Below are 67,079 nucleotides of genomic sequence, written 5' to 3' on the forward strand. Positions count from 1 at the left end.
GCAAATAATAATGTATCAGAACTATTTGGGCAATATTGCCCAATCAAAGGATGACTCTTAATAATTTTTAAAAAGTTATTAATTAATATGAAAATAAGATAGAAATCCAATTCACTGAAATTGTTGCAAAATTCAAATCTAAATCCTGCTATAGATCCATTTGTGGGACCAGAACACACTGCTGCCAACCCCTTTATATAGGAATCAGATACAACAGTTTGCGGCGCTGCACTGCGGCTGATGGCTGGGTTATTCCAGTCTTCCTTTGGAATAAACCCTAAAGAAAAATTTCTCCTATGGGATGAATAAAGGGAATTTTATTTATTTATCTTCATATCTTTTTTTTTAATTAAAAAAACACCAAAATACCAAACACAGAATAATTCGGGCTTAAAACCCTTCGTCAGCCAAAGACAAAAACAATAAAAACATAAATAAAAAATTATGCCCTTCCGCCACGACATCATAAGACATCGTCACCTAGGCATTCCATGAAGGAATATAGATAATTCATCAAACAAGATGTCTGATGTCAACAGGAATCACCCATGTTGTCCAAGTGAGCAATTCGGGGGTTAATATTCTAGCTCAAGGAAAAAAAAAAAACGAAAGTGCCTGAAGCGGGGCTCGAACCCGGGATCTTCCGGGTCACAGTGCAATGCCTCAACTACTCGGCCATTCCTCCCCCCCCCCCCCCCCCCCCCCCCCCAAAAAAAAAAATATAAATACATCACATAAAAACAAGACTGAAGGCAGAGAAATATTTCAATTTAAAACTGTTTTTGACTTTATGCAGCTTCCATTCTAAATGATAACAACGCCACTAAGATATCATCTCATTCATCTGTAGTGTTTCATTCATCCTGTTTGTTGATAAAGGGGAAACCCGAAACGTCCATTCTATCTGTTTTCGTAATTAAATTGAAGTTTACATTCAATTTCACATTGTTATTTATTTGTGGCTTCCATTGTTATAACAAACAAAGCACATACCGCCAACTTGAAGCAATCCTCCACTCCTGTTTTCTCCTTGCTACTGACTTCATAGTAGCTGGTACCCATCTCTCTAGCCAAGGCCAATCCTTCATCCGTAGAAACAGTCTCATTGCCTTCAACATTGCGCAAGTCTGCAATTCAGAGATAAGAATGAAAAAAATGAGAAAAAAAAATGCATATATGTTCATGACATCTGAAACAATGTAAAATCATAATTTATCAGAGACTAATGTATGTTTTATTATCGTTGTTGCTTTCATGTTTATTTTTCTCAATAATATTTCATTGTACTATGAACTTTGTACATTTATGATTCATTCGATCTTGACCAGTTTTCAATAACCAGTATTCTATGATTGTATTTTTCAATTGATACATTTTTCCTGACATTCAAAGTTGTGTAAAACTGTCTGTAAATGATACAATACAAGCTATATGAGATTCTGTAATTATAAGCTATTGTATAAGGCATTTAAAGGATAATTCCTATTAAGCCTTTAATAAGATAAGATAAGATAAGATGTTACAGTGAATGACATAATCAGTCGGATGGTAAAAAGGTTTGAGATATTGCCAAGTTTAGTTAGAAGGTCAATTTTTATCAAAAGTGAGTTCTTGTCATTAATGATTAAATCAATCCTTTTTGTACATCTTCGGGAAATATAAAAGCTTAATTTCACTTCTAAATATTTTTTACAGCTAGTCAAGTTGAAAAAGTATGAAATTTGAGAAAAGTTGCTGGATACCTTTTCCATACATCTGACCATAACTTCATGAAAAATCACCCGATTTACTTCAAATAAAGATTAAAATGCTTTGGTGAGCATATTCTTTCAGAAAATGCAAAACAAAAAAAAATACGAATCCAAAATTTTCACCTTCCGAGTGATTATGTCATGCACTGACATATATTAGATGTGTATTTGTCTGTTTTCTAAGGAAGGCAGTGAGCCAAAACTTGTTTTTGTTTTGTAATGTTTCATTATATTAGTCATATTTTATGTTACATATTTTTGTTATCTCTTGCCTGACTCACTACAAGGGGGTCCTGATAGCTCAGTTGGTAGAGCACCCGCTTCACACACAAAGGGACCGAGACTGATCTTGGGTGCAGCCAAGACTTTTTTTCTGACTCCCTGTCCACCCCCAGCATTGATTGGGTAGCTGGGTCTGTTAGATCTGGTGGAAAGTACATTGCGATACTTAAACATACTATCCAAAGGGTAGGAAGCAATTGCTAATGTCCACTTTACGCCATTGAAACCAGGATAAACTTCGGCCCCATGGGACTAATGGCTCTGAAGAACTACTGACTGGCTCACTCACGCACCCTCCGTTTTTAGTTTCACAACTCACCGATTTTGTTGCCAACTATAATGATGGGCACTTTAGGACAATATTCTCGCACTTCAGGAATCCAGCGATTTTTGACACTTTCAAGACTCTTCCGAGATGCAACACTGAAGAATGCTATGAAAACGTTGGTGCCAGGATAACTTAGAGGTCTCAATCTGTCGTAATCCTCTCCCTGGGGAAAAACGAAGTAAAAGGAATAAATGTGCAAACATAAAATAAATGAATTTAATAAAATATTCTCGTCACGAGATGCCAAAGGTTATTAATTATTATCAATTTCATAAATATCATTATATATTTATTATCATTATTATTATTATTATTATAATTATTATTATTATTATTATTATTATTATTATTATTATTATTATTATTATTATTATTATTATTATTATTATTATTATCATGATTATTAACAATGTTTATAATTATTAAATAAGGTGTCCAGCAAAATTTAAGAGTCAAAATTACTGCCTTGAAACAAAATTTACGACTTAGGAAATTAAAATTTTCTTCTGAAATCAATGATTTATGCTCATATTACATTTACATAAGCATCAACTTTCTATAAAAACCAATTTCCAATAACTTTAATATTATCATTTTTAAACCGATTTATGAGTTCTTTGAGTGTGTGTGTGTGTGTGTGTGTGTGTGTGTGTGTGTGTGTGTGTGTGTATGTGTGTGTGTGTTTGTGTGTGAGATAGTCAAAGAAGTATTGGTAGTTTTAGTGGTGTTAATAAAGTGGTAGTAGTATTGGGTAGCCGTTGTGGTGGTGGTAGTGGTGGTGGTAGCAGTAGTAGTAGTAGTAGTAGTAGTAGTAGTAGTAGTAGTAGTAGTAGTAGTAGTAGTAGTAGTAGTGGAAGTAGTAGTGGTGATTATTGTAGTAGTAGTAGTAGTAGTAGTAGTAGTAGTAGTGTAGTAGTAGTAGTAGTAGTAGTAGTAGTAGTAGTAGTAGTAGTAGTAGTAGTAGTAGTAGTAGTAGTAGTAGTAGTAGTAGTAGTAGTAGTAGTAGTGTAGTAGTAGTAGTAGTAGTAGTAGTAGTAGTAGTAGTAGTAGTGGTAGTATAGTAGTAGTAGTAGTAGTAGTATGTAGTAGTAGTAGTAGTAGTATGTAGTAGTAGTGTAGTAGTAGTGTAGTAGTAGTAGTAGTAGTAGTAGTAGTAGTAGTAGTAGTAGTAGTAGTAGTCGTAGTAGTAGTCGTAGTAGTAGTGTAGTATAGTAGTAGTAGTAGTAGTAGTAGTAGTAGTAGTAGTATGTAGTAGTAGTAGTAGTAGTAGTAGTAGTAGTAGTAGTAGTAGTAGTGGTAGTAGTAGTAGTAGTGGTATTAGTAGTAGTAGTGGCACTTTACAAGGGGTCCCTGTCCTACTACTATTACTACTACTACCACTACTACTACTACAACTATTACTATTACTACTACTACTACTACTACTTCTACCACTACTACTACTACTACTACTACTACTACCACTACCACTCCTACTCCTACTCCTACTACTACTACTACTACTACTACTACTCCCACTGTCATAATTGCATAGCATTCCATTCTTTATCTAAGACCAACAAAAAAAAAAAACCCACAAAAAAAGTATAGATGTTGGCTGATAATTTTTTAAAAAACAAAAACAAACCTGCCTGTCCTGGGTAGGGCATTGTTTAAAAAGCAAACGGCTTCAGACTAAACCTGCACCTTAAGTCGGTACCTATTATCCACTTAAAACAACATGACAAGAAGCGCCAAAATACCTTCAGGCCATCAGACCATCACATGAAAGTTTGAAAATAATAGAATGTCAGCAATAGCTGCTGATCTAACAAGCATCCACGAAAAGAAGAAGAAAAATAAAAAGATCAAATTTCATACACGCAGTGGCTGTGTCTGCATATGAGGATTGTTGTAGCAAAGCATTTAGGCCTATCTAAGCCCATCTAAAAATCCACATTAATATCTGGCTCAATCATAATCATACTGAAATCAAACTGTTCTTAGGCTCAAAATATATTTGGTTCTTTTTTTTTTTTTTTTTTTTTAAATTTTTACACGGATAAACAATCACCTCTGACTCAAGTAGGCCCACATTCAAGGTAGGAACCCATAAATGACATAACATGTGACCTCCAGTCTCAAAACGGTAAGTCAGGATGAATCAGAAGCAGACACTGAAAAGTGAATCTAGAATAATTAAAATGTTAAGAAAGATGAAAGTTTAGTTTTTGGCAGTTTAAGATATCATACAACTATTCTCCATAATAACGAGCATAAATTAACCGCAAGTTTAATCATTTCTGGCTATAATTCCAATCACTTTGTTCATCCTGTCATAATACCGATTTGAGATGGTGGGTAAAATAATTACAATTTGACGATTATTTTCTTAAAACAGTAAAAGTTAATTGTGCATGATGCAGTCTAGACAAATCAGAAACAAAAATACAAGAAAAAAAAAAATCATCCCTCCAAAATATCAGATTCCTTGACAGATAATATGTTATATTTATTTTTGACCAAATTTTATTTTATTCTCTCACTTACATTTGGAGATTGAGCAATCATATTCCTTCAATTGGAACTTGGACCTAAAATATTGTGTACGGGTACTAATCGTAACTTACAGAACTTGAATCTTCATATGCAGTCACCAACACTGTTCTGTTTTCTCCCATTTTGAGCTCTTTACTACTTCTTTCACTGACAGTGGGTATGTATTGCTCGGGAAATCGTCCATATGTGAATACAATGGTGAAACAAGTTCTACCCGTTGACCAATCACCCACTGTCATGACATTGTAGCGCTCCATTTTTAATCTGAGACTAAAAAGAACAGATAAAAGAATCTTTAAAAATATATATATTCCACAATATTAGAACTAATAATGGTAATTGCCAATGATAACAATAATAATAATAATAATAATAATAATAATAATAATAATAATAATAATAATAATAATAATAATAATAATAATAATAATAATAATAATAATAATAATGATAATCATCATCATTGCCTTTTTCACCCTGGGTCAGGGTATAGGCCACAGACAAACAGTTTCCATCCTTCTCTATCCTGAGCTATCATTTTAATCTCATTCCATGTCTTACCACTTCTCTGTATATCAGCTTCTTTAATTCTTCTCCATGTTCCTCGTGGCCTTCCCCTTGATCTTCTGCCCTGAGGGTTCCAGTCCAATACTTTCTTTGTTATAGTTGAGTCATTCTTTCTAAGCGTGTGTCCAATCCACCTCCATCGTCTTCTTCCTATATCCTCTCCCACTGGTTTCTGCTGTGTTCTTTTCCATACTTCTTCATTTTTTATTCTATCCATCCATTTTATTCTGAGTAGCTTACGAATAATGATAATGATAATGATAATAATAATAATAATAATAATAATAATAATAATAATAATAATAATAATAATAATAATAATAATAATAATAATAATAATAATAATAATAATAATAATAAAATAAATGAATGAATGAACAAATAAATAAATTCACATCATCGTGAAAAGCTCTTGTTTAATCAGATGACAAAAAAGCACCAAACTCACATGCAAACGTGAACCAACATTTCTACAAGATTTAGGGAGAAATTTGAACTAAATCTTGAAGAAACATGTTGGTTCACTTTTACATGTGAGTTGAGGGCTCTTCTATCTACCTAGTACATTTCCACGGATTTACCATGCCCAATGAGCTTTAGAAAGTCAGTTGCCTGTTAGGCGTTCTTTTGTATTAACACTCTTATACAGCCATCCCTGCCTAAAGCCAGTTACTCATTCACACCTGAGCCGAGCGGGGTAATGTTGATTCGAGCCTTGACCAAAGATAAAACATTGAGATAAGAACTTTTCCAAGATCACTGTCACCCATTAGGCCGCTGACCAAGCTTAACATTTTGACTTTTGTGACAAGATGAGACACAAATTTTCATTTAAAAAATTTTTTTTTGGTACACTCACATTGAGCGTGTCATTTGGATTCACAATAATACAACATTAATTTGTCTGCTGGTTTGAATGGTAATACGATTCAATAGTCTGATGTCACGCGCCCGGCAATGGCGGCCATCTTGGTTCTAAACAAAGAAAATCATTACTTTTTATTTTTAATGCTGGCTAGAACTTTTCATATATGCCTTGTGATCAGAATGTGTAAAAATCAAATTTATGTGGGTTTTTTTTCCTCTGGATACCCTTTATGCTCGCCAGAGAAATATTTCATACGGCATCCGCCATTGTTCCAATAGTTTAGAGCCAGTGTTACTAAGTTACCATGCGTCATTAGGAAGGAAGTGACGTTATGACTGTTGAAGAGTATTGGCACCTGACATGTATAACTTTTTAAAAAACCAGTTTTATCTGACCACAGTCCACCCGGCAGTAATTTGGGTAGCTGGGGGTGTTAGATATTGCAGGATATACTTTGCACTAGACTATATCCTATCTAAAGTGAAACATATACCTAAAGGGTAAAAATTCCATACGTCCACCAATTACATTACAAACAGGGGGTGAAGTGGCCAAGTGCTTAATGATTAATGGCATTGCACTGCAATCCGGAAGGTCCCAGATTCAAGCCCTGCTTCAGACACTTTCGCTTTTTACCATGGGCAAGATCATTAACCCCCAATTAGCTCACTTGGACAACATGGATGATTCCTGTTGACATCAGACATCTTGTTTGATGGATTATCTATATTTCTTCATGGAATGCCCAGGTGACGGGATCTTGTGGTGTCGTTGCGAAAGGGCGTAATTTTTTAAAAATTAATATATACACGCACTTGCTCACCTTAAATTAGTTTTATTTATATCCAAAGGATATAAAAATTGATCTCTACAAAAAACGATCATTTCATTTACCATCATTTAATTTTAGCGCTCCGGATGCCAAAATAATTTATTATATTCCATATTGCCAAAACATGGAACAGTCTGAAATTTAAAACTAAAGATGCTCAAGGTATTTATGAATTTAAAAAATAGCCCTGATAAGGAACTGCTTTATAAATATACATTATATGACTGGGCATCATAGTATGTCAGCAAGAAGAAGAATTAATGTTTTCTGTTTGTTTTTATTTTTAATTTTCTTCCATGCTTTTATCTGTTTCTCCCATTTTAAATATTCTTATCTTAAAGAATATGCAATGTGTAATATCCAATATATTGTTACCAACAAGCTCTCAAACTGTTAGTTCCCGATGATTTTTACTTATGTTTTAAGGCAGAAAGGATTAATTGGTCATTTTTAAAAAGTTAACATGTTAATATTACTGATAAGATACATAAACTCCAGAAGGGGACATTTGCCACCCCCCCCCCCCCTTCTTATTTTTTTTTCAACAGATAGCCTTACATTTTTTTAAAAAGGTAGAAGGAGTTGTTCATCAAATCAATTATTGTTTAGCACAAACTCAAGATAGAAGTAGAAGTCTAACAGAAAGTTGGGAATAAAAGACAGAGCGCGCCCAAACACTGGCAAAAGAAAACTCAAAAAATGCATACACATTCATGATTCACACAGACACAAATAACCAAAAAATCTTGAGAACGGTCCTGATAGGGAACTGCTTTATAAATATACATTATACATTATTTTATAGGTATGACTGAGCATCATAGAATGTCAATAATAAGAATTTATGTTTTCTGTTTGTTTTGGGAGGCCTTCCGAAAGCTCCTACATCCCTAGTATTCTTGTTCTAGTAAGGGGTTTGGGAGGGGGGAAACTTTTTTTATAATGTTCTAGTAGAGGGTTGGGGAGGGGGGAGACTTTAAAAAAAAAAAAAGTTTCCCCCCTCCCAAACCCTCTACTAGAATATTAAAAAAACAAAAACAAAACAAGAATACTGGGGATGTAGAAGGCCTCTCTTTGTTTTTTATTAAATCTTCTTTCATGCTTTTACTTGATCAAGAGATCAAGTTTATTTTCCCGAGCATTAGATAGTCATTTCGTTTTAAGTACAGTAAAAGTAAAGAATGTGCAAATTTGCAGAAATGGACAGTTAAAACATTTTATGTAATAATATTCATCGTATTCATCACCTAATTATTAAGGTTGATGGACAATCAAGTAGCTACTACTACTACTAACTAATACTAGACTTCTCGCTATAACTTACACTTCAAATTCGAGTTCGTCTGATACTGATATTTATCCCAATATTTCCGGCACCTAACTTTCACAAATTTTGCGAACCATCCAAGATCTTAAATAGGGAATCTAGGGTATTGTTCTATAAATAACATGAGATCCAAAAATAAGTACCAATCCGAGGCGACCAAAAGAGATAGGCAGAGCCACCGCGCATGACCCACTTTCTCTGCTAGGCTTAGTTCTGCGGCACATCCTACCGCTCAAACCAACTCTTCTCTCTCGTGTCTATTAGTTGTTCGCCCATATCTCTCTCTCTCTCTCTCTCTCTCTCTCTCTCTCTCTCTCTCTCTCTCTCTCTCTCTCTCTCTCTCTCTCTCTCTCTCTCTCTCTCTCTCTCTATATATATATATATATATATATATATATATATATATATATATATTATATCGTTTAGTAATTGTTCGTCTCTCTCTCTCTCTCTCTCTCTCTCTCTCTCTCTCTCTCTCTCTCTCTCTCTCTCTCTCTCTCTCTCTCTCTCCCTCTCTCTCTTCGCAGTCTTTTATAGTTCATCTCCCTCTCTATCTTTCATTTAGTTATGCCGGACCAAAAAAGAAATCAAATGGAAAGAAGAAGAGGGGCGGGGGGGGGGGGGGGGGAGGAGGAGGACGAGGCGGAGAAAGTAAGGAGGCAAGTGATATTTCAATATTTTCACTTCATAACGGTAATACAGTCATTGCCGATTAATTTGATGATGAAAAAATGAATGATGCAACTTTGATTAATACAGTGATTAAATGAATGGTTAGAATTTTGGAGGGGGTATCTGATGATGATGATGATGATGATGATGATGATGATGATGATGATGATGATGATGATGATGATGATGATGATGATGGTGATGAGGTGAAGGGGATGGAGGTTATGAAAAGGAGGAGATGAGGAGTATTGTATTGATGGTGTTAAATATGGTAACTTACAATTTCTAGCAAGATGATGTTGATGTTGATTGAGAGGTGAGCCTTTTTTTTAAGAATTAAGATAAATAGACAGAGACGCCAATTTTAAATTTGGCTCACAGGAGTTTCAGACACCACTCGTAGGAATTTCAATGTCGAAAGAGGAATTTCCGCACACAAGAAAAAGGAATTGGAATGGTATTTGGCATTGTGTTTACGTTTTATATAGTTCTAAATAGATAACTGATTAGAATTATACTATGATACATAAACACATTGCCAAATACAATCCCAAAGTTTCCTTATTTCAAATGAAGTAAAGAACCAAAATCAAATGGTAGAGATTGTAGTACTGGTGGTAGTGAGGATGATGTGGTGTTGGTGGTTGTAGAAATAGTGGTAGTGATGATGAAGATGTGATAGTGGTTGTTGTTGTAGTAGTAGTGGTAGTAATGAGGATGTGGTGGTGGTGGTGGTGGTTGCAGTAGCAGTGGTGGTGATGATGTGGTGGTGGTGGTGGTAGTGATGAAGATGAGGTGGTGGTTGTAGTAGTGGTGGTAGTGATGATGTGGTGGTAGTGGTTGTAGTAGTAGTGTTAGTAATGATGTGGTGGTAGTGGTTGTAGTAGTAGTTGTAATGATGTGGTGGTGGTGCTTGTAGTAGTAGTGGTAACGATGATGTGGTGGTGATGGTTGTAGTAGTAGTGGTAATGATGTGGTGGTGGTGGTTGTGGTAGTAGTGGTAGTGATGATGTGGTGGTGGTGGTTGTAGTAGTAGTGGTAGTGATGATGATGTGCTAGTGGTGGTTGTAATAGTAGTGGTAGTTGCAGTGATGATGATGTAGTGGTGGTTGTTGTTGCAGTAGTAGTGGTACTGATGATGTGGTGGTGGTGGTTGTAGTAGTAGTGGTAATGATGATATGGTGGTGGTGGTGGTTGTAGTAGTAGTGGTAGTGATGATGTGGTGTTGATGGTAGTTGTAGTAGTAGTGGTAGTGATGATGATGTGGTGGTGGTGATTGTAGTAGTAGTGGTAGTGATAATGTGATGTCGTGGTTGTAGTAGTGATGATGATGTGGTGGTGGTGGTTGTAATAGTGATGGTAGTTGTGGTAGTGGTAGTGATGATGATGTGGTGGTGGTTGTAGTAGTAGTGGTAGTGATGATGATGATGTGGTGGTGGTTGCAGTAGTAGTGGTAGTGATGATGGTTATAATTCTAGTGGCAGTGATGATGATGTGGTGGTTGGAAAGGGGGGGGGGGGGGGGGGGGGGTGTTCCTTGGAAGAATTTGACCTCACCGGAATTTGACGGAAGTTGCCCGGAACCCGGAATTTTTTGCTCCAGACCAGAGTTTTTTCAGGTGAAACCGGAGTTTTGGCATCACTGAATAGACTATCAATGACAATTTCATTTTGATGTGTACAAGTACACAATCATCCGGTCTTGTTTTGACTCAAGGCAACAGTTCAAGGTTTCGCTCGACGGCAGATGATGGCTTTGATGACACTATAGTTTTTAAATTACCTTTAAATTATTTTTCAATTGCTAAATTAGATTTTAAAAGATACACACAACAAACATCATGGTGGGATTGGCAATCACAATGAATATATATCCATGAACAGAAATAATAACACACGACGCGATAAATTCATTGTATCAACAGGTAACTGTGGTGTGTAATGTGTAGTGTTGGGTTATTTGATCGCTTTTACTCGATCGACGACCGAGCGCCAAGCCACGAGTCAGTGCTCGATCTCAATGCCGGAAGAGCGAGTTAGTAAAACATCACTCGATCGTAAAACGATCAGGCGGGTTGTGAGCTTGAGACGATCTTGACACGTGAGACGAGCTTGAGACGATCAGGATTCGAGCGAGCGGAGGGGTAACGAGTGTTTCGAATCATTTCAAATTCAAACGATCACAGTTTGCCATCCGATACCAATCGCCAATGTTTGCACACGGTAGTCTGTGGTTCTTCCACAGCCCTCACTCCTTGTCAGATGTTAGTGTGTCTGGGTGGCAGTGGCAGGGAAATTCGTATAGGTGTATCACGCGTGTGTGACAAGACTTCATTAAACCTACTAAAGTTTGACTATCACACACACACACACACACACACATACACACACACACACACACACACACACTAAGGCTATTTCTATGACACACACGCATCCTCTATCAATGAACACTCCTACAGTAGTGCGGCTATGTGGTCTAGTCATGACGTAACTATAGGTAGTACTCTAGTCGACCATGGGTCTCGTGCATTATAATGGTCTAGTGGTATGACACCCGCTTTGGGATCGGAAAGTCCTGGGTTCAAGCCTCGCGCTCGGTGCATAGTTGAGTCTTTGGACAAGGCTCTTTACTCACATTCTCTCACCGTACTCAGGTGTAAAATGAGTACCTGGCCGTTAACAGCGTTGTATTTGTCTGAAAAATTGTAATATCGCCTAACAGGCGGCATGTCCCGTCCTTCATATTAAATGTTGCTGTTGACCGGGGACCCTTTTACAAAGCGCTTTGATCACATTTAGTGGATATTGTAAAGCTCAATTTTTTAAAGTAAAACATTAGCTTTGAATATGGAATGTTTCAATTTTAGATGCCTGTGTATTCTTTGTTAGTTCCCATCATCATCATCATCATCATCATCATCATCATCATCATCATCATCATCATCATCATCAGGGGCAGCGGTACGGTCTTTGGTTGGCACCCGAAAGGTACCGAGTTCGATCACCCGCCGCTGAGTGGTCTTGAGCAAGTCACCTTGCCCTAACTAAATTTGCGGCGCTGCACTGCGGCTATCGCTTGGGTTATTCCAGTCTTCCCTTAGAATAGACCCGAAAGACGAATCTCCCCTATGGGATGAATAAAGGGAATTATGTTTAATTTATTTATCATCACCATCATATCAGCGGGATCATCATCATCACCACCACCACCACCACCACCCTAATAATAATGGATAAAATAAATATCAACACATTTCAATGTAATAATCAATCTAAAATCAATCAGTGCTCCTAAAAGACCCTTTGATTTCTTTGTCTAATTCGTTCCATACTTTTGGAGTCCCGACAAAGAAAGATTTTCAGCTAACTATAGTTTATATATGGGAATATTAATCAGTCGTTTATATTGGAATCGGAGTTGTCTAGCAGGTGTATTAGTTCAAAGCGCATTTCCAAGGATTTACCATGCTCAATGAACTTCACAATATTTAATTTAATTTATTCCTCCGGCACGCCATATCGACCATACATCCATTTCGTACAGTAGGTACCGATCGCTGTTTGGAGTCTTTTTGTATTAAAGCTCTTTACAATACCCGTCATTGCTTATAAGATAAGAATACATTCACACCTGAGTCAAGTGCCTGACACACGGACTTAACGTCTGGATCACAATTTTTAACAATCACTGTCACTCATCCGGCCATTGACAAGGCTTGATTTTGTGACAAGAGACACCGTACCACTGAGCGACCGAACAAATAATCACCATCTGCGCCATCGTCATCATCATCATCATCATCATCATTATCATCATCCTCATCACAGCCGTAACAGCCAGCAAAACCACAATCATCATCTTCGGGTCCGGTCTATCCGTGTGGGGGGTGGGGGTGGAACCTGCTAAAGTATTTCATTTTTTAAACAGAAACACGAGAATCATCATCATCATCATCATCATCGTCATCCATTGTCGTCGGCATCGTTATCATCGTGTCCGGGCAATCCGTGGGTGTCTGGGTGTGGAACCTGCTAAATATTATTATTATCTACCTACCTAATAAAAACACACCATCCTTGTTCATTTATTTTTCAAATAATGAAATGAAAGGCACGACCTTTCCCGCACACACAAGAGGCGATGACGACCAGTGACAAATTATGGGAGGTGGGGGCGGCCGACAACTTTTGGCGCGACATAAATATGAAATGTTAAGGTGACAGCGGGATGATGGTGGTGGGAGGGGGGGGGGGGGGGGGTCTCAACCCTTCACTATCAACAACTGTTTGATGGCGTGTGTGTGTGTGTGTGTGTGTGTGTGTGTGTGTGTGTATGTGTGTGTGATGCGACGAACGATCATAATCAAGGCTGCCAGACAGCCAGATTTCTTCTTGCCCAAGTAGTCAAATAGACCCCAAATAGCCAAACACCACAAGCATTCTGACTCCCTTGAAAAACTCATTTGTTTTGATTAACAAAACAATCGACTACAGTTGGATAAACTTATCTTTTCATTTTTTTTAAATAAAAGATTTTTTTAAAAATGAATAATAATAGAAAAGCGTTTCTTAGTAACCAATTTTGAACTTGGCCATCTGGCAGCCCCCATCATAACGAGCTGCAGACTGCAGTCAAGCCAGCCACAGACATAAGAGAGGGAGGGGTATGTGAAGTTTCCTGTGGCAAACGAGTTACTCGTGTTTTTTTTTTTTCAAACGAATCACTGCTCGATGACGTCACTGACTCGAAACCCGCCCGAAACCGACTCGATTTTAGAGGACTCGATCGAAAACCCGCTCGATTTGATCGTTTCAAACTCGACCCAGCACTAGTAATGTGTACACACTACAACACAAACAGGGTTGCCAGATCATTTTTGAGTAAGAGGCCAAACTAGCTATAGCAGGAGGCCAGATTCCTCGGCAGGAGGCCAAATACCACCAAACCCACCTTAGCCTCGCGAAAACTCTTTAGATTTGTTAAACAATTTATTTTCCCCATTTTTGAAGAAGAAAAAAGAAAATTAATTTAAAGGAACATTCGCTGTACTCACCTTAATCAAAACACCATTTCGCCATTGCATTTTGTCACTAGATTCTGTACATTTCTTTAAAACTTAAACAACATCATAGGTCACATTCTTGAGTTGTAATCAGCGCAACGAGAAAATAATGAATAATTGACTCGAGACTCAGAAAAAATGTCACATACAACCGAATTATCACAATTGAAATAAAAAGTTCATTCTAGAGGTCTACACACCTGGAGAACTCCTCAACAAAAGTAACCTTTTTACAAATTAAAATGAATTCAACAGGCCCGTTTCAACGAACCAAGAATCCATTATTGCTCAGCATTTTCTTCACTACTACCAGTAAATGTGCTCGATCCCGAAGAACACTCTTCGTTCTGGTTGTACATGGCAGCTGTAAACAAATTAATCATTTCTTTCGTAACTTGGAAATCCACACAGCATTGCTTTTTGAAAACAAATATGGGCCTTTTGGGCGCGATTGCGTGATAGCAGAGGTTCTATATATAGAAGCATTAGCAAATGAAATCTGTGGCGTTAGCACGTGTTGCATTTAGATATTTAGATTGCCGGTGAGGCTTTCCGGAAGCCAAATAAAATAAGTTTTACCGGTACCAAAGTAAAACGATATAATGGGGAAATTCAGAGGAAGCCAAAAAGTTGGTTACAGGAGGCCAAGTGGCCAAACCAAATTTTGGGAGGCCAAATGGCTTGGGAAAAGGCCAAATTTCTCAAATTTGGCCACCAGGAGGCCAAACTAGCAACCCTGCCAAACTTTGTTGACAATCAAATATCGCGGGGTTTTAAATTTTAAGCCCAGCAGAGAACTCGCGCAATTCGGTTGGACAGGCCCGATGCTATTTTTAGAAGGCCCTGTACCAATCACATCCAGGGCAGTCAGATTGCCACAAGTGTGGCCATTTTGTCTTAAATTTGACTATAAATATGCCAAATCCTAAAAAAAAAATTACCTTTTATTATTATTATTATTATATATTATTATTATTATTATTATTATTATTATATATTATTATTATTATTATTATTATTATTATTATTATTATTATTATTATTATTATTATTATTTATTATTATTATTTATTATTATTATTATTATTATTATTATTCATTATTATTATTATTATTATTATTATTATTATTATTATTATTATTATTATTATTATTATTATTATTATTATTATTATTATTATTATTATTATCATTCATCAATCATCATCTATATTATTATTATTATTTATTATTATTATTATATTATTATTATTATTATTATTATTATTATTATTATTATTATTATTATTATTATTATTATTATTATTATTTATTATTATTATTATTATATTATTATTATTATTATTAATATTATTATTTATTATTTATTATTATTATATATTATTATTATTATTATTATTATTATTATTATTATTATTATTATTATTATTATTATTATTATTATTATTATTATTATTATATATTATCATCATCATCATCATCATCAATCATCATCATCATTATTATTATTATTATTATTATTACTATTATTATTATTATTATTATTATTATTATTATTATTATTATTATTATTATTATTATTATTATTATTTTTTATTATTATTATTATATTAAATCATCATCATCATCATCATCATCATCATCATCATCATCATCATCATCATCGTCATCATCATCATTATTATCATCATCATCATCATCATCATCATCATCATCATCATCATCATTATTATTTCTCTTTTTAAAATTAAAAAATAATCTTTTTTAAAATTTCATTTAATGTATCGTAGCTTTTTATTATTTTATTTTCTATCATTTGGTTCTTTTCTCGACGGTTCGGATTTAGATTTATGCGTTACCGTCTCGCTGGGTGTTTAAATTTTAGAAAAGGGTATATAATCACTGGTTCTTCAACTAATATCAATTGGATTTGTTTGTTTTTTTTTTTTTTTTTTTTGTTTTTTTTTTTGTTTTTGTTTTTTTTTTTTTTTTTTTGGGGGGGGGGGGGGGTTTGGTAATAAGAAATGTAGTTTGTCTACATTAACGACAGGCCAAACACTTCCTCCCTGATGCTGGAATGTGCAGGTTTTGACCCCTCTCGAGAGCACACTTATTGAGGTCGTTAACAAACTCAAATCCTACTTGACAAGTGGTTCCTGAAGATGAACACTTAAAAAACCATAAATGCAGCATTATATCTATGCAGTGGCTGACACACCCGGAAACTGAACATCCTTGTTGGAGACCAGGTTCTCCCATATGAACCGTATCCAAAGTATCTGGGGCCGCATCCTTACCTTATTGAGTCCATCTCGAAGGTGTTGCCTGGAAGATACAGAAACCCAACAGTCTTCTGATTAAGCTGGCAGAACAACTTGGGGCATCAATCAGGCACTCCTGAGGACTTGTTCCCTGACATTATACTATTCCCCCCATGAGTATTGCGCTCCAGCATGGGGCAGGAGCAAGAATGTTGAGAAGGTAGGTGTAAAACAATGACAATACACATTGGAGAATGAAAGCGTAACTGGTATAAACAGGAGAAATACACATTCTAACATCGTTAGGACGTGTCTTCTCTCAGGCACTGGTCCGTGCTTGCACTGTATGTAGTCACGGGCCTCTCTACGCCCCCTTTTTGCACCATCTTGAAAACCCCTGGATAACAACATAATTGTAGTTTTCCAGTCACGGACAATGTCGTTATCCAGGGGTTGCACTGTAGGTCCCTCAGGAGGCAGGGATGTAGACTCCTTGAAACTGGGAGAGAAGTTGCGAGGCTTTTGTACCAGCAACAGGAGACATTGGGTGGGTTATGGCAAATCGATTGAGATTGAAAAACTGCCTAATGGCATCAGTACTTGGTCAGTTTTTACCTGTCCCACATGTATGCGCTGTGGCAAAGAACCTGGAATAGCAGAGCATCTGGTCTAGCATTGTGTTTGCAAGTGTACACAAATGCAGCAACAAAAACACAAGTCTTCTGAGGAAGCTGGCAGGATCAACTTGGGGTGCTAGTCAAGAGCTCCTGAGGACGTCTGCCTTTGCAAGTCAATGCACATAGTGTTGGGAATGCTGGCAACAACGCCTAGAGAATGGGGCCCAATAATGGCAGCCATCCAGCCCCCCGATGTCTGGCGGGAGATGATTATGAACAACTTGCTTTATAAGATCAAAGATAGGGAATGAGGATACCCCTCTAAAGTGCATAATGGACGTTGCCCCCTTATCGAGCCGAAATAAGTCCCGGCAACCCTTGTACATATAGTTCCTGACCATCGGACAGAGCTGCATATACGAGATGGAAGTCGTTTTGGACAAATTCAATCCCTCGAGGGAGCGGAGACATTGACTCCTTGAAACTGGGGGGAGAAGTTGCCAGTGGGGACTTGCCACCTGTCCAACATGTGAAATCTTTAGAAAAACTTGTTCTTGTTAAAATTAGGAATCAGTTTATGCCATTGAGTGATAGTCATCAATTTGCTTACAAACCAGGACGTGGCGTAGAGGATGCCATTTTGCTGTTTACAAACAACATCTACAGGCATCTAGATCACGCTAGGAGCTATTGCAGATTGCTTTTTGCAGATTTTTCTTCAGCGTTCAATACAATGCAACCTCAGTTGGTTGTTCAAAAATTGACTAGTCTGAATTTAAACAAGTATATAATTGCTTGGGTGCTCGAATTTCTTACGGAGAGAGCACAATATGTTCAATTAGGACAAAACAAATCTTCCTGTATAACTACAAATACTGGTGCTCCTCAGGGTTGTGTATTGTCCCCTGTATTATTCACAATATACACGAATGACTGTAGAAGTCAAAACCTGAGCGTACCTTTAATAAAGTTTGCAGATGACACCGCTCTTCAAGGCCTCATAACAAATGGCAACGAAGTGGCTTATAGGCAAGAAATTGATAGATTTGTGTCTTGGTGTGATGCCCACCACCTAGAGCTTAACATAAGCAAGACAAAGGAGCTAGTGATTGACTTTAGGAGAGTGAAGGAACCGATAGAACCGTTAAAATTAAAGGACCAGTTCGTCCAGCGAGTTCCTCACTACAAATACCTTGGTGTAACGATTGATGACAGGCTCAAGTGGGATGGACACTTGAAAATAATTAGGCATAAGATGTGCAGACGTACATATTTTTTATCAAAACTCTCTCAGTTTAGAATAGATAAAACCCTCTGCACATTATTTTATAGAGCAGTAATCGAAAGTGTTTTGTCATTTTGTATAACAGCTTGGGGAGGCAATTGCTTAGCAGTGGAAAGGAACAAAATAAATTCAAATTAAAAAATCCATTAAACGCTATATAAATGATGTTGACGATGTAGATCTTTTATACGAGAAATTTTGTATAAATAAAATAACTAAAATATTAAATGACCAGTATCATCCACTAAGACCATCAATTATTATGTCAGAAAGAAGTGGTCGCCCTTTCTCTATTTCAACGAAAACAGAGAGACACCGAAAATCTTTTCTCCCGTCCAGTATTAGGCTTTATAACAACAAGCAATAATCATTTTATATAATTATTTCTCATTTTTACTTTTTAGAAATATAAATATTAATTTATTAATTTATTTGTTTTGCAATCTTTTCAATTTTCAATTTATAGTGACAGTTTTAACTATTTTACAGTGTTGAAATTATTCATATTATAAAGCGCAGCTCTGGTTATAGAGCTGCTCCTTTTTTATATATATACATCCTATTTCCATTGTATTTTTATCTTGTGTGTAAATTATAACACGTCTGTACAAAAAATTTCCTTTTTGGGATGCAATAAAGTATTATTATTATTATTATTATTATTATTATTATTATTATTATTATTATTATTATTATTATTATTATTATTATTATTATTATTATTATTATTATTATTATTATTATTATTATTATTTATTATTATTATTATTATTATGTACACATTGTGGTAACGAGCCCGAAACCACAGAGCATCTGGTTGAACAGTGTGTTGTGACTAAGCTTCCAGGCAGGTTTGTGACGATGCATGAGTGCAGTACAGAATTTGCATCCTGGATCGATCGTCATAACATAGTAGTGTGAGACCATTAGAAGCTGCTACCAATGGAGTATTCTTTGGAGTGCTAACTAGGCAAGTATCCAGTAGTGAGAGCTTCAAACAGACTCTTCTCCCCCACATAAGTGAAGACTTAAACAACTGACGCTGAACGGCCATACCAGTCTTCAATTTGTTGAATTTTGGGCCTGAAAGGAAGAAGAGAGAAGAAGAGGAGATATCCAGGGCTGTCTCTATTAAGTTGATGGCTATAACTCCATTGGTCTTCAACGAGTTCACTCGTGGAATTGTAATGGTGGTGCCAAAATTTAATTCTGACAACTTGTGATTGCATTTTTTTTTCAGAAAGGTATTGAAGATAGATTTGTTCATCCTTATTCAATATGGAAGACGCAAATTTAAGCTCGTATTTCATTTATTGACATCATAAAAATATTGCGTGGCACAAAAATTATTGGAGATCACCTGTTGGGAGAGGGTTGTGCAAAACTGTAAAACTGTATGTTGTATTTGTTGCATTACTGTATGCCACTACTTTTAATAAGAGTCTTATGTAGTGTTTGAATTTTACAGGTTAATGGTTCGTTACACACCACGATAACAATGGCTGATAACCAGGGCCTCAATTTTGCTTATCAGTAAGTAATTCCTGTATCCATTCTAAGCACACTTTATAATACAGTGTTATAGTAAAATTATCCCTTGTTTTGCAAGCGAATTTGTTGCTTTTTTAATTATGTTAATTGTTTTTGTTTTTAACGTTTATTACTCTTGGCAATATTTTGTTGTAAAAGCGATACAGATACTTGTGAGTTTTTAGAAAAGTAGGCCCAATATCAATAATGATAAGAAATAGAGAATGAGGAGGTTCTGGAAATAAAATGTAGCAGAGAACAAAGATATATTGGGATGGATAGGACTAGGAGTCACTTGCTTTAACCTAACTAACAGCATCCACAAGTGGAAACGTGTTTGTGTGTGTGTATGTTTGTGAGTGTGTGTGCGTCTCTAGAGCATATTATTTTTTTATTAAATATTATTTTTTAAAAACAACATTGATACTACTATTATCATATTTTATATTTTATCATTATCATTGTCGCAATGTGTTGGAGATGTGGCAAGTAGGTAAAGAAAAGACAAAAATAGAAGTAAAATAGTTTTCCCCAAAGGCAGAAGTCACCTGGTGCCTCTCTCATCCTATTATAGTTGGGTTTGAAGTTCCTGGCAACTGGACAAATAGTTATAAAGTTTTAAGTTTACAGAAATAGGTAATAGTAGAGGTAGATGTATGTGGCACATTATAAAGGGATAGATCAGGTTCATAAGATAAGTATTAAACCCGTTAAAGCAGAAATACTTTAATATAAATCAGAAGAATAGCCTCATCATACAACAACACGTTAACACATAATTAAACAAAAGTGTAATAGTAATAGTAGATTTTAATTAATTAAAGTTAGGCTACGGGTAAGTTAATTTTCATCCTCTTGTTTATACTGTGCTACTCAGTTCATGGTTATTTGGGTCTTAGCTTGTTTAGTTGAGGTCGTCCGTGTGTTGATAAGCTTGCAGGCAGAATGGTCATGAGTATTCAATTGTCTGGTTATGGTAGGTAGGATGGCCTCTTCTTCTTACTCCTTCAAGGGTACCCTCCATCACCGTTCTGCACAAACCATTATGCCTCACATTGTGGCCAAACCATGACAGTTTCCTTCTTCTAACTATGATGATGAGGGATTCCTGTTGTCCCGCACGATCTTGCACCTCTTCCAGCACATTTTTATTGGTTCTCTGCTCTGTATACGGCACCCGTAGGAGTTTTTGATAACTTTTTATCTCGAAAGCAGAGATTCTGGGCTGTAATTCCGCAGTTAATGTCCATAACTCGCAGCCGTAGAGTAAGATGGAAAGTATGAGTGATTTGTACAGTTTAATTTTCATTTCGAAATTGATTGGACTTTTCCATATTTTTGTGTCTCATTGGTGTTGTTGTTGACATTCCTATTCTTGCCTTAATCTCAATTGTACTGGTACCGTCCCTGATAAGCAGAACACTCAAGTATTTTAATGTTGACACTTCCTCCATTTTTTTTATTATCAATTGAAATTTCTGCAGGTCCATCATTTCTGCTGTTTACTAGTATCTGAGACTGTTCTGTACTTATTTCCATGCCGTACTGCCTTGCTTTAAGTGCAAGTGAGTTAGTTATATCTTGTAGTTTTGGTTCGCTTTCAGCCATGAGGTGTATGTCGTCAGCAAAACGCAAATTACACAATTTTCGTCCGCCAATTGATACAGAGGTTTGATAATTTTCGATAGCTTGCTCATAATTGTCTCTAGGAAGACTTTGAAGAGCATTGGGGAGAGTATGTCTGACACCCACATTTGTCCGGAAGAACTCACCAAGCTTGTTGTTGAGAACTGCACTTGTCGCAGTGCTATAGAGTGCTTTTATTATTTGGATTAGACCCTCTTCGAAACCATAAAAGCGTAGTGTATCCCACAAACCGTTACGGTATGCCATACCCTGTCAAATGCTTTCCAGAAGGAATTTCTCTGTCAGAATTCTGTTATTGAAGACTTGTTGTACTGTGTGTGCTCTTTCCGGCTCAAATACCTGCTTGCTCTTCTGCCAGGATATCTTCAGTTTTTTTATTCATTCTGTTTAGTATTATCCAAAGTATTTTACTTGGGTGGCTAATAAGACTTGTGGTCCCATAGTTACTGCACTTTTTCAAATCTCCTTTTTTTGGGAGAGGGATAATCAAGGATTGTGTCCAGTCTTTTGGCCACCTTGTCTCGTTCATTATCTTTTGGCATAGAATTGTCATTGGCTCCACTGTCTCCTCTCCACCAATTTTTAAAAGTTCTGCTGGAATGTTATCTATTCCATGGGTTTTGTTTGACCTTAAACTCTGGATTGCTCCCTCAACCTCATGTTTCATTATTCTTGATGTGTCTGGGATTTGTGTGTTTCGGTTCTCTGTGAAGACTGATGGTCTGGGCTAAAATCGATGTTATACAGCCCTTTGAAGTATTCGGTCCATCTGTTCGTGATATCCTCTTTTTGGGTAAGTAGAGCACCCTTGATGTCAATAACATTAGCTTTTGGTCTACTTGTTTTTGTAATCATTTTTCAAGATATCATAGGCTTTCTTTACATTCCCTTGCTGTATCCCATGATTAATGTCTCTGCATTGTGTCATTACCCAGCTTTCCTTTGCTATGCACATATTTCTCCTGACTTCTGCATTTGCCTGTTGATATTTACTTCATTCTGGATTCTTCATCACAGTTTTTGTCTCTCTTCAGTTCTCTCCTTTTTTCGCATAATTCTAGTATTTCATCCGCCACCCATGGTCTGATTTTTCTTCTTCTTTTGTCCCAAAACCTCTTCTGCAGTTGTATGCAGAAAATTACCGATGCTACTAGTGTTAGTGTCTATGTCGTTGTCAATAAGGTTTAGGGCCGCAAACTTTCCTCCCAATTTGTGCTTGGAACTTGTTTCACAAGTACGAGAAATCAATTTTGATGTTTAGTTACATGACATCAAAGTTGGAACATTTTCTTTCATCAATTGGTAAGCAAAAAAATTCTAAGTTTTTGAAAAATGAATTTGCTCTCATTTTTTTATTTATGTATGGATTTCAAAATTTGAAAAGTGTTTTCCATGACTATCAAAATACTTTATTGATATAGTTAGAAAACTCCATTTTAAATATTTATAAAATGTCTCGTATAGTACCTAAAAACAGTAAAACTAATCACATTTTGCCAACAACCCCAATTTAAAAACATCTCCACAAAAAGGAGCTTTGATCTGCCTGTCTGCCTCTTGGCGAATGCTCTCAGCCATCATCAGGACAAAACAAATGTGTAAGAAGTGAAAGAGACGTGGGAAAAGGGTAAAGATCAGAGGAGCTTATGGCTCAGAGAGACAAAAAAGTTCAGCAATCTTATCCAAAAGGAAGTTCAAAGGCTCTTTTACCCAGGATTACAAGAATCATGCCATCTAAATTAGTGTATCAGAAAACAATAGTTATAGTTGAACTTGAATCTAGATCAGCTCTTTTTTGTCAAAGTTTTACAGGTGAGCTTCAACTTCAATACATAGATTTTATACTCACGTTGACAGAGTGATTTAATGATAATGATTTGAATTTGAGAACTTGAACTTGAGCTTTTGTACTGCGCAATATCCACTAAACGTGCTCAAAGGGTCCCTGACCAACAGCAACACTAACACGCTGGACGAGAAATGATGCATGCTAGGCGATATAACTTTTTTTTCCGACAGAGACAACGCTGTGAACGGCCAGGTACCCATTTTACACCCGAGTACGGCAAAAGAATGTGAGTATAAAGTCTTTTCCAAGGACTCAACTATGCGCAGAACGAGGCTCGAACCCAGGACCTTCGATCCGAAAGTGAATGTCATACCACAAGACCATATAGCTGCATAAGAGCGAGAGTATTGATCTGCCTGTTTTTGCTCCAACTGTTGGTTTTGTACCGGCACCCACTGGACATGTGATTTATATAACATACATTGACTGGTTTCATTCAAATTAGCATGAGAGAAATGCTGTATTCTTCCAGATTGGCCAAAGTACAAACTGGACAAAATTGGATAATGAATAAATTAAAATCAGTACTTAAATTACGTCTAATCATTTACAAAAACAATAAAGCCGTCTTTTTGGATCTGTAATACAGATATTGTTCAAAAGCACCAAAGTTGTGAATTTTGAATTTATCTTTCTATTATAAGAGTCAGTCACATGTTGCATGGTTTAAAAAAAAGTAATTTAAATAAATTGAGCTTTTATAAATTTATCCAAACTAGCACAAAAAAGGTGAAAGATTATTCAACAAAATGATTCACCCAAAACTAAACTTGTAAAATGTGATGACTATTTGATGTATAGACATTAATGTATCAAATGAAAGGTAAATTATTTAAGTTTTGAATGATACGCAGCAATTGTTCCTTACTTTAGAACAAAAAGGGTTTGCTCGCATTCAAAGCGAAATGGAAACTTTACAAGAAACAGTGTTTTGTGTGAAACAATTTTGTATGCACCAAAAAGTGTAATCGCAGTCCAAAAATCATTCCGCAGTGACTTGAGCAAAGGTGCCTACTTTTTAAAGGATTCTGTGATTGTTAAGCAGCTTGTCATCGCAGGGTCTTTGAACAAAGGCAAATTAACAGGTCTGCCTGGTGCATGTAATGAGATAGTTAGTTGATAGGATTGTTCATGCGTTTGAAAAATCCCCCAAAAAGCTCTGTGATGTCAAAAAATTGTGTAGTGAAAAACTCTTTATACCCCAATCAACTGTCTGCAGAGTTTTAAGAATGGTTTCATGCATCCAATATAAAATTTCTGTTGAGAAAAGAGGCATCTTTGTGAAGCACTTTGAGCACGTTTAGTGGATATTGTGCTTTATAAAAAAACACTCAAGTTAAGCACAAATGAAACTGAAAATTAAAATTATGAGAAAACTTTGATCCACATATTCACGCATTCAATCCTATAACTAGCTGATATATTGTTGTTGAGGGTACAAAAGTATGCAGGAGACTCGAGTCCTTTGCTACAATCTTCGCATTGGCTATCTTGTCCATTCCTTGAAGTTAGTTCACATTTTCATGCATGGGAGATTGCAGACCTATCAAGACTGTAAGCAAGGATGGTGATGACACCATCATGTCATATTGTGACAGCCGTGATCACTTGCATGAATTTTGGTGACACTTCTGTTTTTGTGATGTCAGCCTAAGCAGACTGGTGCTGAATGTCAAAAATGACACTAGACCAGTAGTGGTCAGATTAGTTGATTGTCCGAAAAAGAAAAAAAAAAAGGGGGGGGGCGATGAATCTTTTTTTTTTCTATCTGTTATAGTATAGGAGCTTATTGGCTTCCTCCCCCTCTCTCTCTCTCTCTCTCTCTCTCTCTCTCTCTCTCTCTCTCTCTCTCTCTCTCTCTCTCTCTCTCTCTCTCTCTCTCTCTCTCTCTTTCCCTTATCCATGCTTCTTTCTCAATCACCCTTCTATCTTTATGTATGTTAGGGTAGGTTGCCCCAAATCCATGTGTTCCAGAGTGTGCCACATAAAACCTTTTCGTGTATTTACAAAACACTCTTTTTCACAGCTAATTGAATTTTTTTAATATTCAGAAGATCTTAAATTTCACATAAAAATCGACATTCCTACCAGTCATTATGAACCAATGGTTTAGGAATTTGGTTTCTTTTCCAAGTTGAATCCCAGTAGTCTACTCCGATTTGTCACAGAATCTTGTAATTTGCACCACAATAATCACTCGTCTACAATTTTGATTTTAATGATAAGCAGAGATGTTAAAGTTAAATTTGTCCTAAAAATAATAATTTTTAAGGGCATTTTTCTGTCTCTAACGGATTTGGGACCAGCCACCTAACCCCATTCCCCCAAAACGTACATGCCTCGTCCCAAATAATAATAATAATAATAATAATAATAATAATAATAATAATAATAATAATAATAATAATAATAATAATAATAATAATAATAATAATAATAATAATACAATTTATATAGCGCTCATTCTCGTGTATAACACAAGCTCTGGGCACTTTACAATATAAATATCAATTTTAAGTGAAAAAAAAAAATAATAATAAAATTCATAGCCAAATCAAGGTTTCATAGAGTCAATAAAAACAAATAAAGTAAAAATGTGTCTTGAGATTCTTTTTAAAGGTAGGTAAAGACTTGCACTCCCTCAGACCACGTGGTAGTTCATTCCAAATCTTGGGGCCAAAACAAGCAAACGATCTATCACCAAATTTTGTTCTTGATCTTTTTTCCGAAATTTTCATTTGATCATTACATGATCTTAAAGTGTAATTTTCAAATTTACACACGACCACGTGATCTGTGAGATATGCCGGCGCTATACCAGCCAAACACTTATAAACAAGACACGCTGCTTTGTAATATGTGCGCATTTCAATGGGCAGCCTGTGGAGAGAGGCCAACAAGGGGGTTGCATGATCAAATTTTTTTTTGCCAAAAACTAATCTTGCTGCACTGTTTTGCAGTAGTTGTAATTGTTTAATAAAAGCCTGAGGCAAGTTGACAAGCAGGGAGTTACAATAATCTAGTTCCTAAAAAATGAGGGAAACAACCAATGTTTTACATGTTCCAATTGCAATATACTGACGGATCGAACTGATTTTCTTCAATTGAAAATATAAAGATTTACAGAGACCAGAAATGTGAACTGACATTCTCATTTCTGAATCAAAATAGACACCCAAATTTTTCACAGTCTTTGAAACTTTGATCTTTTCACCCCCAATCAACACCTCAAGACCATCATTCACCTTCAACTGCCCTCTATTTCCCACAATCATCACTTCGGTTTTTGACTCATTAATTTTCAACTTGTTTGCATCCATCCACTCTTTAACATCCGTCACACATTCTTCCACAGGTTTCACAATATTTTCGAGATTTTTAGTTTTATCAGTAGCATAAAGTTGCGTATCATCTGCATAGAGATGATAGCGCAGCCCATGACAAGTGATGACATTAGATAATAACAATAATATCCACTAAATAACAGTTCGGATCTGTTGCTGGTAAAAGTACAACGGATGCTATATTTGCTTTAAAAGTGACCGCAGAGAAGTGTAGAGAAAAGAAAAGAGAATTACATTGTGTTCATTGACCTGGAGAAAGCATTTGGGGTATTGGTACTGGACAAAAAAGAAACAACACAATTAATTACGTCATCTCCATAAGAAAAATAAAACGAGGGAAAAGAGGTGGGGTTAAACATAGATTACGGAGAACAGGAAAACCACCCCTACCTACAATTATACTATCAAATGTAAGATCAATAAGAAATATGACGTAAGTGCTCTGTGTCGATTCGATCATGATTACAAGAATGCCAGTATACTGTGTTTTACAGAGACTTGGCTAACAGAAAATGACACAGACAAAAGTGTAAGGTTTGACCACTTTACAATCTATAGGCGTGACAGAGACTGCTCAACATCTGGGAAGGAAAAAGGTGGGGGAGTGTGTTTGTTCATCAATAACAACTGGTGCAACAATAACAACTGTCACATAGTAATAGGAACAATTTGTAACAAAGACATTGAATTACTGGCTTTGTCCCTCAGGCCCCATTACCTAACAAGGGAATTCCCCGTTTTACTTGTTCTCGCAATTTATATTCCACCCGACGCAAACACAAATATATTGCCTCAGAGATAATAGAATATCAGGCATTCGCCTATCTTAGAAAATAAACAGATGCCCCAATCATCATCCTTGGGGATTTCAACCAATGTCCGTCAATCAACCCAGCATTTCACCAACACGTCAATGTACACACTCGACGCCACAAAACTCTTGATTCGTGTTATACTAACATTGCATAAGCCTAAAGATCATTACAAAAGGCAAGGATCGTTATTACTACTATTTTAATTGCTTTTTTTCCCTATTACAAGAGCTGTAATCTAACAATAATTGTCTAGTTGGAAAATCAAGATTGTTATTAATATTATTATTATTATTATATTATAGGTACCAATAGAAGAAATGTGATACTGTCCAAAAGCAAAGGGGGTAACAGAAAAAATATATCAGAGTTATCCAAAATATGTACAAAAGAAACAAAACAGTGGTAAGGACAGCTGTTGCCTCAACTGATCCAGTTAATGTACCGTAATGTAAGAGTTGGATTACACCAGAGACTATCTCTCAGCCCACTGCTGTTTGCAATAGTAATGGATGTTCTAACAGAACCCAATCGGCGAGAGTCACCATGGAACATGATGTATGCGGATGACATAGTACTTATGAATGGTACCAAAGCTGAGGCGGAAAAGGAACTGGAGGGTTGTAGATGGGTGTTTGAAAGGAGAAGATTAAGGGTGAGCAGATCGAAGACAAGAGTATTTGTGCATTGGACAATAGAGAGCAGGACCACCAATAAAGATAGGAGAAGAGGATTGCCAGAGACAAACCAATTCAAATACTTAGGAACAACTGTAAAAGGAGATGGAGAGGTTAAGAAGAGGATACAGGCAGACTGGAATAATTGGAGGAAGGTAACTGGAGTTATGTGCGACAAACGAATTTCCGCAAAACCGAAGGGGAAAATATATCATTATCATCCATTGTGGCTTGTGCTCTTGAGGACGTTTCCTGTCAGCTGTCTCCACGAATCACAATCCTCTGCAGTGCGCATGAAATCAGTGCCGCTTTTTAAGTCACATTTGGCTATTCTTAGGTTATTTAGATAAGTCACTCTTTGTCTTCCTCTAGCTCTCTTTCCTTCGATCATCCCAGATGTTACCAACTTTTCCATTCCGTCTCTTCTCCACACATGTCCCAGAAAGTGTAACTGCCTCTTTCTGATGTTATCGATCTGTATTCTTCCCTTTCTCATCTTCTCCAACACTTCCTCGTTCGTACACCTGTCTGTCCATGATACCCTCAACATTCTACCATACACTCACATCTCAAATGCCTCTAACCTCCTCGTACATTCTTTGTCAAGCGTCCACGTTTCACAACCGTATTAAAGGGTACTTATAGCATATGTTTCTACTACTTTCATTCTGGTCTTCAAGTTTAGGTTGTTGTTTGACACAACTGGTCGCATTTTTGGAACATGTTTTTTGCTATTGCTATTCTTTGTTTTATATCCTCTATGTCACATGCGTAATGGGTGATGATAGTGCCTAAATATTTAAATTTCTTTACTTGTTTGATGGTCTCTACTTTGCTTGACAAGTGGGTCACATTGTTATCATTCTTTGAGACCACCATTCATTCGGTTGTCTTAATATTTAGTTTCAGGCCCATCTCTTCACTTTTGCACACCAGTATATCTAAAATTTTCTGCACGTGTTGTGGAGAGTAGGCCATCAGAGTACCATTGTCTGCGTATCTTATGCTATTCATATTCTGCCCTCCAACGACGAAGCCTTTCATATCTTCAATTTCTTTGAATATTATTTCACTATAAATGTTAAAAAGGTCCGGTGATAAGACGCAACCTTGTCTTACTCCCTTCTCGATGTTAAAAAAGTCTGATGTTTCATTATCCAGTTTGACACATGCTGTTTGATTCCAATATAAGTTTTTCACAAGTCGAAGGTCTTTACTGTCTATACCGATCTTTTCTAAGATTTTGAATAGCGTATCGTGCTGTACTGAATCAAAAGCTTTGGAATAATCAATGAAGCATAGATAAAGTGATTTTTGTTTTTCGATTGACCGTTTGCATTAATGTTTTCAATGTAAAGATTGCATTTACCGTACCCTTTTCTTTAACAAAACCAAACTGCTTGTCATTTATCTCTGGAGAGATCTTGCTCCTCATTCTTTCCATAAGTATTCTTGATATAATTTTTGTGGCCTGGCTCATTATGCTGATTGTTCTGTGTTGGTCACAGTCAATAGTTCCTTGTTTTTTGGGTATCGTAATGAATACCGATTGTCTTAAGACATTAGGCAATTCACCCTTTTCATATAAGACATTAAAGGCTTTTGTCAAAATGTCTATTCCCAGATCGTCGAGGGCGTCAATCAATTCTATTGAGAAGCTATCTTGGCCTACTGCTTTCCCCTTTTTCATCTCTTTGCAAGCAGCTCCTACTCTTCTCGCATAATCTGGGGACCCGTGTTCACAGTAGAGATTTCTTTATCCAACCTCATCCCTCTTTTGTCATCCGCGTATAGATTTTTTATGTATACTGCCCAATGTTCCAAAATTGTAATAACTGTTTGCATCTTTAACGCATTTTCTTGCCATGGCTGGGCGTTTTACACTTAGATCTTGTATTGACTGGTAGAATTATTTGGTGTTAGATTGTTTTAGTCTTTCAATTCTGTGTCATATTCATGTTCAATATAATCTTCTTTTGCTCTCTTACACTCACGTTTTATAATCTTATTAGCTTAGGAAAATATATGTTGTAATACCAGCAATGTTATATGGACTAGAGGCAGCAGCTACAGCAAAGAAATAAGGTAAGGAAGTTGAGGTGGCAGAAATGAGGATGTTGGCTGCACAAGAAAAGATAAAGTGAGAAATGAACAAATTCGAAGGTTGACTGAAGTGAAGAATGTATCAATAAAGATGAGAGAAGATAAATTGAAATGGTTTGGACATGTAAAGAGACGAGAGAGAGAGAACGTGGGAAGGAAAGTATTGGACTTACAATTAGCAGGAAAGAGTAAAAAGGGACGCCCAAAGACTATATGGTCGGATAAGGTAAAGGACGATATGAAAGAACTGGGCTTGGAGGAAGATGATGCTCTGAACCTAGATGCATGGAGATGTGGCATTCATTAAGGTAACCCTGCAAAATGCGGGATAAGCTAAAAGAAGAAGAATTAAGTTACTAATAGAAAAGTCTTTGTGGTCTGAACAATCGGGTCTATCTCCACTATAGTATTATTTGTTTATTTAATCATTATTATTATTATTATTATTACTATTATTATTATTATCATCATCATCATCATCATCATCATCATCATTATTATTATTATTATTATTCTCTTCTTTCCTGCTCATTCCAATGGTATTCTATTTAACCGAAAGAAGAAGGACCTGTGATCTTTCTAAACTGATAAATGATAGGCTAATATGAAATGAAATGAATAATTTTTATTGCAATGTGTTGGATCCTACTTCTTATTTTCTTGGTTGACAGATGTGGTGTCTTAAGCCGAAAGATGGAATGGCAAAGAGCATGTTAAAATATGGGCCTCAAGTAACTCTGGGTCCTAAGTATGTACATTCTCCAACACTTTGTTGCTTTCAATTTCTAGCTCTCCACTTCACCATTATATTTCTTCTTCTTAATTCTCTCTTCTTTCACCGATGCCTACCATAGTGGGAGGAATAAGGTCTAAAAATCCCTTAAATTATGCAAATTAGGGTAGAAAGTATGAAAATTGAAGTTGTGTAAAACAAACCTATATTATAAGTTATATGTATTGTATTATATCCTATATATAATATTACAGAACCACTCTGCGAGATGAGTACTAGCTGGGATAGACTTTTTAAAAAATTGAATAAATTTGAAACAAACTACCAAAACTCTGTTCACTGCCCAGATTAAAAATACCAAAAGAATGTTGTCTTACACCAGACCTTTGTTATCATTGGCTACTATTTTTGGCAATGATACAAATATCTCTTGTTTTTAACTGATCGAGTCATTCAAACTTTTCATTATCTTTTTTTTTTTTCGTCAATCCTGTTTAAATTGAACATTTTGATGAACTCTTGTCATAATGAAGTCTGTAAAACTGACCATTTTGTGCATGTCTTATCCGCAAGCTGTAATATGTAAAAAACAAAAGTGATTGAAAAAACAATGTTACCTTCAATATCAGAGTGATTCTATTCCATGTGTTATTCTTATTCTTATAGGTCTTAGAAACCAGTATACAAAATTCCATGTAGTCTACCCGAAGTGGCAATAATTAGTTTATTAAAGATTAAAAATTAATGTAGGCAGGTTGGTATGTTATTTGTAGTGATAAAAGAAAGAGCAACCAAACTACTACACTGCTGTCCCCTTAAGAGAAATTGCGTTAAGATAAAGTCTTGCTTAAAATAAAATCTGAGGCTGTTCCCAATTTATCTGCTCTAAATCATGAGAAAATTAAAACGTTTGAGATAAACTTCATTCCTCGGCCACTTTGGATAAGATAAACTCATCAAATTGGATTTCCATGACTGGGTGAGATAAACTTCATCCCTCAGCCACTCTGGATAAGATAAAACTCATCAAATTGGATTTCCATGACTGGGTGAGATAAACTTCATCCCTCAGCCACTCTGGATAAGATAAAACTCATCAAATTGGATTTCCATGACTGGGTGAGATAAACTTCATCCCTCAGCCACTCTGGATAAGATAAACTCATCAAATTGGATTTCCATGACTGGGTGGAATGTACAGGGAATCTCTCAATCATCCCTCTCTCTTCTCCCCCCCCCCCCCCCCTCCTCTATGTCCCATCTTTTAGTCGCCTTATCATGCGCTGTGTTGCAATAGATAGCTTATTTTATGATCAGAGGATAATGAGGTGTGGCCCTCGTGTTGTTTCACTACAACAAATCGAAGTGGCTCTGCGGATTAACCCTTAAACTCTGATGAGCACCATTGGGGATTGAACCAGGGACCATTTAAGATGGAAACCCATGGAGATTATATCAAGGATAATAGGAGGCCAATATTAGAGGGGAGGAAACGGTGATACCCTGGGATGTGAACAGCAGTGGAGAATGGATTCGAGGATATGAAGTGTTGACACATGTGGGAAGTGAACCAGGGACTAAAAGATAAAAAGTGGAGGGGAAACCCAGGACTTTGAGATGAGAACACCAATGGGAATTAAACCTGGGGCTATGGGTGGCGGCGCTGATGGAGATTAAAATGGAGGCTGTAAGATGTAGTCACAAGTGGAGAGTCAACCCCGGATGGACACAAGAGATGAATGTAAATGATAATTGAGCTTTTGTATAGCGCAATATCCACTAAATGTGCTCAAGGTGTCCCTGACAAACAGCAACACGTAACATGTAGAACAAGAGCATGACGCCTGTCAGGGGATTTTACAATTTTTTTCCGGACAGAAACAACATTGTTAACAGCCAGGTACTCATTTTACACCTGAGTACGGTGAAAGAATGTGGGTAAAGAGCCTTTTCCAAGGACTCAACTATGCACTGACGAGGCTCAAACTCAACACCTTCCGATCCGAAAGCGAGTGTCATACCACTTGACCACATAGCCGCATTTATCTAAACTACTTTTTGAGATGGACACCAGTAGGGAGTGAACCCAGGACCATGGGAGGTGTATGCCACTGGAGAGGGATCACGGTACCAGCGAGGAATGAACTCTGGACTATAGGAGGTACAAAAAGTGGCAATGAACCCAGGGATATGAGAAGTGAATGACCACTAGTGAGAAAACATAAAACCACTGGATATGGACTCCGGTGGGGATTGAGCTGGGGCTATGAGAGGTGGATACCAGTGGGGAGTGAACATAGGATCACTGGATATGGACACTAGTGGTGAGTGAACCCAGGAATTTGGGAGGTGGACACCAGTGGGGAATGAACCCTGGACTATGGGAGATGGACACCAATGGGGAGTGAGCCTGGAGCAATAGTAGGTAGACATTAACAAGAAATGAAGTGAGTTGGGGAAAGTGCCAGAAGACAACAAAAAATAAAAACTTTGCGGCAGCGATAGGGGCTCGAACCCGCAACCTTACTGGTATGACAACTCTTGTTTGTTTGTTTTTAAGGGTTACGGCACTTGCAACACATTTAGGTTATATCAGCGCCAGTAAAAAGGAAGAAAATGGGATAGTAAAAAGTTCTAGAATTACAATTAAAGCACCCAAGAGAAAGTAAGACATAGGGGAATTGGATCAAATAGGGATCAGATGCAGATTCCAAGAACAAACCATCAATGTACTTAGTTTGAGATCACCTATAAGTCTCATCCGGACACAAGCACAAAATCCAACAAAGATGAATACACTCAAATGCTTACATTATACATTAAAAATAACAAACATAATAATACATAACAGAGAGATGATTTACAAGGAAAAAAATTCATCTCCCAAAACAATAACTACGCATTTGACTGTTTCCCTCCAGCTAGGACTCAGGACAAAACCAAGTAATCTCTCTCCAAGACAAAGACAGAAAGCAAGTTGGAAAACAGATATAGGGGATAGAAGACACAGCAAGTACCTCCCTGCCCACTATGGGAGGTCAGGAACCCCACCCAGTATGACAACTCTGAAACACTGCAGACGAATGAGATAATGAGGTATTGGCCACATTATCTCATTCGTTTGTAGTGTTTCATTCATCCTGTTTTGTTGATAAAGGGGTAACCCGAAACATCAATTTTATGTTTTCGTATATTAAATTGAAGCTTACATTCAATTTCACATTGTTATTTATTTCTTCAAGCTTTGAGCAGCAACATTTACATGCCATGGAATGATCAAGACTTTTCAGCCTACCCTTGAATATCATTTCATTCAGAAATATTTTTTTCTCACCAATCGTTTTTCTTTTGTATTTTAGAATTGTTTTACTTTTGAATAATTTCATTTTTAAACGTGGTGATTTGGAGCTGTTGCTCAGTATTTCTGATTCTTTTATATATTCCAGAATCAATGGCATGGTGCAAAATATGAAAGAATTTGCAACTGCTTTCAATTGCCCAGCCCATTCCAAAATGAATCCTTCCAAGAAGTGTCAAGTGTGGGATTATTGATGGATTACCATAGGACAAAGTTGTGATTGATTGTCCCACAGCATCTAAGAATCAACTGGATATAGTCTTTTTGTAGTTTGAAAAAGAAATAAAATTCTGTCGTTATTTTTATTGGAGCATGTCACGCATATTTAGTCAAAACAATTTTTTTTTCAAAATCACAATTTATGTAAGCGTTTAAATTTTACTTTTTGATTCAAGGATCAAAACCAAAAACTAAACAAAAATTATACTGTATTATGTCAAAATGAAGCATTAGAAATAAAATACGTAAAAATATTGCTGTCTTCGTTAAATCATTTTTCTATTTATTTCTGACTCCGTTGTCAAATAGGATGGGAGAAATCTGTCGACATAAAACATAATTTAGCCAAGTATGGAGAAACCATATATTATGTGAGAACAAAAGTTATAGGAAATTACTTGTTCTATAGTGTACATGTTTAAAAATCAAAATTTATTTTCAAGTAGTAATCAAAGTTCAAAATAACAAATTCACAGCATAATAGTAATAGAGAGAGAGAAAAAGGTAAATTGGCCACACAGCATGGAGAGCCATTTGTTTGTTTTATGTTTTTGAAAGTTTTATGGCGATTGTAACACATTAAGATCATATCAGCGCCAGTAAAAAAGAAGTTTGTTTTTAAGGGTTTTACAGCACTTGCAACACATTTAGGTTATATCAGCACCAGTAAAAAGGAAGAAAATGGGATAGTAAAAAGTTCTAGAATTACAATTAAAGCAGCCAAGAGAAAGTAAGACAAAGGGGAACTGAGAACAAATAGGGATCAGATGTAGATTCCAAGAGCATACCACCAATGTACTTAGTTTGAGATCACCTATGTCTCATCCGGACGCAAGCACAAAATCCAACAAAGAGGAATACACTCAAATGCTTACATTATACATTTAAAATAGCAAATATAACAATACATAACAGAGAGATATCATCTCCCAAAACTATAACTATACATTCGACTGTTTCCCTCCCAGCCAAGGACTCCGGCCAGGGTCAGGACAAAACCAAGTAATCTCATTCCAGGACAAAGACAGAAAGCAATTGAAAAACAGGTACAGGGGGATAGAAGACACAGCAAGTACCGCCCTGCCCACTATGGGAGGTCAGGAACCCCACCCAGTTTAGGGTTTTACAGCGCTTGCAACACATTAAGGTCATATTAGCGCCAGTAAAATGAACTAAATGGGATATTAAAAAGTTCCAGAATTACAATTAAAGCACCAAAGAAAGGTGAAACAAAGGGGAATTGGTTCAAACAGGAAACGGATGTAGATTGCACGAGCACACTATCAAAGTACTTTGAGATCACCTAAAAGTCTCATCCAGACAAGCACAGGTCCCCACTAAGAAGACCACACTCAAATGTTTACGAATCATATAATATAATATTGAAACAAAATATAATACTGCAGTACAGGGAGATGATTTACAAGGCAGAAAATATCATCTCCCAAAACTATACATTTGACTTTCTCTCCCAGCCAGGGTATCCGGCCAGTGCCAGGACAAAACCAAATTTCATTCCAAGTCAAAGACAGAAATCATGTTGGAAAACAATAATAGGGGGATAGAAAACATAGTAAGTGCTTCCCTGCCCAATATGGGAGGCCAGGAACCCCACCCAGCAGTAAAGATTAAGTGACTCGTTTCAGTTAGCCAATAATTCTTTTAGAACAGAGTATTTCTTCATTGTAACTTTATTTTTTGCAAGACAATAATTGTATTATGTAAATATGAAGACGATATAAATATTCATAATTCTATAAAATGTAAATTAATATTATCATGAGTTAATATGTACATAATGTGTCATTTATGAAAATGAAACAATTAGTAATTGAATGAGATTTGTCAGAAGAAATGGAACAACATAGCTACGTCAGGCCACAAGATAACGAACTATGTCTGAATTTATCAACTTGTTTCTTTGTCTTTTCAAAATTTATCTGTTCAAATGCCCAACCTACAAATTTTACCCCGTCTCCACTAAACCCATTGAAAAACACAAGGTAATCTTATTCTCCACTACAAATTTAAAAAAAAAATCAATAATCACAAAATTATTGCCTCTGTACATAGGATGTGCACATTATAGTTATAGATGATAGCTTAATTACATTAGTTGATGTGGAGAAATATAATACAGAGGAAACCATTTATAACAGGCCTGGTTATAACAGGGGTCGGGTATAACGGATTTTTCACCCAGAAACCAGCACAAGATTCCACTAAGAGGAATACACTCAAATGTTCACAAATCATATGTTAAAAATGAAAAAAATAACAATACATAACAGAAAGACGATTTACAAGGAAAAAAAATATCATCTCCCACAACTATAACTATACATTCAAATGTTTCACTCCATCCAAGGACTCCAACCAGGGTCAGGACAAAACCAAGTAATCTCATTCCAAGACAAAGACAGAAAGTAATTGTAAAACATACAGGGGGACTGAAGACACAGCAAGTGCCTCCCTGCCCACTATCACTATGGGAGAAATTGAGCAAGGGTGAGGTGACACCTGCCCAATGCCACAAAGCGCAGCGGCTGATGATCAAACTTGGTACCTTTCGGGTATGAAGCAAAGACCGTACTGGGCTACGCTGCACCTAATTTTTACCATTATTATTATTATTATAACCATCATCATCATTATTATTATTATTATTAATATTAACATTTTCAATACCATCATCCTCATCAGTATCATTTTCAATAAAGTTTACACAGGATGTGTAGTAAGCAGCTAAGATTAAAAAAACGTTATGCATCAGAAGGAGATTCGTAAAGTAAGTATTGGCATAGGTAATGTATGGGTTAAATACATGTATTTTCCTCTCTTTCTCTTGAATGTCACCCTTTACCTGAGAGATGGTTCAAATATAATCATAAAATCTTTCTCATATTCTTTCCACTTAGTTTTTTAAAGTTGCCCAATGCAACCCTTTTTCTTTCTTTCTGGTAATCCTTTTCACCCTAATGAGAGAATTCCTTTGATTCACAAGAATCAGTTTTGGCTTCTGAAAGAACAGTGCACTAAAAAAAAAAAACAAAAAAAAAAACAACTAGATGAGCATTAACTCTTTAGTTGCCAAGCATTCTGGCAGTAAAAGAAATCCCAGTTGTCAAGCCTTTTGGCCAAAATGGACAAAAATTGAGTGCTTTCCGAAAAAAAATCACTAAAAAAAACACCTAATAATCACACATACTTCATTTTGTCATAGGTATATAAGAATAGATGTAGGTACAGTTTGACGTAATGTGATATGCAAATTAGGTCACATGACCTTGGCGGCCATCTTGGATATCTAATTAATATTCATTTCTCATGCATTTGTCTGTTTATGTAGGCAGTTTAGCGAGAGCGCGAGCCGCTGGCTCCATCGGCGATCATTGAGTTTTTGTGATGGTCATGTCGTATGATGACCGTCCTTTTCTCGGTAAATTTTAACTTTCAACAGCCACTTTTGGTCCACCAGTCAGTCATTTAAAACGTTTTAACGTTCGGTTTGTTTACAGTTCTTTGAGAGTCCCATTTATGTTATTTTTAAAAAATAAAATAATTAAAACGGATTTATCTACAGTTTGTTTAATTATAGTGTGTTGACTTCCTTCAAGCCCTCACTTTTCATACTTAGGCAACAAGGAATTGATCCAATATATATCTTTTTCACTCCAAAATATTATTCCTTTTCATATTTTGCTTCATTTAACTTTGTTTTGATTCAGATGAATACTTTCAAATGTTTAAAGGATGTCAACGAGAAGATTGCTGCTATTGCTGAGTCTCAAGGTCAAACTCTCACGTACTTAGTAGTAGTTCATAAGTTATGCCTATTCATGACCACCAAAGGAAGAAAGAAGACAATAAAAGCAAAATCCAGTTTATAATGAAAGAATAAAATTCTACCTATATTTTGATTTATAATTCATGAAAATCCGTCCATGTTTGACGAAGTTACGTCTTCATAGGCAGTTGTTATTACTTGTGTTGTCATGAACTCGTCACAACTTTGCAATGGTAAAATTGGCCGTTTTGAACCCCGAAAAATATTCATTTAAAAATTAATTACTCTTGAACCAATTAAGATATCTCAAAAGTTTAAAAAGCATTGGAATAAGCACAACAAGCTGCTTCTGTTAATACCAATTTAAAGAAGTTCTTTATAATCTGAAATTTTCACTAAACTGCCTAGTTTATGGGCCTGTATCTTCGCCATATACGAATAAAAATGTATTTTTATTGTTGTATGTTGTTGAGTAATGATTGAATAACAAGTACAGAAAATATCATATTGATATCTCTTCATTTACTGTGTCTTTTTCTTCTTTGTGTGGGGGGATGGGAGGGAGAAAAAATAAGTAACATATTTTCTCTTTCAAAATATCAGGAAATAAAAGCTGAAAATACTTCACAGGCATAAGCTTTTCTTCGCTAAACCCTACATCCCTTGCTCCAGAATTGTTTTCAACCCCAATGAGCCCTTCAGCTGGATTATGAGTCTCTTATGTGTCAATACATTCCAAATCCATTGGTTACCATCACCTACAGCATTTGTGCCACGCCCCCTTCTGTTTACATTCTGTAAATTGTCCCCACGATCCCCTGGAACATCACTAAAATCACAGTCTGACCCTCCCTCGTCACTCCTCGAACTAGATTCAATGTCCGTAATCTCCAATTCTGATAAAAATTTATCTCCTGAGTCACTATCATATCTATACACATCAATCTCTTCATCTGATTCCCTCGTGAAATACAAACAAAGCCTTGGCAACGGAAAATTACGAAAAAAAACAATGTAAAAATCGAATTTAAATCATGAATGCACGAGAAAATGCTATCAATAGCCGTCAGTGAGATGGATGGCAGTTCAGCAGTATAATTACTGCTCGTAGAACTAATTATTCGCCTCGATAATAGCGGTCATTGACTCGTCGCCGTAGAGCGACCGTGGCAAATCAGCGACCTTTTTTTTTGGTCGCCGTGCGGCGACCGTGGCAACTAAAAAGTTAATATCCGTTAAACAAGCTCAGAACGTTTAAAAGGGTACCCTATTTGTTTTTTTTTGTTTTTTTTAAAAAGGGTTTTACGGCGCTTGCAACACATTTAGGTTATATCAGCGCCAGTTAAAAGGAAGAAAATGGGATAGTAAAAAGTTCTGGAATTACAATTAAAGCACCCAAGAAAAAGGGGAACTAGGAATAAATAGGAATCAGATGTAGATTCCAAGAGCTACCACCAATGTACTTTGTGATCACCTACAAGGCTCATCCGGACACAAGCACGAAATCCAACAAAGAGGAATACACTCAAATGCTTACATTATACATTAAAAATAACAAATATAATAATACATAACAGAGAGATGATTTACATAGAAAAAAAATATCATCTCCCAAAACAGTAACTATGCATTTGACTGTTTCCCTCCCAGCCAGGACTCCGAACAGGGCCAGGACAAAACCAAGTAATCTCATTCCAAGAAAAAGACAGAAAGCATGTTGGAAAACAGACATAGGGGATAGAAGACACAGTATGTACCCCCTGCCCGCTATGGGAGGTCAGAAAAGGGTACCCTAGCCAACAGCAACAATTAACAAGTAGGACGAGACATGACGCTTGTATTGTAAGGCAATATTACAATTTTATTATTCGACAGAGACAACGTTGTTAATGGCTAGATACTCATTCTACACCCAAGTACAGTGAAAGAATATGAGTGAAGAGCCTTTTCCAAGGCTCATCTTCGCATCGCAGAGCGGGACTTAAACCAAGGATCTAAACAAAAATTGAGCTCTTATATAGTGCAATATCCACTAAATGTGCTCAAAGCGCTTTACAAAGGGGTCCCTGACCAACAGCAACACGTAACAGACGTAACACCTGTCAGGCGATATTATAATTTTTTCCGGACAGAGACAATGCTATTAACGACCAGGTACTCATTTTACACCTGAGTACGGTGAGAGAATGTGAGTAAAGAACCTTTTCCAAGGACTTAACTATGCGCTGAACGAGGCTCGAACTTACGATCAGAAAATGACTGTCATACCACTTGAACACATAGACTGTCTGAAGGCGAGTGACATACCACAAAACCTGACAGGGCTGCATGTGCGAAATGACCCCATCACTTTTCAATTGCTAGGCCTTCGGATAGCTATTTTATTTACATGACGATATTTCACTCACAAGTGAAAAAGTGCCGGATAAAAGTCTGTGAATGAAAGACACTGCAACAAACGTTTCCTTTCAGGGAATAGCTCAGATAGCTTTTTCCATCACAAGGTGAAATGGAGTTTGAGATACAATCCAATATTTACAGCAACTTGGAGACTGGTAAACACAAACCTTATATATTTCAGAACAGAAAGGCAGTTTTCCAAAAGCTGGATAAAAATAAAGCCACACATAAAAACAAGTTTTGAAAAAAAAAAAAAAAAGAAAGAAAAAGAATGTTATCCTCAATACATATTTAACAAAATATTAAACAAAGAACATGTGGAGCGTAAAATCCTTCTTAAACCACAAACAACAAAAATTGAATTAATTTCAATTGAACTGTTCACTTTCGAAGACTAAGAAGGAATTTGAGCCTAAAATGTTCCATGTTTAGTACAGTAGAACATGAAAGTAACGTACTCGGAAATAGCGAGTAAAATCTAAATCCCCGTTTTTTTCCCTTATTTGAGTCAATAAAATTAGCATGAAAGTAGCGAGTACGAAAAAGAGGTCAACTCGGAAATAACGAGCATTTCCTGCCCCAGCCTAGGACTGCGAACGAAGTAAAGCAAAACAAGAGACAATGGCAATTTAAATATTTTTAGCCTAGCCTCTTTTCTTTTCTTATTTTTCGTTACGAGTAATATTACATAGTAGCCTAGTCTGTAGTAGTACATAATAGGCGAAACAAATTTGGGTGGGGGTTGGGTTTGTGTGCGTGTGTGTGTATTGGGGGTGGGGGTCAATTATTCACCTAATGTGGTGCCACGCGACGGCGAGGTAAGCACATGTCAACATGCTTCACTTCGCAGCATCGGTAAGCGAGTAGCATCGTTAACGAACGACACGATCAGCGAGAGAGGGGAGTGTGGAACCATTATTTCAATGGGTCAGTGATTGAGTGATGCGCTTGCTTACCTCATCAAACATGCCGAGTGCATACAAACACTCGCGCGTACACGCACACGCACACACACACTTCTATGTTCTTGTTTTTTTTCTAGTCATGATTTTACTTGAAAATAAAAACAAAAAACAACAAAAAACCAAGCATTCTGCCACTTCTGTGAAGAAATTGAAAAAGGGGCGACGGCTTTTACTCGAATTACACACTGAGGGGAATAACCAGCAATATTATAACCTTTCCTGGCAACTCGGGAATAGCGAGAACTCGGAAATAGCGAGTAATCAGGAGTGGACCCGTCGAACTCGCCATTTCCGAGTTCTACTGTATTATTTTCTTTCTTTTTTTTTTTTTTCAACCATTTTTGTCCCGATTCTTTTCACACTCCCTAGTCTCCAGCAGCTTTATATTCATACAAAACCAAGATAAAACTTGATGCAGATATATATATATATATATATATAGATTATGATGGGGTGAAGGGTGTCTACACACAGATCTCTATTGGTAAAAGTTTGATCTTCGACTTCTCAGATCGTCTAAGTCTGGATAGAGCCCTGAAAAAAAATAATTTCAAAAATTAAAAAATAATATTAATCAATAAATCAATCAACTTCATCCATAAGGAAATTGAAATTGTGTCTACAAACGTGAATTACACGAATAAATAAATGAGGGTTATAAAATATTTTTACATAGTTTTATAAAGTACTGTGAGCACTTTTAGTGGATATTGCGCTATACAAAAGTTCAAGCATTTTATTAGAATTTTTTATTATGAAGCATAAAAGTAAATAACCTAAAAGTAACAGTAATAATCATTAGTTCCAATATAAAGTAATAGTAACAATCATTAATTTTCATATATTACAACACATAATCACACTAAAGGATATCAATAAAGTTATGCAAATTAGGGAAAACTATAGACCTGAGATAACACACACATATTTGCAGGTCTGACAACCAAACACAATTATGGGCTTGATATAACATTGTTGTAATGGACAATAGTTTGCGATGGTTTGAGAGTATTTCCATCACAACAATTTGCAGGCCTGACAACCACACGCAATTATGGGCTAGATTTGACATTGTTGTAATGGGCAATATTTTGCAATGGTTTGGGTTTGAGAGTTTTTCCATTACAACAATGAGCCCATGACAATTCGGGTTATCAGACCTGCAAATAAGTACATATTAGCCCGAGACTTTGCATCGGGATATCATGAAATTTACTATACTGACTGCTGTGCATCATACCACAAGAAGTCATCTATCTAAAACTAAAGTCCTTACATTTCTAATTGTCTTATTCTTTATTGTAGTTAGCTACTTAACTATTTATGAACCCCATCAAGAATTCTTGTTTAACAATAAACCAATACCAGACTAGCGTTTTGAAAGTGGACAAATTTAGTTTTCAATGTAAGGTGTGTGTTGATTACAAAGATGTTAGAAAATAAAATTCCCATAGGTGAACTTTGTCTTTATGGTCTATTCCAAGGGAAGACTGGAATAATCCAGGGGTCAGCCGCAGTGCAGCACAGCATAGCAAACTGAGCTAGGGTGAGGTGACTTGCTCAAGGCCACATAGTGCAGTGGGTATTTGAACTCTGTACTTTTTGGGTACAAAGCAAAGACCGTATAGCTGAGCCACGCTGCCCTACTTATGAGGATACCCTATTATCCTTTGTAAAAAATATTTAATAAAAAAAACAAAAAACAACAAAACAAGTGTGCAATAATTAAATATCCTTATCTGCATGCATTTGGTTTGATAGTAGAAGGATCTGGTTAAATTTTGTGTTAAAAATCATATTTTAAGCAAGAAGTTCATCTTGAAATAACACAGTTTAGTAGAGACAATAATGTTGACTAAGTGTAAAAAAATCATCTTCATACTAAACCACCTCTTCTATTTTCGGGAGTGTATCAAAAGTGTATACACCTTAAACCTTTTATCATTGTTCGATAAGCCCTTACTAGAATGACTGTGACTTTGGCTACTCGTCCTACTACTACCACTGCTGTGCATCGAGTCCGATCCTTGACTTTGTTTCATGCTTTCCTCCAAGGCTCTCTGATACTGCTGCTCTTCAGTCAAACCACCTGGATTGAAAGAATAGAAAATTAAAATACCACTTAAGTCTTTTAAAAAAAACAAAAAAACAACAACAAAAAAAAAAAATAATAATAAAAAGAATAATAATAAAAATACACTTTATTCATCCAAACAATGGAAATTAGTTTACAGATATGGCATGCATAAAAATGTATAAATATAAAGTTAAGAATTTATGGCGACAATCTATATCTATATATATAATGAAAATTTTCACTCACATTTTTGTGGCCGAGACGACTCGTTTCTGTGTTTTTTACACTTCTTCAGTCGGCGTAATCCATTGTAATGTCCGTAGAAAAGTTCTTACTCCAAACTAAAGTTGTTTCGTTGTGTAGCGGTGATTGGTGTTGATGTGTATTGTGATGTGCTCTTGTGATGTGTGAGAGCACATCAACACTAATCACCACTACACAACGAAACAACTTTAGTTTGGAGTAAGAACTTTTCTACGGACATTACAATGGATTACGCCGACTGAAGAAGTGTAAAAAACACAGAAACGAGTCGTATCGGCCACAAAAATGTGAGTGAAAATTTGCATTATATATTAGCTCTAACCACCATTATCGAGCACTTTCGTACCTACAAGTACCCACCAACACTCATAAATATATATATATATAAATATAAATATGTTTTTGTTTTTTTCAAAGGCTATTTTTGCACACAACTTTTAATGTGAAAGCTGATTTGGTATCTACTACATCCAAGTGTACACAAAACAGTACTAGCTGGATTCTAGCATGCTCTGCAATACAACACGCTGGAGCTGAGTGACCGAATTGTATCTATATATAATAAGTCCTTACCTCTCATGGGCATTGGATTTTGGCACGCTTGGATTCCAGAACACTTTTTAGCTTCCCCCAAGAACATGCTAGAATTCAGCGAGTACTGCATTTAATTTATTCCTCCAGTGGGCCATCTGGAGCCATTAATTCTGTCTTAGAACTCTTGAATGAGTTCCCAATGAATGCATGCATTTGGGAATGATTTTGAAATTTCCAATGCAGGATTTCAAGAATTTGATTATTATACCCCTCTAATGACCTCACCTCTATTATTTATTATCAAAATGCATTATTTTACATTGACTGATTCTTCAATTTAAATTTAACGATGTGACATTAAAAATTATCATTGTGGTTACGATATCATTATAAGACAACATCAATTATTTGTAAAACGGAATGAATGCAGCAAAAATTAATTATTGAACTGCTAAACTTTTATATAAAAGAATATAGTGACATTTAGTGATATTTTTTGCTATTAATATTAATTACGTTTTGGTAAAATCAGGTTTTCCCCAAACCCAAAGGGGTGTAATACTATTATATCGTCCACCTATTATGAGTGTGACCATTATAAGAAAGGAAAGAAGTAATTAATCTCACTGACACAGCCTAAGCACCACAATTATTTATGATCTTCAATTCCGCATGCAAAAAGACGCTTGTTGAACATCTTGTATAAATCAGCCGTACATTCTTTGCTTCGTACCCATAAGGTACGGTACCGAGTTCGAATACCCGCTGCGCAGTGTGGCCTTGAGCAAGTCACCTTGCCCTAGCTCAATTTGCGGCGATGCACTGCAGATGATGCCTGGGTTATTCCAGTTGTCCCTTGGAATAGACCCTAGAGAAAAATTTCCCCTATGGGATGAATTAAGAGAATTTTATTTATTCATGACCAAACCCTATGTAAGGTTCAAATCACCTATCCACCTCTACGCCAGCAATTAAAAAAAAAAAGATCAATAACAAAAATTCAAGTGCAAAACAAGCAAAAAAAAAAATAATTTTTTTTTTAAATACTGGATTCCAGGAATATCTTGACAATTTGTACCCCTTTTAGGATAACATTTAAAAAAAATAAATAAATAAATAAATTCCCTTTATTCATCCCTAAGGGGAAATTTTTCTTTAGTGTCTATTCCAAGGGAAGACTGGAATAACCCAGGCGTCAGCCGCAGTGCAGCGCCGCAAAGTGAGCTAAGGCTAGGTGACTTGCTCAAGGCCACACAACGTGGCGGGTAGTCGAACTCGGTACCTTTCAGGTATGAAGCAAAGACCATACCGCTGAGCCACGCTGTCCCATAACGTTTTTTGACTTTACCTGTGTAATCATTGTACTGATCACCGTACGAGTTGCCATAGTCTCTCCTTTCCTCACTCGGGGCACTAGGCTCTGCTCGACCACTTCCTGTAAAAGGGCCTGCTGATGGCTGATGGGCAGGATATGCACCAGGATGATGGGGAAAGTTTTGGCCATTTCCTCGTCCAAAGAGTCGATTTCCAAAAGGGAAAAAAGATGGCTGACCTCTATGACCTGATCTGTTTGGCTGTGTAAAATCCATGGCTACTCCTATATGTATTATAAAAAAAAAAAGAAGAAAAATCAGTCAAAAAAAAGAAAGAAAAATCAGTCCCCCCAAAAAATAATGGCTTAATCAAATTTTTAAAAATCTTGGACTTGGACCAAAAGTAAATTAAAATGTTAATCACAATTGGATTCAATAGTCTGATGTCACGCCGCCCAGCAATGGCAGCCATCTTGGTTCTAAACAAAGAAAATCATTACTTTTTATTCTTCATGCTGGCTAGAACTTTTCATATGCCTTGTGATCAGAATGTGTAAAAGTCAAAACATGATCAAATTTATGTTTTTTTCCTCTGGATACGCTTTAATGCTCGCAGGGGAAATATTTCATACGGGCATCTGCCATTTTTCCGATAGTTTAGAGCCAGTGTTACTAAGTTACCGTGCGTCATTAGGAAGGAAGTGACGTTACGCGATATGACTGTTGAAGAGTATTGTCAAGTCAACATGATTGTGTTAACAAAATATTGAATCAATCAACAGATTGCCTCCCTTTAACACAGGTATGTGCGGTTTTGTGGTCTTTTTGTATGACACTCGGCTTCAGATCAGATGCAAAGTTCAGTCCTTGGAAAAGGCTCTTCTTTACCCAGTAGATTGGACAAAAAAATAACAAAATACCAAATAAGAAACGATTCAGGCTTAAAACAATTCTTCAGCCAAAGACAATAAGAGCTTCAAACAAAAAGAATAAAATATAAAAAATTTTAATTGAGCTTTTGTATAGCGCAATATCTACTAAGCGTACTCAAAGCACTTTACACGGTTAGCAGCAACATTTAACATTAAGGACAGGACATGATGCCTGTTAGACGATATTACATTTTTTTTTCAGACAGAAAAAGCTGTTAACAACCATGTACTCATTTTACACCTGAGTATGGTGAGAGAATGTGAGTAAAGAACCGTCTCCAAGGACTCAAAATCCTTCCTCAGTCAACAACTGCAGGATAAGGAATGGTTTTGAGTCTGAAACGTTCCTTGCTCGGGTACTTTATTCCCTTTTTGAAGCTGATACATAATTTTTTTATTTTTTATTTTTTTTTTTGTTTTTTGTTTTTTTTTTGTACCTGGTTCCATGAAAGAGTCCATCAAAGGCTTAAGAGGTCCTTTGGTATACATCAAACCTACCAGGATACCTGCCAGGTGACCTGTCAAGTAGATAAAGAAGAGTAGAACCATTGATTTATTATACAAAAAAAATGGAGTTTGACAGGGGGGAAAAATAATAAATCCTTCGGTAAGTCAGACATAATGGTTGATGATTAATGAGCCTGACATATCATTATATTAAGACAAAAATCAGCGTTCAATAGTAAACAATAATAATACAAAATAACAATAAGAACAATTATCATCATCATCATCAATTATTATTATTATTATTATTATTATTATCATCATCATCATCATCATTATTATTATTATCATTATTATTATTATTATTATTATTATTATTATTATTATTATTATTATTATTATTATTATTATTATTATTATTATTATTATTATTATTATTATCATTATTACTATTATTATAATTATTATTATCATTATTATTATTATTATTATTTATTATTATTATTATTATTATTATTATTATTATTATTATTATTATTATTATTATTATTATTTTATGTCATCTTCAGTTGTACCAAATCATCACCGTCATCATCATCATCATTACATTGAGACAACTACTAACCAACAAAAGAGGCATTGGGAGTGACTAGTTGTATTAGGATGAGTTCAGCCCAAAAGATGTACTTGGATGGGACAGGAATGAATCCCATGGCATATTGCATTCCTTGTGGGGAATATTCCGTTGTCAGAACTTTCAACGCAAACAAAACACCTGAGAGAGAAACATACACAAAAAAAAAAGAAAGAAGAGACTTTAAGTGATGCATTAAGGTCAGACTGAAGCAATTTTTACATATTTAGCACACTGTTTCAAATTGATTTGAAAACTTGATAACAAATAAACACATATAGAGTAGATTCAGGTCAAACCGGACACGGGTCAAACCGGACGCTACCCGACTCGATGTCTAATTTCCTTTTGTTTTGTTTTTTCCCCGGTGCATATTTCTAGTAACTAAGCACACGTCTCTTGTGACGTTTTTCCTGCCGTTTCAATGAGTGCAATCAAGGAGAAGTCAAAGAATCCTGTTTTCATCGAGATATTTCTCACAAAACGTAAGTATCCCGTTCTTTGTTATGGGTTGCAAGGTGTGCAAGGAAGTTGCTATTTAAGCTATTTATACGTTTTTATTAAGGAGTTTCAGCTCAACCACTGCACTACATGCTATTTTAGGATCGTTTGATTGTGGTTAGATCGTCTGACGATGTCCGGTTTTCATTTTAGCTCCAGTGGGGGGGTGTCCGGTTTGACCAAAGAAAATTTAAACGATTCAGGTGAAACCGGACGGGTTGATTAAGTTGTTTATTATTATTATAGACGTCTATAATATTATTTGTTGCAATGCTTTCCTAGTATTTCTGTTGACCGGCCTATGTTTATCATGATTATTATTATTATTAGAAAATTAGGGAGGCCTTCCGAAAGCGTCTACACCTACATCCCCAGTATTATAATGTTTTGGGAGGGGGGAAACATTTTTTTATAATGTTCTGGTAGGGGGTTTGGGAGGGGGGAGACTTTAAAAATAAAACTTTTCCCCCTCCCAAACCCCCTACTAGAACATTATAAAAAAATATTGGGGATGTAGGAGCTTTTGGAAGGCCTCCCTAAAATTATATTATGTTCACCAATGTAAAGGAAAATTTACATTATTAGACTAGCCAGTCTATGAAAATGAAGTTCAAATATCTAAATAAAGTTAATTTTTTCACATTGTTACAGGCACCAAGATGCCGCGATCAAAGTACACTGACAAGAGTGTGGATGCTGCACTTGATGCCATCCGCACCAAAAATCTTTCATTCCGCCAGGCCGCTGCGACCTACTCTATCCCGAAATCAACCCTGATAGACAAGATGGCCTGAAAATACCCCGTCCATAGGGTATCTCATACAGTGTTGGCCACAGAGGAGGAGAAAAAACTTGTCAAATGGATGGTGGCCTGTGCCAGGGCAGGTGAAGGGAAGGACAGGGAGCAGCTGTGCCTGGAGGTGCAAAGAATAATGAATGCTGAAGGCAGAGAGACCCCCTTCAAAAACAACAAGCCAGGATATTACTGGTACAAAGCATTCATGGAGAGACACAAGGGGGAGGTGCGGGAGAGAAAAGCGATGTCCCTTGGGGAACAACGCGCCCAGGTATCAGAAGGAAAGATACGTGGGTGGTTCCACACCATGCTGACATCGCTAATGTCAAATGGCATCGACATTACCAAGATCCCCCCCCCCAGCAACGTCTTCAATTGCGACGAGACTGGCTTCCCTTTCTACCTGGGAGGTTCAGTCATCATTGCAGACATTTCTTCCAAGCACCCCTATCAAGTCGGCTCCGATAACAAAACCCAAGTGACGGTGCTCGGAAGGGGAAGGGCAAGAAGAGGAGAGTGGAAGAAAGTGTGGAGTCTAGTGCAGAGGATGATGATACGATGGTTGTGTATGATGACAGGTCGGACGTTGAGATGGATATGGATGAGTTATGTGGTGTGAATGACAAAGATGAACGTTTATGTGATTTTTGTGGAAGTGATAGGAACCTGGATGGATGGATTTGGTGCAAGTGTGGGGGTTGGTACCACAGAGGATGTACTGGCAGAGAGAGAGAGAGAGAGAGAGAGAGAGAGAGAGAGAGAGAGAGAGAGAGAGAGGAGAGAGAGAGAGAGAGAGAGAGAGAGAGAGAAGATACTGGGGATGAGTGAGGAGGAGATCAGTGTTTTCACGTTTGTTTGTACATTGTGCAAGTGACATGTTGCGTTATGATTATGTACCCTATTAATTGTTTTGAATAAATTATTTTTGTCTTTCTCTGTTGAAAATGAACATAAACGGGTTTATTTATCTATCTAGACGTCTAGATCTAGTCTAGCTATTTATGAAAATATATGGCAGTCGTTTTGGGGGAAGGAAACATTCTGCCAATTTATGGAAAGAGTCCTTCAAAGTCCTTGGAATGCTGGAATCGAACCCTAAATTGACCAATGACCCGGCAGATATTTTACAAACTGAGCCTATGGATCTGTTGTAACTGTTTATGAATTGAAAACTATTAAAAAAACAAAAGGAAACAGTGTTTTTCAACATCCGTGAAGGGTGTCCGGTTTGCCCAAGTTGGGTGTCCGGTTGGACCTTAACGTTCCATAAGTGTCCGGTAGTACCAAAATGTCACGAATAACATTTTGCGTCGAGAACATGGAAAAGACTGCTTAGGGTGCAAAATCGGCTTGTTCACCTGAAACCGGCCTCTTGAGCGTTACATTTTACGACATCACTATACAGCATTGGTCTTATTTCTGGCCAGCAGTCTTCCATTCTCTGAGACGACCACAGATAAGGCTTGTGTGTCCGGTAAGCCTGAATCTACTCTATATAATATAAATTTTATATTCATATAGCGGACAGTTAGGAATCTTTCTTTTTTATTTTCCAAACATCTGCAGTGAAATATTGGAGATTGTGATACTATATTATTATTATTATTATTATTATTATTATATTATCATTATTATTATTATTATTATTATTATTATTATTTATTATTATTATTATCATTATTATTATTATTATTATTATTATTATTATTATTATTATTATTATTATTATTATTATTATTATTATTATTATCATTATCATTATTATTATTATTATTATCATTATTATTATTATTAATATTATTATTATTATTATTATTAATAATTGCAAAAGAAGAAAATTGCAACCATTCTTCTACATTCAATCATTATCACCACCATGCTCTTGCTGCCAAATGAATTAATAAAATTCAGAAGATGTTTTTGATGCAGATTGGATGAAATCTCTTCGGAAAATGTCAGTGATTAGAAGTAGATTTTGATTTTGTTTGTGTGTGAAAAATTGAACTGCTTTTGTTTGTTTTAAAGGGTTATACGGCACCTGCAACACATTAAGGTCATATTGGCGCCAGTAAAAAGGAAGGAAATGGGATAGTAAAATGTTATAGAATTACAATTAAAGCACCCAAGAAAAGGTAAGAAAAGGGGGAATTGGTTCAAATAGGAAATAGATGTAGATTCAAAGTCCTTAGTTTGAGATTACCTATGTCTCATCCAGACACAAGCACAGGTCCCCACTAAAAGGAATACAATCAAATGTTTACAAATGATCTATCATATGTAAACAAAGCATAATACAGTGCATAACAGAGAGATGATTTACAAGACAAAAAATTTCATCTCTCAAAACTAACTGTTTCCATCCCAGCTAGGGTATCCGGCCAGGGTCAGGACAAGACCAAGTAATCTCAATCCAAGACAAAGAAAGAAAGCATGCTGGAAAACAGAAATAGGGAGAAAGTAAGTGCCTCCCTGCCCACCATGGGAGATCAGGAACCCTACCCAGAAAGATTGAACTGAATTAGAGCTTATCATTGAAAATCATGCAGAAATTTTAGCCGATCAAAACTAGCAATTAGAAAAGAAAAGCTGTTTTAATGGACATTAATTATTGAAATGACCAAGAGTAAAACATTGTAATTTGTGAATGTATTATTATACGTGAAAATTTGTTGTTTTATCTATTTTCAATTTTGCCTTACAATAATAGAATGACAAATTGAAACACGAGCCACTTTTACTATGTACTATGTATGTATATATATATATATATATATATATATATATATATATATATATATATATATATATATATATATATATTCAAAATCTATATATATTTCGTGTTTACTTGAAAAAGGCCAAAAGGCGAAACGTCATTTGTTTGTGTTGTTCCCTTCTTTATGAGTCACATTTACTCCCTTTATCTTTCCCTCCATTTTATTGACTTATTTAGGCACCTCTAGGTTTTGTTTTTTCTATGTACTAACTTACTATTTACACTATTAATCCTCTCCTCAGCCACGACAGGAATATCGTCACATCTGTTACAATTTACAATACAATATACAGTTTTCTTTTTCAGATTTGTTTTGTATTAAAAAATTTGAAGAAAAATCTCTGTTATAAATATAAGAACTTTTGATACGTTTTGTAAAGTTCATTTTGTTGCACAAAATTATGTATAGTATGTACTTATTGCTTCTGGGTTTGGGTGAAAAAAAAATCAAGTAAGGAGAGGAAGTGAAGCGATATCTTTGTGTGATTTCCTCACTTACCTGAAAATCCAACAGCACAAGACAAGTAATAACTTTGATCTGACAAGACTGAGTCCAGCACAAATCCTAAGCCAACATACGTTATGCTGGTTAATCCTGTGAAAAGGGCTACTAAGTAGGCAAAATACACATTGCCAAATTTTCGTTCCAGCATGGAGCCTTTATAGAGCAATGAGACCATATTGAAGTAGAGATGCATGTCGTGGGCGTGGAAGAAGTTGGCAAGCAGCATCCGCTTCCAATCTCTATGCTCTATGACTGTAAAATAAAAAATAAAATAGTTATGGGTAAGGACAGAGAGTTTTGTATCAAACATGAAATGATTGAAATAAAACATTTTTATTAAAAACTTGAGCTTTTTTATATAGCGCACAAGGGGTCCCTGACCAACAGCAACACGTAACAAGTAGTACGAGGCATAATGTCTGTTAGGCAATATTACAATTTTTTCGGACAGACAACCCTGTTAACGGCCAAGTACTCATTTTAAACCCAAGTACAGTGAGAGATTGTGAGTAAAGAGCCTTTTCCAAGGACTCAACTATGCGCCAAGCGAGGCTCAAACCCGGGCCTTCCGAACCAAAAGCGAGTGTCATACCACAATACCACATATCACATCAGTATCAAATGACACATGTGCAATCCATTGCCTTAATCTGGTCTGTCTGGGCAAAGCAGACGGGGAATAATGAATATTAACTAAAATTGATTAAAATTACAAAACTTCCTTCTTCTGGTTTGTTTTAGCAGATCAATAATTTCTTTAATGAGAGAATTGCAATTTAACCCAATTATCATAATTATAGGCATCTGGTTTACTATGTTCAACAATAAACTCTGTAATAAATAATAAAATAATAAATAAAATAAAATGTATTCATTCATAAGGAAATTGTTTCTAAAAGTAAACTTTAGTTATCCATAATAATACCAAATTAAGGAGGAGAGTCATTCAGCTTTTTCAGAAAATCAATATGAAGTTCAGTTCATTAAAAAAATATATATATTGTTTTAGAATAGGCTTTCATTCATTGTGATATGTGGCTTAAATTTAAAATAATATGAACAGGGATCTTGAATGTATTGATTCATGTTATATGCTATCTAATTGACTACTCAGCATAGGGTCCAAAAAAGATTCATAATGGATAGATAATAAGGACATTCTGATGTCATTCTGTCCCTTTCATAGCCTGAAACGAGAAATTATCTTTAGCATGAATAGATGTTGAATACATGTCAATTTTGTCTTAGTTTTCAATAATTTACAAAAATGTTAGCTATCTAGATTTCCCGTTAAAGGAATAAAACTATTCTCTCATAACAACAAATTTTAAAGGCTTTATAAATAGACGTCTAGTCAGAGGCAAAATTCGACTAAGAATCTAAGAACATTGAGTCATTGAGTGGCATGATATTGAACGTCACATTGACAAAAATCATTAAAATTAAACAATACCCCAACTATTTGCAAATGTTTTCAATTTGACCCTTAAATCTCTACAGTTTTTACCAAGGGAGGAGTAGCAGTCAAAGACTTCAATGAAGTCTGAATCGCATTGCTGCTGTAAATTGTAAACTGCTCTCCTCTGTAGATTGGTTGGTTGGTAAGAGTTGGTGTAAATAAAAAAGGAAACAAGAAAAAGAAATCTGGAGCTTACCTAGATATGAACTCATGCAAACTGCATTGGGTGATGGAAAGTGCTTTGGTAACAAACCGAGAAAAATGGCAACTTGGCTGGCGAGAAGCCCAAGAGTCACAGGGGGGATATTTTGAAGACCAAAATTCATAATCTGAGTTCCTAATAAAAGGAGTCCTAGATTTCCTCCTCTCCTACGCTGCAACACCATCATGGAAGGAAACCCCAAAAAACGTCGGGAATCTGAATTTACCTGATGGATTTCAATGTATTTTTAACTCTATGTTTAAAAGATAAAATGGTCAACACGTCACGTTTTCATAAGTCGTCTGCTAGAGTCTTGTTAGCACTGGCAAGAGTCAGTTGTTTTGAAAACATTGTAGGAAGCTGACATTTTGTGACGTCACACATATTGACCAATAGTTTCTCTCATCCTTACGTGGCTCTCAAGTTCTACTTTCGATTTCTACAATTTCTATGTTATTATCAGCTGATGCAAGCCTCAGATTCGTAAGATTCTAAATTTATTGCAATTATTTTGAGACTGAGACGTAACGATTAACGTTTTGTTTTTGCGTATAGAAAGAAATACAAAAAAAGTTTTCTTTCAAAAATCTGAATTGAAAGTCGGTGTCTGTCAACACACTCGAGGCAAATAAGTACACGGACACGTCTCTTACTCTTGCCGAGTCTTTTCGAGTTTGTTGGGTTCCCTGGACGCTAAAAAAATTGCCATTACGCCAACACCGTCAAACTAAACTACAAACATCTACTCTTATACGACTAGGTCTCGGCTAACTAAAGCCTAGACACCGAAACGACGCAGCTTGACAATTCTGATAGTTTCTATCCCTGCAGAAATCTCTCTCTCTCTCTCTCTCTCTCTCTCTCTCTCTCTCTCTCTCTCTCTCTCTCTCTCTCTCTCTCTCTCTCTCTCTCTCTAGGTACTTTGGTAAAAAAATCAAATTGGATTGAGCTCAATGAAACCTATATCATTTTAAAGTGCTTTTCAACACGATTCTAATGATACCAAAATTGTGAAAATCAGATAAACAGAAAAAAAGTTATGTTAGTTTAAACTTTAAACTAACATAACTTTAAATTAAAGGCTGAAAAATGGTCTTCTATTTGCCTTTGTTATTTACTGACGGACTTTGTGACCTGAAAATTGTTGCATTTCCGGTAGTAACCACCATTTGGTAGTGTTGGGTTATTTGATCGCTTTTACTCGATCGACGACCGAGCGCCAAGCCACGTGTCAGTGCTCGATCTCAATGCCGGAAGAGCGAGTTAGTAAAACGATCACTCGATCGTAAAACGATCAAGCGGGTTGTGAGCTTGAGACGATCTTGACACGTGAGACGAGCTTGAGACGATCAGGATTCGAGCGAGCGGAGGGGTAACGAGTGTTTCGAATCATTTCAAATTAAAACGATCACAGTTTGCCATCCGATACCAATCGCCAATGTTTGCACACGGTAGTCTGTGGTTCTTCCACAGCCCTCACTCCTTGTCAGATGTTAGTGTGTCTGGGTGGCAGTGGCAGGGAAATTCGTATAGGTGTATCACGCGTGTGTGACAAGACTTCATTAAACCTACTAAAGTTTGACTATCACACACACACACACACACACACACATACACACACACACACACTAAGGCTATTTCTATGACACACACGCATCCCTCTATCAATGAACACTCCTACAGTAGTGCGGCTATGTGGTCTAGTCATGACGTAACTATAGGTAGTACTCTAGTCGACCATGGCTCTCGTGCATTATAATGGTCTAGTGGTATGACACCCGCTTTGGGATCGGAAAGTCCTGGGTTCGAGCCTCGCGCTCGGTGCATAGTTGAGTCTTTGGACAAGGCTCTTTACTCACATTCTCTCACCGTACTCAGGTGTAAAATGAGTACCTGGCCGTTAACAGCGTTGTCTTTGTCTGAAAAATTGTAATATCGCCTAACAGGCGGCATGTCCCGTCCTACATATTAAATGTTGCTGTTGACCGGGGACCCCTTTACAAAGCGCTTTGATCACATTTAGTGGATATTGTAAAGCTCAATTTTTTAAAGTAAAACATTAGCTTTGAATATGGAATGTTTCAATTTTAGATGCCTGTGTATTCTTTGTTAGTTCCCATCATCATCATCATCATCATCATCATCATCATCATCATCATCATCATCATCATCATCATCGGGGCAGCGGTACGGTCTTTGGTTGGCACCCGAAAGGTACCGAGTTCGATCACCCGCCGCTGAGTGGTCTTGAGCAAGTCACCTTGCCCTAACTAAATTTGCGGCGCTGCACTGCGGCTATCGCTTCCCCCTCGTGGATCTTTACCTTGCAGTTGGTGAGGGGGCTTGAGGCACACGGGAGGGCAAAGGTGTAAATCCTGGTCGACCGTCACGAGACCATCCCGGGTATCGAGCCAACGAGCCACATGAGCTGCTCGCCCCGGTGTGTGACTAAATTTGATCCAAACCCGGTGCCCGAATAGCAGCCCTATCCCGGGCGCCACACTATTGTCCTTATGTCGAGTCCCAATCAGTCCCGTCAATGGCGAAGCGGTCTGCCGCCTAGCCAAATAATACCGCGTTCGTGTCGCCCGGGTCGTCGGCACGTCCGAGAAAAAAGCAAACGTCCCATGCATCAATCGATTCGCGGCCTGCCGATTCGAAAATGCGACGGCGGGGATGGCGAACTGACGCGTATATTGTCCCTGAACGTCGAGAGCCAGAGTATGGCAAAAAATGAGCTTTTATCAAAGCTATTGGCCGTTCATTGCGTTGATATCCTCCTTCTACAGGAGACCCACCTTTATTCAGGCGCGCAATCTTCCCGATTCCAGATCCCAGGCTATACGGTGGTCCAACGCGAGGACACTTCGAGGCTCAAAGGAGGGGTTAGCGTTTACGCTAAAGAGCCATCGAAGGTAAGGGTCATTGAGAGCGTAACGGACAGCAATGGGGTGAACCGAATTTCCGTGGAAGTAGGTGGACTGTGTTTGCATAATATCTACAAACCACCTAGAGCGACTTGGACTACACCACCGGTACCGGTGGTCAGCCATCCTTCCATCTGTCTGGGAGATTTTAATAGCCACCACCACGAATGGGGCTACCGAGACTGCAACGAGGCAGGAAGACAACTCCGCTCATGGATGGACTGTAATGATCTACACCTAGTGTACGATCCTACAGCCAAGGGTACCTTCCGGGGTACCCGCCATAAGAAGGAGTATACTCCAGACCTCACCCTCGTAACGAAAGGCGCGAACGGTGAACCGCTGCAGGTGAAGCGGACAGTCCTCGGGGACTTTCCGCATAGCCAGCACAGGCCGGTTCTTGTCACAGCTGGGGTGACAATACCGAGGGTGCAGTCTCTCCCACTTTGCAGATGGAATTTCAGGAAGGCTGACTGGGAGGAATTCAGTTCCTATATCGAGCAGGTCTGCCCTGCCATTCCTCCCAAGTCCAAGAATATAACCAGATTTAGTAGGCTACTGGTTAAGAGCGCTCAACGCTCTATTCCACGGGGCAAGCGGAAATTCTACACCCCTTGCTGGACAGCAGAGTCGGAAGAGCTGTACCGAGAGTACCAGCAGACCCAGTCCCAGGACACAGCCGATAGACTACTCCAGTCTCTGGCAGAGGGAAGGAAGCAACGGTGGCAGGAGACCGTGGAAAGTCTCGACTTTACACACTCCAGCCGCCACGCTTGGCGTTTGATAAAGAAATTGGACCCAGATCGGAATTTCGCGAAGGCTGCACCGGAATGCGAGGCAGACACAATTGCCAAGAATATTAAGAACCGTAGTAAGCGGGTCCCTAATCAGGCTTTTGAGCGCGGTGTCCGCAAGGCGTACCGTACGATTTTGGACTCGCTACCTGCGGAGGAGTTGGACTGGACGGCCCCGTTCAGTCCCCGAGAAGTGGGTGCAGCCATTAGCGAAGTAAAGAACGGCAAAGCAGCAGGGATAGATGGTGTATATCCCGATATGGTGACGCATCTGGGCCCCAGGGCACGGGCCTGGCTAGCAGAGGCAATGTCTGACGTCCTTGCAAAAGGAAAGCTTCCACAAGTGTGGAAGCACGCGAAGATAGTTGCCATCCTGAAGCCAGGGAAGCCGGCGAAGGAGGCAGACAGTTACAGACCCATATCGCTGCTGAGCTGTCTTTACAAACTGTTGGAGCGTGTTCTATTAAACCGATGGGGGCCGGTCCTAGACGCTGCCCTGCCACCCGAGCAGGCAGGCTTCAGGGAAGGGAGGTGCACCACGGAGCAGGTCATTGCCCTTACAGAGCATATTGAGCACGGGTTCGAGAGAAAACAGCAAACAGGTGCTGTGTTTATAGACCTATCAGCGGCGTACGATACGGTCTGGTGCGATGGGTTAATGCTCAAACTTGCAAAAATCATAAGGTGCAAAAAGACCTTGAAGTTGTTCTCTTCGATCTTAGGGGAAAGGCAATTCCACGTCGCGCTGGGAGACGTCACGAGCAAAGTTAGGAAATTGAAGAATGGGGTCCCTCAGGGGTCGGTACTTGCGCCAATGTTGTTTAACGTTTACATTGGCGATATGCCGAACACTTCCTCCCTGAGGCTGGGATACGCAGACGACTGGGCACTCGTTACTCAGAGTAAAGTGTGGACCCGTCTCGAGAGCGTACTCAGCGAGGACGTCACCAGACTCAAATCCTACTTTGACAAGTGGTACCTGAAGATGAACACTTCAAAAACCGTGGCCACTGCATTTCACTTATGCAGTGGTTGGCACACCCGTAAACTGAATGTCCTAGTCGGGGACCAGCCACTCCCATATGAGCCGCGTCCAAAATACTTAGGGGTGACGTTGGATCGCAGCCTTACCTATCGGGTTCATCTCGAAGGGGTTGCCCGGAAGATAGAGAAGCGGAATAGTCTTCTGAGGAAGCTGGCGGGATCGACCTGGGGCGCTAGCCAAGCGCTCCTGAGAACATCCGCCCTGGCACTATGCTATTCCACCGCGGAGTATTGCGCTCCAGTGTGGGGTAGAAGCAGAAACGTTGAGAAGGTGGATGTAAAACTTCGCAAGTCGATGCACATAGTGTCGGGAACGCTAGCAACAACCCCTAGAGAATGGGGCCCGGTGATGGCAGCGATCCAGCCCCCCAATGTCCGGAGGGAGACCATTACGGGAAACTGGCTGAGTAAGATCAAAGAGAGAGGGAATGGGGATACCCCTCTCACGCGCATAATGAACGGTGCCCCCGTTTCGAGCCGAAATAAGTCCCGGCAACCCTTGTACGCAGAATCCCTGACTACGGACAGAGCTGCACATACGAGATGGAAGTCGGTTTGGACGAATTCAATCCCTCGTGGGGGCGGGGACCTACACTCCTCTAAGCTTGGTGAGAAGTTGCCAGGCTTTGATACCAGTAAGAGGAGACACTGGGTAGCTGCGAATCGGTTTCGGTCGAGGAGCTGCCTAACGGCCGGTGCGTTACATCAGTGGGGTCTAACTTCCTGTCCTTTATGTCCACGCTGTGGGCAAGAACCCGAAACGGCAGAGCATCTAGTCGAAAGGTGTGTTGTGACGATGCTACCAGGCGGGTTCGCGACGGTGCACGAATGCGGACCGGACTTTGCTGATTGGGTCGATCGTCATAACATAATAGTGTGAACCATAAGAAGCTGCTGCTGCTGCTATCGCTTGGGTTATTCCAGTCTTCCCTTAGAATAGACCCGAAAGACGAATCTCCCCTATGGGATGAATAAAGGGAATTATGTTTAATTTATTTATCATCACCATCATATCAGCGGGATCATCATCATCACCACCACCACCACCACCCTAATAATAATGGATAAAATAAATATCAACACATTTCAATGTAATAATCAATCTAAAATCAATCAGTGCTCCTAAAAGACCCTTTGATTTCTTTGTCTAATTCGTTCCATACTTTTGGAGTCCCGACAAAGAAAGATTTTCAGCTAACTATAGTTTATATATGGGAATATTAATCAGTCGTTTATATTGGAATCGGAGTTGTCTAGCAGGTGTATTAGTTCAAAGCGCATTTCCAAGGATTTACCATGCTCAATGAACTTCACAATATTTTATTTAATTTATTCCTCCGGCACGCCATATCGACCATACATCCATTTCGTACAGTAGGTACCGATCGCTGTTTGGAGTCTTTTTGTATTAAAGCTCTTTACAATACCCGTCATTGCTTATAAGATAAGAATACATTCACACCTGAGTCAAGTGCCTGACACACGGACTTAACGTCTGGATCACAATTTTCAACAATCACTGTCACTCATCCGGCCATTGACAAGGCTTGATTTTGTGACAAGAGACACCGTACCACTGAGCGACCGAACAAATAATCACCATCTGCGCCATCGTCATCATCATCATCATCATCATTATCATCATCCTCATCACAGCCGTAACAGCCAGCAAAACCACAATCATCATCTTCGGGTCCGGTCTATCCGTGTGGGGGTGGGGGTGGAACCTGCTAAAGTATTTCATTTTTTAAACAGAAACACGATAATCATCATCATCATCATCATCGTCATCCATTGTCGTCGGCATCGTTATCATCGTGTCCGGGCAATCCGTGTGTGTCTGGGTGTGGAACCTGCTAAATATTATTATTATCTACCTACCTAATAAAAACACACCATTCTTGTTCATTTATTTTTCAAATAATGAAATGAAAGGCACGACCTTTCCCGCACACACAAGAGGCGATGACGACCAGTGACAAATTATGGGAGGTGGGGGCGGCCGACAACTTTTGGCGCGACATAAATATGAAATGTTAAGGTGACAGCGGGATGATGGTGGGGGGGGGGGGGGGGGGGGGGGGGGGGGGGGGGTCTCACCCCTTCACTATCAACAACTGTTTGATGGCGTGTGTGTGTGTGTGTGTGTGTGTGTGTGTGTGTGTATGTGTGTGTGATGCGACGAACGATCATAATCAAGGCTGCCAGACAGCCAGATTTCTTCTTGCCCAAGTAGTCAAATAGACCCCAAATAGCCCAACACCACAAGCATTCTGACTCCCTTGAAAAACTCATTTGTTTTGATTAACAAAACAATCGACTACAGTTGGATAAACTTATCTTTTCATTTTTTTTAAATAAAAGATTTTTTTTTTAAATGAATAATAATAGAAAAGCGTTTCTTAGTAACCAATTTTGAACTTGGCCATCTGGCAGCCCCCATCATAACCAGCTGCAGTCAAGCCAGCCACAGACATAAGAGAGGGAGGGGTATGTGAAGTTTCCTGTGGCAAACGAGTTGCTCGTGTTTTTTTTTTTTCAAACGAATCACTGCTCGATGACGTCACTGACTCGAAACCCGCCCGAAACCGACTCGATTTTAGAGGACTCGATCGAAAACCCGCTCGATTTGATCGTTTCAAACTCGACCCAGCACTACCATTTGGATTTCAAAACTGGTCTAAAATGGCCGCTAAGATTTGAGTAAGGATTTTACTGGAACGAATTTCATGGATGCGGTATACAACTTTGCCCTGAATTTAATTTTATAAAAAAGTTAAGATGTTAAATAAACGTGCCAGCATGAAATTTTGATTTACCAAGTTCTAATCTTTTAATTATCCAAAGCTAAATTATACCCTATTTTATCCATAATCAAAAGTTATACTAAATTGTCATTGATTTTAAAATAAACTACACCAAACGATAGAGTAATTTCTCCTGAAGAAAATAAGACATCAATCATTAAAATCCATCCATAAACAAAAAATCTATGGAACTTTTTCTGAGACCCATCACTCAAAAGTCCAAAAAATCGGGTCACAGCCACTAGGCCATTTATCGGCTCCCTGCTGGAGGGCCAAATGGACGTTTACCAAAGTACCTACTCTCTCTCTCTCTGCTTACCCTTCTCTCTCTCTCTCCCTCACTCTCTCTCTCTCTCTCCCTCACTCTCTCTCTCTCTCTCTCTCTCTCTCTCTCTCTCTCTCTCTCACTCTCTCTCTCTCTCTCTTCTCTTTAATCTTTCTCTCTGACTAATAAAAATATTCCTAAAAATATAGCCTACTACAATTACAAGTCACGAAGCGCTTCGACTTTGAAATGCTTTATTATTATTATTATTATTATTATTATTATTATTATTATTATTATTATTATTATTATTATTATTATTATTATTATTATTATTATCGTCCACTCCGGATAATCGCAACACCTTGGGATCAGCGAAAATGTTGCGATTAACCGATGTTGCAATTAACCGAAGTTGAGCTTCCTGTCCACTATTGCAACATTTTACACATTGTTCTTTTAGTCCATCACAGACTGATCTATTTGATTGAAACAAAAACCACATGGCAGCCTTGTAAAGATGTTAGCAAGCAAAATCCGTTTTGATGCAAACCGACATTTTATTAGGTTTGGATTAACTTTCACTCTTTTGTTCTCAATATTTGTAGGAATCAAAGAGATTAGCCATGATGAGAGACAATAAGCTCTCACTAAACCCATAGGTCACAATGCACAGTTGTCAATCCCAAACCAAGGGATATCATTCAGTTTCCCTTTACAACTGTCATTGTCTACATGTTGTCTAGACTATGCCCAGCCCCTGGCCTTCTATCTAATGGTCATATTCCTCACAAACCCATACTTCAAAGCCCTGCCCTCTTTTGTCTCTATTAGGATGATGACACATTACTGTAGCATTAAACCCCACCAATTCTATATTCTTCAACTGATCTGATTTCACCGATGATGAAAAGTAATCATAAGATTTTGTTTGTTTGATTTCTTGAATTTGCCACATATTGAGTCGAAAATTTGTTGCGATTAACAGAAGCTTGTTGCAATTAACCAGTGACTTTTATATAGAATTAATTCCGTTTCTTGGGAAATGTTGCGATTAACCGAAAGTTGCGATAAACCGAGTTGCGATTATCCGGACTGGACTATTATTATTATTATTATTATCATTATTATTATTGTCACAACTAGTTATTTATTATTATTATTATTATTATTATTATTATTATTATTATTATTATTATTATTATTATTATTATTATTATTGTTCTTATTGTGTATTATTGTTATTATTATTATTATTGTTTTTACCACTACTACTACTACTACTATAATATATATATATATATATATATATATATATATATAATATATATAATATATATATATATATATATATATATATATATATATATATATATATATATATATTGCAAAGTTCTTTCTGATAAGCATAACAGTCCCAGTGTTACCCTCCCGCTGCAGGGTGTAAGGTGAGGTCATAAAAACCCCAACTCTACATGGATTCAATACTGGTATGTTTATTTATGAGTTGAATGCTCTATCAATTGAACTATAAAAACCTCTTTCTTCTTTATAAATCATGTTTATATTTTTTATCTTTTTTCAGTTCAAATCATCCTAATCATGAGGCAGCTGAAGGGCAAAGTAAAAGAAACAAAGAAGCAAAAAAGAGAGAGGAAAGCTGAGTTTTTGGACAACAAAAGAAATCTCTGGACCATCACTCTCCCCATTTTTATCGGCATTGCATTGATCATTGGGCTTTTTGTCTATGTGAATTCCCGGCCGAAAGCAAAGAGCATTGTGGACGACTTATATTAATGATCTCCTCCGAGGAGATGTAAAATGACGTAAAAATATATCTTGTCACTATGGATGGTACTGTGTTATGTTAAGCAACTACTCTTGTTGTCCTTTGTAGTTTTTTAACCCCTCCCCCCTCTCCACCTTCATCCCACCCTCCCTCGCCCCCAATGCAGATTTTTTATATTTATGATTTTAGTGCAGCCAAAGTATCATATTTTCTCTCCTTTGCATTACACTCGAAAAAGAAGAAAAAATTCAAAGGAGATCAAATGTAAGCATTTATAAAGCGCACACTTCCACTCAAAGAGTCTCAGTGCGTTATGAAGATGAGATCTCAATGAAGAGGTTTGTGCCTGGCAATTTTTTAAAAACTTTATATATATTGACTGAATTTGAATTAGCAATAATTTTGAAAAGCTATCTATTAGTGATAAATAGCTCCGTTTTTACTTTGATGGGAAAATAGGGACAATGTAGTTTTGTAGATAATGTAGTACAATAATAAATACAATAATTGATGATTTTATAACTTCGATGTCTCAATAGCATTAGCTTCCATAAATTAAATCTTTCAAACCAACGGTAAATGACTCGTCGTTAATGTCGTGATTATCAACTGTGCAAAGTCTTGACAAGTTGGACAGGTGGGCTTTTCCATAATTGTTAAATACTCAAATCATGTTCACGCTCTCTGTCACACTTTTAAAATGCCCAAGCTGAGTTTCGTTCATTAAGTACTAGATGTCATTGTTTTCATGTTAATCCCTTTAATCACCAAATTATCCCAAAATAAAAGTCTAATAGAACAAAAAAATTGCATCAAACTAGAGTAATTTAGTCAAAGCTTTTTATAGTACAGGATATCCGACTTCGACGTTGAATTCACATGCTATCGTTAGTGACATTTGGTTACTTAAATTAAATATAAAATATATATTATGTTATATATTTTGTATGTATACAGCAACTAGAAATAGCTAGTTGTTTTGGGATAAATCAAATATAGCATATACAACACTAAAATATAATCTTATACAGATATGCTCTGTATCAATACTGTTTTTTTTGCTGATATGATCAAATGTGAACCTTGTGGCTTACAAAAATATGTGAATTCAACGACGCTTTGTCAGTAAAACTGACCATATATATATATATATATATATATATATATATATAAAACATTTTCTGGTCAAAATGATATATATATATTGAAGTTGAAGACAATAGTCTTGGATTTTTAAAGTGACTAAAATTAAAATGTCCCATATCTCGTCTTTTCTTCTATAAGACCTTTTTTGTACCTGTTTGACTCCCACGTATTACTGTTTTGAGACAATCTGTCTCAATTGTGCAGTGCTGATGGTTTTCCTCGGATTCATGGAAATCCACGTTTTTGAGGCAGGAGGAATCTCCTCCTTTTATCAAAAACGACATTTCCACCAATAAAATGTACTTGCAGTTGGAGTCTTGATATGTGATGGAACGAAGAGGTGCAGTTTTCCACTCTCCAGAAGTTAGCTAGAGTATCAATGCTAATTTATTATCTCGATTGTTCTAAAAGTGAGGGGTTAGTGCATTAAAAATGGGGCTTAAAGGCAATCATTGAAAATATTCTTCCTATTTCACTTTTTGTCACTATCTACACTGATTGTAGCGTTGAAGAATGCAGTCAGTCAGTATTCCATACCTACCACCATTCCCATAGTACATCTTGGTTTTGCTTTGCTGCAAACATCATTCCAGCAAACTTCCCATTGCAGTTTTTTTTATCAACCAAGTTCTGCCTTCAAGGGAATAAGTAAACCATTTTTATACAGTATACCTTATATAAATGTAATCTGTATAATTCATTTCCATTGGCGAATTGAGATTTTCCACATATTGATTAATTAACACCAATAAATGTGTTGCAGCTTTTTAAAACTTTATTTTTGTTGAAAGCTGTTTCTACTAGCATTGTGATGCTTCCTAATCAAATGAGTTTATAATGATTGGTTGAAGGTAATTATAGATTTTATGGTGGGTTGTATTTTTTTTAGATATCTCTCATGCTTCAGTAAACCTTCATTTTAATGTCATCTTGATGATATTACATTGCTGTAGCGTAAAGTTTTACCATTGAAATGATTTAGTCTGTGCTTGACGTTTAGTTGGTGCCTGGTGAGGAGAAGTTAATATTATAAAGCAGAGGTAGGTTTGTGACATTATCTTTAAATTATATGTACTATTAAATAATTATGAACGGGGATTGATTTAGAGCCAGGATTATCACAATGGGATATTTATACAATTGTACTGCCTCTTGATATGTCAAGTGTTTTGGGTGATCCTTGACTTAATGAAGATAGACACAACCATTTTTGTTCATGGAATTGAGGTATCGTATCATAGATAAGCTAAAGTTTAACATTTACTACTACCGTCTCTTGAATAAAACATGTTTAATCTCAATAATACTGTCACAAACTTGTTATATATGTCAGACAATACTGTTTTATTTATTATTTTTCCATAATCTTTTCATCATTTTGCTCTTTACGTAGTAAGCATTCTGGCTTGAAATATAAGTGCCGTATGTTCTGTAAGAAGTTTTCAGAAAATTTTGTTGGATGCCACTTGACTTTATGGTCTGTTACTGCTATAATATAAATGGATTTGTAGATGACCTCCCCGATCTTGAAGTTGAAGTCAATACAAGTGTATAAATATCCCATACTAACCATACCAACTTTAGATGCCATTTTTTCCACTTTCATATTTCCAAACCTTCCTACCTCAAGTGCATCTTTGTTGTAATTAAGTCTTATTCAATCAACATGAATGGAAATTGAACAAATTTGTTTAATTGCTCATTCATGTTAAACTGAGAGTAATATAATGAAATTAAAGTAAAGGCAAAATATTCCGATTATATATCAGTAAACCGCTATTGGTGACTGACCATTGATATGTTCGTATATTGGTCCCTAATTGACACTTGAGATATATATATATTTCTTATCCAGTGTGACTCTTTTTTTTTCTTTTTTTTTTGTAAATCAGTGCCAGTAATAAATTTCCTCTTTTTGCTTTTTGTGGTATTTACGGTATACATTTAAGTAAAATACTCAACATTTTTGTCTGCTAAAACATAATAATAATAATAATAATAATAATAATAATAATAATAATTATAATAATAATAATAATAACAATAATAA

At 37.0% G+C, this 67,079-nt stretch overlaps 3 protein-coding genes across 5 annotated transcripts in view; 1 reads left to right on the forward strand and 2 right to left on the reverse strand.

Annotated features, from left to right (window-relative positions):
• Nucleotides 1-11,109, reverse strand: part of LOC144980797 (rho-related protein racA-like) — a 31,619-nt gene extending 20,510 nt beyond the window's left edge. Inside the window, exons 1-4 of one of the 3 annotated variants that reach the window (XM_078928605.1) lie at nt 10,722-11,109; nt 4,971-5,169; nt 2,353-2,524; nt 994-1,127 (exon numbers count right to left, since the gene is read on the reverse strand). In XM_078928605.1, coding sequence (XP_078784731.1) covers nt 994-1,127; nt 2,353-2,524; nt 4,971-5,169; nt 10,722-10,834 — 618 coding nt within the window. In that variant the 5' untranslated portion in view covers nt 10,835-11,109. Of the gene's footprint in view, nt 1-993; nt 1,128-2,352; nt 2,525-4,414; nt 4,515-4,970; nt 5,170-8,490; nt 8,599-10,721 lie in introns of those variants that run through there. The other 2 variants (XM_078928606.1, XM_078928607.1) reach the window with 2 other exon arrangements.
• Nucleotides 11,110-23,337: 12,228 nt separating this feature from the next.
• On the forward strand, nt 23,338-34,704 carry LOC144980786 (endothelin-converting enzyme homolog). Its single transcript, XM_078928593.1, has 3 exons — nt 23,338-23,382; nt 31,027-31,103; nt 34,535-34,704. Exons 2-3 carry the CDS (start codon nt 31,027-31,029, stop codon nt 34,638-34,640), a joined length of 183 nt encoding a protein of 60 aa, XP_078784719.1. The 5' UTR covers nt 23,338-23,382; the 3' UTR covers nt 34,641-34,704.
• Nucleotides 34,705-36,340: 1,636 nt separating this feature from the next.
• Nucleotides 36,341-54,635, reverse strand: LOC144980785 (rhomboid-related protein 4-like). Its single transcript, XM_078928592.1, has 7 exons — nt 54,252-54,635; nt 52,591-52,848; nt 48,010-48,159; nt 47,375-47,455; nt 46,041-46,289; nt 43,781-43,906; nt 36,341-42,351 (listed from the first exon to the last, which is right to left on the reverse strand). Exons 1-7 carry the CDS (start codon nt 54,442-54,444, stop codon nt 42,296-42,298), a joined length of 1,113 nt encoding a protein of 370 aa, XP_078784718.1. The 5' UTR covers nt 54,445-54,635; the 3' UTR covers nt 36,341-42,295.
• Nucleotides 54,636-67,079: the final 12,444 nt, after the last annotated feature.

Source organism: Berghia stephanieae, chromosome 10 (genome assembly GCF_034508935.2).
Source record: "Berghia stephanieae isolate SIO BIC M18660-M18661 chromosome 10, UCSD_Bste_1.3, whole genome shotgun sequence".
Taxonomy (NCBI): Eukaryota; Metazoa; Mollusca; class Gastropoda; order Nudibranchia; family Aeolidiidae; genus Berghia; species Berghia stephanieae.

Excerpts from the sequence above, each read along its gene's own strand:
- LOC144980786 (XM_078928593.1), top strand. The coding sequence starts at position 31,027 with ATGTGGTGTCTTAAGCCGAAAGATGGAATGGCAAAGAGCATGTTAAAA. Across the intron at positions 31,104-34,534 it reads CAAGTAACTCTGGGTCCTAA|AATCAATGGCATGGTGCAAA; the intron begins GTATGTACATTC and ends TATATATTCCAG.
- LOC144980785 (XM_078928592.1), bottom strand. The coding sequence starts at position 54,444 with ATGATGGTGTTGCAGCGTAGGAGAGGAGGAAATCTAGGACTCCTTTTA. Across the intron at positions 48,160-52,590 it reads TTGTGCTGTTGGATTTTCAG|GTGTTTTGTTTGCGTTGAAA; the intron begins GTAAGTGAGGAA and ends TTTCTCTCTCAG. Across the intron at positions 42,352-43,780 it reads CCAAAGTCACAGTCATTCTA|GGCTCTATCCAGACTTAGAC; the intron begins GTAAGGGCTTAT and ends ATTTTTTTTCAG.